We start from the raw sequence: 70038 nt of genomic DNA, 5'->3' as shown, positions 1-70038 counted from the left end.
TAGAAGCTGTTCCCAGCCCCACGCTTCAGCTAAGTCTTCCTGGAGGGGATGAGCCACCAAAACTGCCCCCAAGGGAGCTTCCTGGAGGACAATCCTTTTCCCTCCATCAGGGTTCTCAACCCTGGGGTTCCCATACCAAGCCCCCAAGAGATGACTTCCCCTGCAAGTCTCCCCTTAAGGCGCCAGCTGAACTAAGTTGCTCTCTGGCAGATGATGGTATGTTGAAAAATCACCAGGGAAGATTAAATCAGACCAGAGGAAGAATTTGTTAATGAGGGTTGAGGGGAAGAGGGCAGCATACTAGAGCTTCCAAACAGAGGCTGGGGAATGTTGGTCAGGAAAGGAAGGCTCTCCCTTGGGCCCCCAAGCGCCCTCTCCTGACAGCTCTTAAGAGGCAAGGGGCTGGCCAGTCCTCTTTTCCTAGGGCCACCCTGTCTCGGATCCTTTCTCAGGAAAGGGAGCAGCTATCCTCTTTACAGCTGCCTCTGGGAAGCCCCCACCCTGCCAGGGATCCTCCTCCTGGGTGGGCCACCAGCCCCTTCTTAGGTATGCAAGAGCCCCAGGAATGAAGAGGGGGGTAAAAGGCAGGCTCCAGGCCAGGAGGTCCTGCCAGACCTATAGACACAATGACTACGAAGGACCCTGGTGTGTGTATGTGTGGCAGGGGGAGGAGTAGCTGGTGGTCCCCTAAGCCTAGGGACCATGTTTGCCTCTGCTTTCCTGGAGTTGGTGGTTTTGCCCACAGACATGGCTTCTCCCAGCTTTCTAAGCAAGGGTCTCCTAAGAACTGCTGTTCCAGGGGTACAGATATCCCTGCTTTCCCCTTAGTGCCAAACAAATGCACAGGTGTCACAAAGTCCCCATTCTACCCCAGTCACAGCCCCTGCCTCATCCCACTCCACACCAAGGAAAAGGGGAGGCACTCTGAGCGGGTTTCTCTCAGCCCGGCGAGAAAGACTCGGCCACCTCTAAGCCAGGGCAGACTCTCTCACTCTATCCCCCTGTATACCACCAGCTGCAAAATCCCTTAAAAGGAACAAAGGCAGTGGGGGCGGGGTGGGGGCTTCCTCTTTGCCTGACCTAGGGCGGCGGTTGACGCAGCGGGCCGGTCAGCGCTGGCTTTTCAGGTGAGATCCGGAACCCGCATCCGGGAGCCCGCACATGCCACAGGGACCCCCTCAACGCCCAGCCAAACCCAGGGCGGGGGACGAGAGTCCTTCTTAGCCGCTCCTGGCTCCCAACCCGGCCAGGGGTCGCCGACTCGCAGCACTTTCTGCCTATTTGTTTTCGCTCAGTACTCACAGTTCGGATGCTAAGCCGTCTCCTCTCTGGCACTCACTCCCTTTGTCTCTCTCTCTCTCTCTCTCTCTCTCTCTCACCCTCTCTCTCCCTCTCCAATTTCTCTCTTCCCTCCTTGTCTGATTCTCTGCTGTAGCTTCCAGTGGAGAAAAATAATTATTCTTCTCAATGGGTTCGCACGGGGCGCACGCACACACGAGCGCGCGCGCACACACACAAACACACACACCGCCGTGGTACCCAATCAATGCACAAATCTTTGGGGTCCCTTTAACCTCTGCGGATGACTCCCGGAGTTAATTATGAAGCCTATTTCGGCGCGGCATAAATATGCATTAAGGTATGAAATGACAACCGATGCGCTGAACTTCAGGGAATTGGCGTTTAGACAGACTGGGTTTCACCGCCCCCACCCCCGCTCCCTCCATGGCCCCACGAACCACCTCCACAGCTTCGCGCCTTTCCCGGGATCAAAGTGGCCATCGCTACCTCCTACCCGCCGTTTCTGGGCCCTCGAATCTCCTCGTAGGCTCTAGTAGGCACCTCTCCTGGCGCAGGTGCCAGGAGACCCCCCCTCGCGCGCCCCCTGCGGCTGGGGCAGACCCTCAGCGGGCGATTCCTCCTCCCCGCAGCGGTGCAGGCCCGGCCCAGAGCACGACGCCCCCCACATGGTTTCATTCGGGGAATCAACTCCGAGCTCAGTTCTCGGTTGAGCTGGTAAGAGCGGGACGGCTACCTGGCCGCACGCCCGAGTTCTAGGCAGACGAGAAAGACCGCGACGCGGTTCAACTCATTCCAGCAAAGCTGCCTCGCGCCTCTGGTCCCGCCGCCCCCGGCCGGTCCCGACCCGCACACACATGCTTGCATTTGTACACACGCGCGCACACTCATGCACGCACATATGCACACCCCGGCGCACACAGACACTCCCGCGCGCGCTCACGTCCGCACACACTCAGGGTTATAACAAAGGAAGAGGGGCCAGCACTGCCTTACTTTTCTTCCGCTTCTCCTCTCTTTTGCAGCCCCCCAGCCCCGGGGCCGGCGCGCCCGGCCCACCCCGCCCTCCGAGCCCCACCCCCGACGGCAGCGGGCGGCCGGCATTCCGGAGCAGCGCGGCGGAGCGGCAACTTCGCGCCCTGGCGCCCGCGCCTTGCAGCCCGGCGGGCGGGAGACAAAAGCTGCGGCGCCGCCGGAGGCCGCGCGGCCAAGGTGTGCTCGCTAATTGTCAGGAAATGTGTGTGTGTGCGCTGCCGGGAGCCCGCGGGGCGGGGGAGGGGGCGGCCGACGGGAGCGGGAGAGGAAGAGACCCACCCCACCCCCAGCCCCCGCCACTCGCCAGCGCCGGGCACCCGAACCCGGATTAGAGAATAAATTATCTGCTCTCTTCTCATTGGGCTGTGGCTGAGGACGCCGTCGGCGGCGCCGGGCTGGGAGCTCGCCCCGCTCTTTGCATTCACCGCACAGCTCTGGCTCGCCTCGCTTCGCGGGGGCCGAGAGCCTGGGGCCTCGGCTCCAGACACCAGAGGACACCAGGCAGCTGTCCGTGCCGCCCTTCCCCCGGCCCGGCCCTACCCTCCCAATTCTGGCTGATATCTTGGGGACATAAAAACTGGGGAAATGAGGCCCAGGGAATAGATATCTGTGTCCCTCCTCCTGCCCCGCCACACCCCTTCCCCAGAAGGAGAAAGTCGGGGAGGGGGTTTGGCAGCAGCAGCCGGGTCACCTAAGCCAAACACCCCCCCCCCTTAGTTAGAGAGGGAGGGATTGGGGATCCTCTCAGTGACCAAGTCCCAAGCCTCGGGGCTGTGCCCTGCTCTCTACACCCCAACAATGACAAAGGAGAAGGCACCAAGCCTCTGCTTTTCTCCTTTCTCCAACCTGCTCAGCTTCAGCCCAAATTCTTTTCTTTTCTTTCTCTTTCTTTCAGGTGCTAGGGATAGAACCCAGAGCCTCAGGGAAGCACTCTTCCGCTGAGCTATACACCCCAACCCCCAACCCAATCTTATTGCCCATTTCCAGGGCCTGCCTTTGGCTCACCTGGGAATACAGCTCCTTAACTGTCTGCAAAGGAAATGCCCTCTAGGACCTCCCTGAATTCATTCATTCAGCAAGGGATATGCAGAACCACCCCTGTGCAATGATGTGAGGCACCAGGCAGAAAGGTTGAGAGATGAGACAAAAAACAAAAAAGCAGCTGTCTAGATTCAGGCAGAGTTTGAACCCAGAGGCAAAATGACTAACTTAAGCCATTCACGCAGTAAGTAATCGAGCATGTCTTAGGTGCCAGGCTGTGTGCTAAGCATTGGGGGATACACAGGTGAAACCATGGGCATGGTGCCCAGTCCCCTGGAGCACACAGTCTGGTATGATATGAGCTAATCAGGAGGCATTGGGGGGAGGGTGAGAATAATGGGGGCTCTTCATCTACCCTGAGGAATCCAGAGGAGCCTCTCTGAGGAAATGAGATCAGAAGGATGACAGATAAAACAGGATGGGGAGGGAAAGAGTTCTGGGCAGAAAGGCCTTGTAGAAAGGCTCTGTGCTGCTGGTAAGGGGCTCATTAGAAGGTCACTAAATGAAGGGAGGGAGCCCAGAGGGAGGTGGGCCTGGGTACGAACTGGGGGAACTAGGAACTACCACACTCAGGCCAGCCATGGTCCCTACCCCCATTTTACTTGGAGTTACTGTCTGGTGAAACTGGACCAACTCCGCCTGCTAAAGATACCCCCCAAATAAAGGACATAGTCAATGACATCCCTGCTTCAACTTACCACTTCCCAGTGGCCCATACCACTCTGTTAATGTCATTTTGTAACCCTGGGTCCTCATATGGGGAAAGCTGTACATGCTCTGGCCTGGACTCCTTTCCACCTGCGGGCATTCCCAGAACTTCTACCTTTATCCCAACTCATAACAGCCAATAACAGTCGTGTGAGTTAAGTTTATTTTCATCAAATAGAGAAACTGAGGAGGAGCAATGGGGAGTGTCTTGCCTAGTGCCACACAAATCCAATGGCCAAGCGGAATGTGTGACTCCCTGCTTTCTCTCTAGTAGGCTTCAGGCATCGGCTGGCTTATCCAGCTCATCAGTGAGCGAAGTGGGGTAGGGGCTAAATGATCCCCTGCCTTCGTGACAGCCTTCAGCACCTGGGACAGGGCTCTGCACACCAAGGCTCTGGAGCCAACCCTGCTGAACAGTGAGTGACTATGCTAGATAGGAAGGAAATAATTAAAGGGTAGATTTGGGAACATGTTACAGCAGACACTGGATGAGCTTTGGACTCACACAGTCATTGTCAATAACATACTCTGCACTTAGCCTTTCTGACCACAGTTCCCTCATCCTCCTACCAGGATTTGTAATGTCCATCTGAGAAGGCCGTCATGAAGAAATGAAGCCCGGGGAAAAGTGAGATTATATGCATGTGGAATATCTATGGAAAAACATACAAGAAGCTGGGCATGATGGCGCATGCCTGTAATCCCAGCAGTTCAGGAGGCTGAGACAGGAGGATCACGAGTTCAAAGTCAGCCTCTCAGCAAAGCCAAGGCACTAAGCAACTAAGTGAGACCCGGTCTCTAAATAAAATCAAAAATAGTGCTGGGAATGTGGCTCAGTGATCGAATGCCCCTGAGTTCAATCCTGGGTACGCATCCCTCCCAAAATACAAGAGTTGGGTGGATGTGACCCTCATTTTTCATGGTTTACCCACCCTCTAGTAGTTGTGATGTTGTACCATGTGCATGTACAAATACATTTTACCTGTCCAAAATGAATAAGGAAATATTTTAAGGGGATAATAAGGCAATATAACAACACTAAAATAGTCCACGTACCACGAACTGGATGGAGTTTCACAGTTTGAAACACCAGGATGTTTTATATGGAACAGAATCCTAGTTTATCCTTCAGAAGGTGACTCTGGCCTGAGGGTTTGCACAACACCTTTCTCCAGGCAGCGCTGTCGATGGCCAAGCAGAGGAGAGCCTCAGTTCAAACTCCCCTTCACAGTGGGAAACGGCATCCCAGCAGCCTCACTGTTCTATTGAGAGATCCAAATCCCTGCAGGTAATGGGAGATGAGAGGAGACAGAGCAGGGTGTCGGGGAGGAAAGGCCATGGGTCTGGGCAGCTCCTCAGCAGGCCCCATTGCGTCCAGGGCAGGGAAGGACTCCCATACTGCTCATCTAGTGCTGCACTTCTGAGCTTAGTGAGCTGCCTACCTGACTGGCACCCTGTGGGCCCAGAGGAAAGCTGAGAGCAGCAGGTGCAGAGCCTAAGGAGGGGAGGGGGCTATCTCCTGTTACCCTGCAGGCATTGAGGTCCCAGGGCCAGACAGGGCAGCCATTCATCTGCCAGCACAAAGAGACTCTCAGCCACAGAGAGGCCAGGCCAGCTCACCTCAGACACTAGGGCATAACATCAGTGGGAACTTTAGAGGCCTCTAAAGAAAAAACACTTTGGGCACTTAATATCTAGTGCGTCTAGTGCCATTGCGGGAGGAGCTAGGGTAGGAGAGAAGCATTTTATAGGAGATCCTGGGGAGGGAAGGGCACATAGTGGCTCCAGCCTCCATAAAACAAGGAGGATGGTAGATGCTGCCAGAAAGACTAGAAAAACAGGAATTAAAAAGAAGTAGCAGCTGGGCACGGTGGTGCACACCTGTAATCCCAGCGGCTCAGGAGGCTGAGGCAGGAGGATTGAGAGTTCAAAGCCCGCCTCAGCAACTTAGCAAGGCTCTAAGCAACTCAGCGAGACTCTGTCTTTAAATAAATACAAAAAAAAAGGGGGGCTGGGGATGTGGCTCAGTGATTAAGCACCCCTGGGTTCAATCCCTGGTACCAAGAAAAAAAAGTATAGTTTATTCTGGAGAAGAAGCCGCTAAGGGGAAACAAAGGAAAGTCAAAGGCCCAGGGCTGGGATGGCCATCTTCCAAACTTAGGAAACCATATGGCTGCTTCTTATTCAGCTGAGTTTTCAGAGAAGGGTCCACTGTTGCAGTCTGGGGCAGCCGTGGCGGGCAGCGAGCTCCTGCAGTTCCAACATTGGACAGCTCACCTTGCTGACCTGCGCCTTTGCCTCCTGTCTACCTCATCCCAATTAAGGCAAAATCCAACTACAGTCCAATCCCAAGTCAGTTATGGGCACAGGGATGATTTTGTGGAAGGAACGAAGTGGGAACTATTTCCATATTAAAATCTTGCATGTACTCAGGAATAATCGTCACCCACAGGATTCCGAGTACTTGTGTGTGATGCTAGAATCTGCTCCTACTACAGTCACCAGAGTATCCAATATAGGATATAAATATAGACATAGAGCCACAGTTTTAATCAACGAATATACCACAGGCCTGGCATAGCACTAGGTGCCTCAGGGATACAAGGATTTGTTTCATTCATACTTTTGACCAACAGAGTCTTCATCCTTGGCAGCTAAATATTTGGGACTACGTGTAGCTTTATTTTTTAAAAAATTTATTTATTTTTTGCTGTGCTAAGGAATGAGCCCAGGGCCTCATGCATGCTAGGAATGATCTTTACCACTGAGCCACATCATCAGCTCTTGTAATACAGCTTTACTGACAACTCGTCTTCCTCAATGACAGTTTCCGGACAAACCCCCTGCACCTCACGTCCCAAGTCCTCACCTCCTCGCTCATCCTAGTGATCCCCACCCCACTGGGCAACTGCTCATTGAATCCCTTCTCCCATCTCTTCTTGTATTCCCAGACCTTTCAACCGTGTCATCTGGAACTCAGTGTGCCACCAGCCAATGTCCCTCTGCCCTTAAACCCTTTCCCGAGCAGCCCTTTCACTGTCTTGCTCCACTGATCCCTGGCTGACCCCTGGCTGCCCCCGGCAGCCCTTCCCACACAGGGCTGAAGTGTGAGAAGACAGTGGCTGCTTCAAGAGCCAGACCTTTCCTCCTGCAGGAACCCCAGCACCTCTCATAGGAGCTGGGTTAGACCCCACCTCCTGCCACTTTGCTTCCATCTTCTCCTTTTTCTCACGTTCGCAGCCCCTAGATTGCATCCTCACCATTCCCTGTACTTCCAATAACCTCACTTTCAGGCGTCTGTCACTGATACGTCCCATCCTTCCAATTAACTTTTTTTCTTTTCTCTTCTTTTCCAGGAATTAAACCCAAGGGTGCTTAACCACTGAAGCACATCTTCAGCCCTTTTTATATTTTATTTAGAGATAGGGTTTCGCTGTCTTGCTTAGGGCCTTGCTAAGTTGCTGAGGCTGGCTTTGAACTTGCAATCCTCTTGCCTTAGCCTCCCTAGCTGCTGGGATTACAGTCCTGCACCACTGCACCTAGCCCAGTTAACTTTTTTTGAGATCCTCCTTCCAACTATTCTTCATTCTCCCTGGGACCTAATTCACAGAACCAGTTTGCTGCCCATGAGGCCCCACAGGGGAGCACTTCTCCTTCTCCATCCTAGTTTCCGTGGTCCTCGCTATCTCTCCTTTATCTTCCTTGCCTCTCTTTTCTTCCATTGTACTAACTGGACTAGCCCCGATCCTGATTAAACCCAGCTAACCATCTACCCTTCGCCTGTACCGAACAGCTGAACAACTGAAGAATATCTTGCAACCCTGCTTATTGATTGGTCTCACCCTAACTTTTTCTCCTTCTCCTCCCCAGCTAACCATCTACTCCTCTTCTTCTTCTTCCTTCTTTCTTCTTCTTCGTAGAATTGAACCCAGGAGCATATTACCACTGATCGACATCCCCAGCCCTTCTTAGTTTTTATTTTGAAACAGAGTCTTGCTAAATTCTGAGGCTGGCTTTGAACTTGCCATCCTCCTGTGTCAGCCTCAAGTCTCTGGGATTATAGGCGTGAGCCATCATGCCCAGTTTGAATGATCTCACTCTAAATTTACCATTTTAAATCTCAAAAGAGCACCCAGCCCTGCCTAGCAAGCCTTCCACACTTTCCTAGTGTGTTCTTCCTCCCTTGGTCTCCAGATATGGCTCTGTCCTGCCTCTCCCTCTCCCCCTCCTTCTCTCTCCCCTCTCTCTTCAGCACTCCAGCTCCACCCCTCCCTACAATTCTGTCCCATGCTTTACTGGTATCATAAACACAAACCAGTGCAAACAGATGAGCATTACTTCATCACAAACTCTAGCCCCCGTCCGTGAGATGTCCACTCATGGTCTCTGCCTTCCTTGCAGTTGTAAGAGACAAAGCGTCTGTCCGTCTTTAGAGCCAATCTCCGTTTCTGCTCTGGATCCTTCCATTTCTACTTCTCCTGTGCCTTTGCTCCTTGTATTATCCACTTTCTTCCTGATCCTCAGCCTCTCCTTCACCCCTAGATCATGATCACAAACATAAAAATATGATGAAAGGTTTCTCGCTTAAAAAATTAAAAAAGAAAAAAAAAAACACCTTCCTGTGACTCCCGTATCTTTTTCCAGATTAAGGACTCACTTCTTTGTCTTTGATATATATTTTTATTTTTAGATTTTTGGGTGCTGAGGATTGAACCCAGGGCCTCATGCATGCTAGGCAAGTGCTTTACCACTTAAGCTACACCCCAACCCTTCTTTGTCATTTTATAGCAAAACTCAAGCCAGTTCTCTGTGATTACTCTGCACATCCTTGGATAACCTCTCCTTGATTTACTCCAGTTTGATTTGTCTCCAAGACCCTGCTGATGCCTCTGTTGTCAAGGTCATCATAACCTTCAACTTGCCAAATCCAAAGGCCAAAGCCAGCCTGACTTGACACATGGACTACTCTCTTCTCCCTGGAACTCGCCCACCCCGGCTTCATGGACAGTCTGTGCTCTCTTTACTCTCCCTGACTCACTCCCTGGGCAATCTCATCTTGTCCTTTGGCTTTAAAAATTGCTGCAAACCCCGTGGCTCAAAACAACAGAAATCGGCCCGCCACGGTAGTGTATACTTGTAATCTCAGCAGCTCAGGAGGATGAGGCATGTTAGAGGCCAGCTTCAGCAATTTTGCCCTAAGCCATTTAGTGAGACCCTGTCTCAAAATTTATAAGTAAACAAATAGGGCTGGGGATGTGGCTCAGGGTGGAGAGCCCCCGGGTTCAATCCTTGGGATGGATAGATAGATAGGTAGATAGATAAACCAGAAATGTATTGTTTTTCAGTTGTGGATGCCAGAAGTCCAAAAATCAAGGCCCTTTCCTTGCCCTTCCAGCTTCTGGTGGGCCCAGGCCCTCCTGGGCATGTGGCAGCGTCACTCCAGGCTCTGCTGTCTCCATCTTCACCTGGTGGCCTTCCCTCGGTGTCTGTGTCTTTATCTGGCGCCCTCTGAGTATGTGTCTGGGTCCAGTTTTCCTCTTGTTATCAGGACACTTGTCATAGTGGATCAGGGCTACTCTAAGGACCTCATCTTAACTTGATCACCTCTGCAAATAAGGTCACACTCACGGGTATTGGATTTCAGGACTTCAGCAGATCTTTTTGGGGAATCCATAATGGATGTCTACCAGGTATTTCAAGTGGATTCTTCACTTCAACACTTTCTCCCCAATCTCTTCTTTCCCCGGTTTCCCCCAACTCATTGAGAGCAGTGGCGACTCTGTCCCAAAACTGGGATTACAGAGCATCTCCAACTCCCTTTTTTCTTTGCAGCTGACATAGCAGCAAGACCCACTGTCCAAGCCCAGCCCCTGCTCGCACCTCTGTGCTGCTACTGGAGCCTAGTCCCTGACCCTGACCTTGACCTAGTAACTACCTCTGACCCCAACCTCGGCACCAGCCTCTCACTATCGGCTTCCACTCTTCCTTCCCTCTCCAGCTCGCTCTCCTTCTAAAAGCCAGAGTGAATGTTTTAAAGCATAAATCACATCACATCCCTCCCACTGCTTAATACCTTCCAAAGACTTCTTACTGGAATTAGAATAAAATCCAAGCTTCTTAACTTGGCTTATGAGGTTTTACATGGTCTGACCCCTCTTCCGTTCCCTACAACTCTCTCCCACCCTCGCCTCCTCTCTTCCCATCCAGCCTTCCTCTGGATCCCTTGAACATTCCAAGATTGCTCTTGCCACAGGGCTTTTGCATCCCCATATCTGCATCCGGGCAAAAATAACCTCATCATTGCGGTCATATTCAATGGCGCCTGCTGAGACAGGCACAGCCTATCCTATTACTCTATCTTGTTTTGCTCAGGTCATTACTAGCTGAGATTGTTTGACTAGTTGGTCTCTGTGTTTACCATCTGACTCTCCTATTAGAATACAAGGGCAGGGTTTAAATCGGCCTTTGTCATTGCCAGTTCCCCAGCACCTACAACAGAGCCAGCACGTAGTAGGCACTCTATACTATTTATTAAATAAATCAATTCACTACCATGTGCCAAGCACTGTACTAGTGTCTAGGGATTCAGTGATAAGCAAAAACCAAAATCTGGCTGGATGTGATGGCACACACCTGTGTTTCCAATGCCTCTGGAGACTGAGGCAGGAGGATTGCAAGTTTTTGAGGCCAGCCTTGGCAACTTAGTGAGGCCCTAAGCAACTTACTGACATTCTGTTTCAAAATTCAAAAAAATAAAAAGGGCTGGAGATGCGACTCAGGGGTAAAGCACCCCTGGCTTAAATCCCCAAAACAAACAAACAAACAAACAAAAAATAGTGTTTTTTCTCCATGAATGAGACAGTAGGAAAAGCAAAACAAAACACCAAGATAGTGACCCTGCCCCTATCCCATGTCACGGAGAAAACCAGCTGCTGAACAGCTTCTCAGTAACACTATCTCCAAGAATCTTCTGGCGCCAGGGAAGCTTCTCCAAACCTGCGCCACCCCTGAGGCTTCCCTGTCCCCCTGCTCAGAAGATGGTCTGGCTTTCTGTTTCACAGAGCACATTGAGGAACTCTTGCCGGCACCTCTTGTCCCCAGGAACTCTTGCTGGCACCTCTTGTCCCCTGCCCTTCCTCCTTTCTGCCTGCCCTTTTAGAAAGACTGTGGGCGTTGCATGCAGGCAGATGTGGGTGCCAACTCTGGGTCTGTGAGTGACCTTGGACAGATGGCTTATCCTCTGAGTCTCAGTTTTCTGATTTGTATAATGGTCGTGATGACACCAGATTCATCATGTTTTCCTGAGAACTGAAGGGGACACTGATGTCACACGCCTGTCTTTTCACAGATGCCCAGTAAGCGTTTCCTTCCCTCCTCTGCTCCTCAGCCCCCACCACCCTAAAAGATCAGTGTTATCACTGATCACCTACGTGTCACCTCACCCAAACTCACAGCCTGCTGGGACAGATCCTGAATTAAATCCCAAGTCTCAGACTCCAGGCGCAGGGCTCACGCCACTGTCGCAAAAAAGCAAACAGAACAAAAATCTAGGGATGCTTTAAGGAAGCCAAATTAATTCAAAGGATTGTCCTTTAATCTGGAACATTTTTGTTCCTTCAGTGGAGAAAGTCCTTTTTATTTTTTAAATTTTCCACATTTTTTTTTCACATTTTAAAAATTTGTTCTCCTTAGTTATACACGATAGCTGAACGCGTTTCGATTCGTTGTGCACAAACGGGGCACAGCTTTTCATTTCTCTGGTTGTACACGATGTAGCGTCGCACGACGTGTGCAGCCATACATGTACCTTGGGTAATGATATCCATCTCATTCCACCGTCTTTCCTACCTTTCTATTGTTTTTAAGATATTTTTAGTTGTAGATGGATACAATACCTTTATTTTACTTATATTTATGTGGTGCTGAGGATCAAACCCAGTGCCTCACATGGGCCAGGCAAGTGCTCAGCCACTGAGCCACAACCCCAGACCCAGAAAGTCTTTTATCTCCAGAAGTGATTATTGCATTTTTCCCCTTGGTTGGAAAGAAACAGGCTCACGATGCCCAACCCGGCTATTATAAAACTATTATAAAACTAATTTGGACATTCTAGATAAGCTGGTCCTCATTCCTCTCCGGCAGAGGACTGGCCTGGGCATTTCTGTATTCGAGGGACTAAAAGTGGTTGTGTAACTTCCAACCTTGGTTTGTAGGGACTGTGGAGAATTCAGAGAAATAAAGGCCCTGCTCCTGCCACCCTGTCTCTTCTAACCCCCTGGCCCTCAGACAGTCTCTTTGAGAAGGAACAACAAACTACATACTTCATCCTCCCTGGCCAGCTGGAGAATGGTCTCTGCCTTTCTCTTCTGAATTGCTCCCAGCAGGCCCCATGGGGAAAATTTTGGATTCGAATGGAGAACATAAAAATGTGGTCAGCATATTGGCCCTGGTATTTTATTTTATTTTTTTTCCATGCAACTGGGCCCAGGAGGTGACTGACAAGTTGGGCCAAGTGCACTGAAAGCCCAGTCCTAGCTGGCCCATAACTCCTGAGCTGCACAGACCCCCGAGGACCCCTCAAGCCCACAGAGAGTCACAAATCCAGAAAGCTGGAGTCTCGGCCCTCACTGATTGCACTGGGGAAAAGAGAGAAAAGGTGTAACACAGTGACTTTGGGGTGAAATGAAGTAACAGAGGGATGGCAGTAGGGTTGGGGCCTTTTCACCTGCACAACAAAGAGGCTGGATTAGGATGTATCTGAAACCCTTTCATTACAGAAATCCTGGGTCCGCCTTTTTTGTTTGTTTGTTTGGTTTGGTCCCTGGGATTGAACCCACTGAGCCACATCCCCAGTCCCTTTTTCAATATTTTATTTACAGATAGGGTCTCACTGAGTTGCTTAGGGCCTTACTAAGTTGCCGAGGCTGGTTTTGAACTCATGGTCCTCCTGCCTCAGCCTCCAGAGCTGCTGGGATTACAGGCATGTCCCACCATGCCCAGCTTTGGATTCCCTTTTATAACTAAGGTCAAGCATGACCAAGCAGACAAAGGAGCATGTCAGGGTTCAAACACAGTACTGGGGACCTAGAGAAGCCAAGTGGCAAGGAGGAGAAGGCATTTATTTGACCAACCACTGTCCCGTTTAATGCTCAAAATACCAAGTAAGGTGGATATAGTCACTCCAGTTTTACAGAGAACACTGAGGCACAGAGGCTAGATGAACTTCCCAAGCTCACAGAGCTAGGTGTCAGCCTGGAATTTCAACCCACAGAGTCTGACCTGGAGGCTGCAATCTTGGTCATGAAGCCATCAAGCCTGAGACCCCTCTGTGACCAGGAGAACCCTGGAAGCTAGGTGTACACAGCTTCTGTTTTCCAACTTTGAAGAAGTGGAAAACAGACCGTGCTCATGAAGTGGACTGACCAGACATCATACACCTTCTGGGGAAGAGAGAGAGAGAGACCGTGCACGCACACTGGCCATCAAGGGTGTGGCAGACAGGTCCAACAAGCACATAGGTGAAAACATTCACTAGGAATGAATACAAACTCCTGTACCTGAACACTGAATCCCCATTATATAGGAACAGGTTTGGGATGGGGAGACTAAAAAGCATTAATTTCGAGTTTCATCTGATGGCAAGCTCAGGTTGAGTCACCAGTGGGGAGAAGCTTCCAGAAAGGCCCACGGCAAGGCTGCATCAGCATAAGCAAAGGGTCCTGAGCCTCTGGAGCCTGCATGCTGGGTTGGGTTCCAGCTCCTTGCTGTCAAAGGGACAAGGACAGGCAGGAGACAGAAGAAGAGGGGAGGGTCAAGGCTGAGATGGACATCCAAGGAAGAGGTAAGACACTCACTGGTTGAAAGAGCCAGGTGATCTAGTGCAAGTTATGCAGTATTTCTTATCTGAAAGGGGTACCATGAGGGGTTGGCAGAGGGTAGGGTCAGGCATGGAAACTGCTTAGCTCAGAATCTGACACTGTAAATGTTACCTGCAGTGGGTGTTATTAGACGTTGAGCATGCTCACCTCCCATCAGTCACGGCTGGAGGTTGGAGGATGGGGGTGTCGGTGGCATCAGTCCAGAGGCACCAGTTCTGTGTAGTCAGAGAGTGTGTCCAAAGCTCTGGAATTCCTCCTCTGACATTGGTCCTGTTAAACCTCTACAGACCAGTCTTCTTGTGGCCTAGTGAACCCATCTGGTGGTCCAAGCAGAGAGGTGTCTGGCTAGCGCATTTTGTCCTCCCCTGCAGGCCAGTTGGATGGGCAGTGGGAAGGCATGGGACCAGCCTGGCCCTTTCTGACTGCCAGGTCCCAGTGCACCTCCTGCTTGCCCACTGGGCCCCTTCCTGCCTGGTTTCTTCCTCTCTGCAGCCCCTGCCCCATCTCATCCTTTCCCCATCTTCTCTACTTCTTTGCTGGGAGCAGGGACAAGGATGTTAGTCTCCTCTTTGGCTCTTTCTCTGAGTCTTGGCTGAGTCTCACTTTCCTACACTGGCAGGGACAAGGCACACAAAAGGCCTTTAAGGACAAGCAGCACAGGACTGAATGCTCAAAAGACAGGAATGTATATCACAGGTCATCAAGATTGAAAAACGCCTATGAGAGCTGGGCGTGGTGGCCAACACCTGTAATTCCAGCACCTTGGGAGGCTGAGGCAGGAGGATCACAAGTGCAGAACCAGCCTCAGCAACTTAGTGAGGCCCTAAGTGACTTAGTGAGATCCTATCTCAAAATAAAAAGTGCTGGGGATATGGCTCAGTGGTTAAGTGCCCCTGGGTTCAATCCCTGGTACAAAAAGAAGGAAAAAGAAAAAGAAAAGAGCCAGACATGGTGGTGCACGCCTATAATCCCAGCAACTTGGGAGGCTAAGACAGGAGGATTGTGGGTTCAAGGTCAGCCTCAGCAACATAGCAAGACCCTCAGCAACTTAGTGTGATCTGGTCTCAAATAATAATAATAATGATGATGGTGATGGTGATAGTATAAAGGGTTGGGGACATGACTCAGTGGTTAAAAGCCCCTGGGTTCAATGCCTGGTACAAAAAAAGGAAAAAAAGAAAATTACCTATGAGGTCACCTAGGTCAAGCCTCAGACCCACTGGGCCTCTCATTTTACTCAGCATAGTGTTACCTGGGAGCAGATTCTCAGCCACCCCCCCCCCCATTGAACCACACCCTCTTGGGTAGATTCCTAGGAGTCTCATTTGTCAGCAGCTCCAGTGAGTGACAGCCCATGCCAGTCGTCTGGGGAGACGTTTGAGAAACCGCTCTCCAGTTCCCGACTCCTCTCCCTGTTCTGGCTGTCTGCCTACCCTGCACCAGGGGGAATCTGTCAGGGTTCACAGCCTCCTCTGCCTGCAAGCTGTTCAAGACCACCTGGGGGAAGAAGTGGTCCACAGGAGCAGGCAGTGTGAAGGTCCTGATTTTGACCTGGGTTAGAGGCGACTGGCCCCGTCAAAGGAGACGAGGTTCCAGCAGGGCTAGGATGACCAGTTTTCTTCCCCAAGCCACTAGGATCGGCTTCTTCGTGGAGGCGCTCAATTAGCCAAGCTCATGAATTCTGCATGTGCTCCTGGCTTTCATCTCCCTCCCCCTCCTCCCTGCACGGGAGCCCTCTGCTCCCTGGGACATAATTACAATATCTGGCCTGTTTTAATGAAGGCAAAAATATTCAGTATTTGTATGTGATTTCTCCTGTGTTGGCGAGGGCTGAAGAGGGCAGGGAAGGGAGGCGGGGCTCCGGGAGATGATGGAGCAGTAACCCCACCTCACACCTCCATCAAATATGTCAGTTCACAAAGCCTGTTCGCAGATATTTTCTCATTGAATCCACCACCCTATCACGGCAAGCATGTGTTTCGAACCATTTGTGCCCGCAAGGTGTGCCCGTACGTTTTTTTAAATGATGTTGACATTCTGTCAACTCACGTAAATCAGTGTTTTCCAGCTCCACCAACTCCTTTCGCCGGGCGTTCACAGACCAGGATACAGGTTAGCTCACGTGGTCTAACATCCACCGTGTTTTATGAGGGAGTCAGTTTTTATTTCTCTTATTGTTCACAGTGATATTCACTGACCTATGCCCAGCGTGTCATGCTAACCTTGAACCTCTGATTGTAATAAGCACCATGATTTTATAAATCACTGAGAAAATAAAGAGCTTGGCCCATTACTATACAGTCTTCGGTTGTGAGATGCATGCCAATTTCAAAGAAGTTAACATTTGAAAACTCGTGCATGTTAAAATTGGTAAAATGGTCCACATAACAGAGAACAGCACAGCAGACATTAGTCTGCCTGCCCGACTTTGGCATATGAATCATTTTATTCAACATCGATCCCAAATTCAATAGCAAATGAGAAAGGGGGTACGGAAAGAGAGAGGAGAAGCACTTTCTACTTTATCAAGCCGGAGGCTACAGGCCCTTTTTTCTTATGCTCTAAAAGAGCTTTTGAGATTTATAAATTTATAGTTCCGTTTTACAGGTAGAATTGTCAAGACTCAGAGGCCTACATGACTGTTCCAGTCCACACAGGTAGGAGTAGGGTGAGACCCAAGGCTGGGGATTCTCTTTCAAAATCCAATGCCTTAAAAAACCAAATGTCCATCAACTGATGGATCGATGGATAAACAAGACATGGTATAACCCTATAGTGGATTATTTTGCACCCAGATAAAAATGAATGAGGCCGGGCACAGTGGCACACCCCTGTAATCCCAGCAGCTCAGGAGGGTGAGGCAGGAGAATTGCAAGTTCAAGGCCAGCCTTAGCAATTTAGCAAGATTGTGTCTTAAAGTATAAAAAGGGCTGGGGATGTAGCTCCCAAGTCACTGGGATTATAGGCATGGGCTGTAATAGCTTGGTTAATAGGTTTATTTTTAATTATTTTTATTTTTATTTTCCAGGACCAGAAATTGAACCCAGAGGTGTTTAACCACTGAGCACGATACTACAAAATAAATAATTGAAGTAACAAATAAATAAATTGTTGCAGAAGGTGGGGAGGGGCTGGTTGCTTTCCAGAAGGCAGGAATCCCTCCAAAGAAAAGGCTGTGGACTCTCTGGAGGTCACCTCAGGATCCTGGGACTGGGATGGGCAGAGAAAGAAAGAGATGAGAAGGGAGAATTGTAGACGGACAGAAAAGAGGGAGAAACAGGAGGAGAGAGAAAGAGAAATGGGGAAGGGAGAAGGGCCTGAGCCCCAGAGAAGGCAGGGAGGGGGAGAGCAGAGGACCCAGGACTGCAGCCCGGAGGTAGCGGGGTGGTAGGGGAGAAGCGGGGCAGCTGGAAAGCTGAGATGCCAGAGGAAAGGGCACGCCAGGCGCTTGGCAAGCCCTGGCTGCCCCACCCGGCCCCAGGTTGTGACTCCCCCTCCAGCAGGATGAGGAGCTGGCCAGGGATCATCTGTCTTCATTACGCCATCCCCACCAGCCCCGTCACTTCTTGCCAGAAAACGCATCAATATTCCCCCGTGGCTCGGCAGACCCAGCCCCTCTCCTCCCAGCTCCCACCCGGGCCCTCCTCCTCCTCCTCCCAGGCTGTGTGTCTGACCCAGCTGATGAGCACAGCCCAGGGCTCCACTCTGGATTTCCCAGCTCAGCTCTCCCTCCTTGGGAGATCCAGAAACACCTCCCTCCTGGCTTCTGGGTTCCTGCTAGAGAGGAAATTCAGGGGGCTTCCAGGAACAACCAGGCTGAAAGGTGCGTCTCAACCCCTTGGAGGAGTCTCCCCTAAACCTCTCTTTGAATTTCAAAGCACCCCAGTTCTCTGTGGCTACTTGATTCTCCTCCTCCTCCTTTGATACTGGGGATTAAACCCAGGATGCTTTACCACTGAGCTATATCCCCAGCCCTTCTTTATTTTGAGGCAGAGTCTTGCTAAATCGTCAAGGCTAGCCTTGAACTTGCATATCCTGCCTCAGCCTCCCAAGTTGCTGGGACTATAGGCATGGGCTGTAATAGCTTGGCTAATAGGTTTATTTTTAACTATTTTTATTTTTATTTTCCAGTACCAGAAATTGAACCCAGAGGTGTTTAACCACTGAGCCGCATCCCCAACCTTTTAAAATATATTTTATTTAGAGACAGGCTCTTGCTGAGCTTCTTAGGGCTCACTAAGTTGCTGAGCCTGACTTTGAACTTGCAGTCTTCCTGCCTCAGCCTCCCAGGGTGCTGGGATTAAAGGCATGGGCTGTAATAGACTGAATAATAGGTTTATTTTTTATTTTTTCATTTTACTAATTGATTGATACTTCTGGTACTGGGGGTTGAACCCAGGAGCACTTTACCACTGAGATACATCCCCAGTCCTTTTTATTACTTTTCAAATTTTTGAGACAGGGTCTCGCCAAGTTGCTGAGGCTAACCTCTAACCTGCGATCCTTCTGCCTCAGCCTCCGCAGTCACTGGGATTACAAGTGTATTCCACCACACCCAGCTTCAATTCTCTTGAGTCTAAAGCCTCCGGTGTTTTTCACATGGACTTTCTAGTGAATACTTAATGTTCTTTATACATCTTGACCTGTGAGAGTGCTCCCCAAGGGCAGGACGTTGCCACATGTGTGGTGTTCACTGCTGCATATCCGGCACCCAGAACGGCAGACCAGCACCTGGGACATAATAAGTATAATGAATGAATGTTGGGGTCTCGGGGTTCGGTGCCTAGTAGCAAGTCCTTAGCACTTTCTGTGGCCCTAATGGTCTCACAAAAGTTTGGGGAAATAAACCAGATTGGAAATTGCCTGCTCTCACCCGTACTTTACAACAAAATCCAAATTACTTTCCAGCCTGGCCCAACTTGAAGAGGCCCCTGCCTGTCATTTCCTCCGAGGCTTTGCCTCATTTGCTCTGCAGGACTCACTCTGGACTAAGTTACTCTGCGCTTGCTCACTCCACGCCTTAGCTCTGTGGTTCCTCCGCCCAGGTGCTAGTGCAGACATGTAGCTGGCTCCGGGCAGCCCATTGCTCATTTTATTTAGATCTCAGCTGAAATCTCATCCCCTCGGAGATGCCTGCCCTGAGCTAACGCTGCCTGCCTCCCGCATGGCCTCCACCCGCCACCCTACAGTATTTCCCAGTGGTGCTGCCTGATGGCAGGGTTCAGAGATGTGTCTCGAGCTCTCTGAGTAGAGTGGAAGCTCTGTGAGGGCAGGAACCTTCTGGACACACCTCTGCCCTAACCATGAGCACAGCAGGCTTCACTCCCGCCAGCAGCACTTTGCCAGATGGCTTTCTCCTGCTGTGCCAGTTTGCTTGATTTTGCATAAAGCAAAAGAGAATTAACAGGAAATTAGCACACGCAGGCAGAAGCTCTCAAACAATGGCTGTTAGGAGGAGCTGGTGGATCAGTGCCCATACACAAGCCCCTCAGGTGGGATAACTCTGAAGTACAAGTTCTATGCAGCCTACAGAATTTCTCAGGGGGCCTGATGATTCCATGACTCTCAGAGACAACTGCCTGATAATGATCCTTTTTATTGGCTGCTGTCCTTTCTTTTTTTTCCCCTTCCTTTGTCTTCTATAGGTGCTCCTGGGATCACTTCCTAAATGAAATTCTACAATTAAAAACTCATCTTGAGCCAGGTGCGGTGTCCCACGCCTGTAATCCCAGCAGCTGGGGAGGCTGAGGCAGGAGGACCGCAAGTTCAAAGCCAGCCTCAGCAACTCAGCAAGGCCCTGTCTCTAAATAAAATACAAAAAAGGGCTGGGGATGTTGCTCAGTGGTTGAGTGTCCCTGGGTTCAATCCCTGGTACAAAAACAAAACAAACAAAAAAAAAACACACACATCTCAAATTGGAACGCCTCATACATTGTAGGTGAGAATGTAAAATGATCCAGATGTTTTGAAAAGCAGTTTTGGCAGTTTCGCAATATGTTAAACATGGAGTTAGCATATGACCCAGCATTTCCACTCCTAGGTACATACCCCAAAGAACCGAAAATCTATGTTCAATCACGGGCACACAGGAACTTGGCCGACTTTCTCAGCTGTTCTTGCACAGTCGTCTCATCTACCCGGGATGGAGGGCAGAGAGGAGAAAAGGGAGCCCAGCTCTGAGCAGGGGTAGACAGAGGGGCTGGCTTCAGCCATAACCCAACGTCCAAAGCTTTTTCACTTTCTTTTTTTTTTTTTTTTTTTTAGGAAGGGGTTCATTAAGAAGAAAATAATTTATTTTCTTTCCTTTTGTCCCCTTGTCCCCTGAAGTTATGGGGATAGAACCCAGGGCATCCCTCCCATGTGCTAGACAAGCTCTTTATCCCTGAGATGCACCCTAACCCATCTTTTTTATTTTTCTTTTCCTTTTTTTTAAATGGTACTGGGGATTGAACTGAGAGGCCCAGGGTGCTCTATCACGGAGCTCCAGCCAAAGAACTTTTTATTTTTTAATTAATTATTTATTAATTAATTTACTGTTTTGTACCAGGGACTGAACTCAGGGACACTCAACCACTGAGCCACATCCCCAGCCCTATTTTGCATTTTATTTAGAGACAGGGTCTCACTGAGTTGCTTTTTTAAGTGCCTCCGTTGCTGAGGCTGGCTTGGAACTCATGATCCCCTTTTCTCAGCGTCCCAGGTGTTGCGCCACCGCACCTGGCTTATTTTTTATTTTGAGACAGGGTCTGACTAAGTTGTTCAGGGCCTTGCCGAATTGCTGAGGCTGACTTTAAACTTGTGATCCTCTTGCCTCAGCCTCCTGAGTCACTGGGTTCACAGGCTCCTGCAGCAATGTGCCCAGTAAGAAAACCAGTGCTTAACTGACTTGGAGCCTAATCTCCATTAGAGAGTGCTGAATTGTCCTCCCAGCTGAGTGAGAACTTGGGTCCCCTGTCCCCTCTGACCATTTATCTAGGGCTCAGCTGAGCTTCAGGGATAAAACCAAGTAGCTCCACTGAGGGTTCCGAGGTTGTGTGATGAATGGGAAGTAGTGCGGTGGCCAGTTTTGTGGGCCCCGGGCTGCACGGGACATGAGCAGGCCCTTCTGTACCCTGGTCCCTTTTCTCACAGCATGCTGCAGGCGTGGGGCTGGCTCTGCTGACACTTTGTGTCCTATCCCACAGGGGACAGCCCTCCTCTCCATTCAATTTGGTAGCCATCAGGATCACCCTTGTCCCTTGAACCCCAGAGTTCTGAGGTGCCCTCTGCTCCTGCCCTGGCCAGCTGGCTGCCCCATCCACCCCGCAGGGCCATGTGGATGCTCTCTCTGGCTGTCCCTGGTCCAGGAGCCCAGTGGCGGAAGCGTAAATCCTCTAGGCTGGCTCTGGGCTCTACTTCTCTGGGCACCTGCCTTAGAGGACGTGGCTGTCCTTCCCTTCCCCAGCAGATGGTCACTGTTCCCTGGGATCTACGCAAAGGAAAAGAAGAAGCGCAGCACCTGGACCAGACATCCCCGACCAGCCTCCTAAGACCCGGCATCTTCTCTCAGACCCTTGCCCAAACAGAGGACCCCTGCCCACCTCTGGGCAGCATTGGCTTTCTGCCCCAGCCCAGCCCAGGGCTCGCACTGACTGTTTGTCAGTTGTCACTCAACAAATATTTTTGGCCTGCCTGCTCTGAGCCAGGCCTGGCGCCAGGCCCTGAGGACACCAAGACAATCAAGGAAGTCAGAGGGTCCCTGCTCTCAAAGACCTTGAGAGGGAAGTGGAACACGATGTGGGGAGAGCTCATCAGCGCAGAGCGCCCCGTGTGCAGTCCCTGTGCAAGCTCTCCCAGACGCCAAGCCACGTCATCAAGTGGACGGTCTTAACACAGAAGCGGAGGCTCTGAGAGGTTAGGTGACTTGTCCAAGGTCACGCAGCTAGTGAAGCGTTGAGATAGGAATCAAACCCAGGCTGCCTTGTTTCAGAGCCGAGGCTTTCAACCATGTTTGATTGCTTCTGGACGAATGCAGAAGACAAAGGCACAGACATTCATTCCAGCCTCCTGGAGGGCTGTAGGGGATGGCTGGGCAGGTGACCTCTTCCCAGATACCTTGAGCTGACGCAGATGGGTCTGAATGCAAGACATTGCTGGGGCCTTGGAGCTCCGGGCCTTGGAGTTTTTTTTAAGTCCTTGGTGGCTCAAAGGCCTTGCAGCTGCAAGAGGAAGCAACTTTGGCTCCTGGGTGGGAGAGTGGGGGTGGGAGGGTTGAATCTGTGACCCAAAGACTCCATGTTGTTGGCCTCTGTCCCCACAGGAGCAGAGGGAGGTCCTGCCTGGGGTTCCCAAAGTCACAGTCTGAACTCCCTTGATCGGGAGCATTGTTTCGTGGTGTGTCTGCCTCATAAGTCTCCAAGTGCGTGCGTCTCTCCCAAGGTCATGTCTCCGGCAACTAGAGCCACTCCAGGAAGAGAATAACTCAGTGAAGGCTTCAATTGAACGGATGGATGGGTGAAGAACGGCGGTGGGTGAACCGGAGCCCTCTGGTCACGCTGCAGTAGACTGGGTATTAGTTATTGTCCCCATTCCCTGGGCTTGGGGTGGTGTCCCAGCTGAGCCGTGGAGCCCAACCCTTGCTCTGAGTCTGCCCCAGATCCCTAGGGTCACAGGAACCCCCGAGGGTTCAAGGGAAGTTGGGGACAACCGCCTTTTCATCATGCCACATGGAACATTCCATCCCCTTCCCTCTTCCCTCCATTGGTCCCTCCAGCAGCCCTGGGGGAGGAGGCAGCATCCACAGACCCCAAGGTGCGGTCCCTCTCCTGGTATGACCTGTCACTGTCTGCTTGGTGCCCTTTACTAGTGGAGCATGCGTGGGACCTAGCAGAGGGACACAGATGTCAATAAGTACCCTTGGGACCATGGTGACATCCACAAAATCCTCCTACAAAAGCGTCCCCACTCAAGGAAGACCCAAACCCACAACTTCGTGGCTGGCATTCTACCCATTGGCAGAGCACAGGCTTGTTCAGGGCCCCCTGGACACCTGCAGACTCCTGGCCATCAGGGACACAGGCCTGTCCTCCGGAGCCCTCTGTCCAACCAGGGAGACGGGGGAGAAATGAGGCAGCCTCCATCTAGGGGGCCCCATGTGGAGGAGGGCAGTAGGCTCCAGGGCGGGTCAGAGGAGGCCTCCTGGGTGAAGGGCCAGATGCTGGGGCGAGGAGCCACACAGCTTCCTGGGAGACACCAGAGAAGGGCTAAAGCATTGCAGCAGACGTGGAGGCAGGCAGGACAAGGAGAGGAAGCCGGTGGTGGAGGTTAGGGACACACCTGGGTCTAACAGCTTCCACAAAGAAAAAAACAACAACTCATTCGCTCCTCACAACAAAGCCATGAGCCCAATACTGTTAAAATTTCTGACTCCACAGAAGAGAAAATGACAGCACAGAGAGGTTTGGTCACTTGCCCTCAGTCACACAGCTGGAAATTAGCAGACAGGATTTGAACCCAGGGAGTCTGGCTCCAGCCTCTGTGCTTCTAAACCCACGCTGCGCTGCCTTGGCAAGCCGAGGTCACACCCACCGAGGCGTTTTTGGTCATGCGAAGGAGCTCAATGTGATGGGGACAAGGAGACCCTGGCAATTTAAACAGCTGGTCAGGCTGGACCTTTAGGGGGTGAGCCTGGAGGCCAGTGGAGGATGGGTTCTAAGGGCAAAGTCAGGAGGGCTGCTAGGAATAGCTATTGTCACAGTCAGGCAGGAAGAGGGCACAGGGAGCTGGGGGCGGGTGGCAGGGGGCAGGGGATGGATTTTGAAAACAACCGAGAAGACAAAATTGGCAAAATGTGGAGACCGGCAGGAACTGCAGACTTGGAAAGAGGGAGGTGTGAAAGGGGAACGTCCCCAATTCCTGGCAGGCTGCTTGGGGGGTGTGCGCCACCAGCCAGGTCCCAGGGAGTGACTGAGTTCACTCGGGATGGGACACTCAGCCTGGGAGGTGTCTTCGGAACACCCAGGTGGAGGTGCTCGGCCTCCCGGAGAGCCTCACAGCCCTGAGGCCTCACTGTTCCCCTTCCTCCCCCCACCTGGGCCACCCCAGCCTCATCGCCCCACCCCAGGGCCACCAGCTTCCTGGAAATCCCCGATGACGCTCCCCCTGGACTCCAGAAGCCCCCCCAGGACCCCCCCCCCCGCCGTGCCCAGCGGACACGGTGCCTGCCATGGACAGGCTGACAGGTCCTCCCCCACTTCCCGCCCACGCCTAAGGTCTTCAGAGGCTGGAAGGGACTTTTCCACTCTGTTTTCCCCTGGCAGCTGGGGACATGCTCTCCCTCCATGTGACACGACCATGGCCTGTGATTCCACCCCTGATAAGTGAGCCCGCCCCACGGAGAGGAAGACACCGTGCCAACCCGCACCCAGGAATTGCAGGTTCACCCAGGGGCCCCGGAGGGCAGTGCCCAGGTCTGTGGAGAGAGGGGACATGTGGCAGGCAGTGCTTGGGACAGAAGGGGGCCTCTCTCTGGAGGCCATACAACCTAGATGCTAGCCCTGGCCCTCTACTGACCTGCCACGATCTACCCACCTGCATGGGTCTCCGCTCTACTATTAGACTGAAGCAGCGTGGCCTTGACCTTGGCCGCTAGCCCTCCTGAAAGGCAGCCTCCTGCCAGGAGGAGAGGGGAAGCCCACAGGGCAGCCGGGGTCAGCCCCGTGGGGGAGGCGCCTGGCGGATGTCTCAACAAGGTGTTTTGGCAACAAAGCGGGACAGTAGGGTGGCTTAGCGCTGGGAGCTTATTCTGCTTATTTTCCTCCGTGTGCCGGGACATGCCAGGGCTGGGTGTCTGCGTTTCGGTAAGCCTCTTGCTACAATAGCATTCTCGGCAGCTTCAGTCACTTAGACCACAAAGGTAATCCGCTCAGGAAAGGCCTGGCCCTTGTCACAGCCTAGGGCACCAAGTTTGGGGCAGGGCGCCCGCCCGCCAGCCTGGGCAGTCCTCCTACTGGGCTGCCTCCCTCTCTCCCTGCACCCATGCAGCACCTTCTGATGCCCTGCAGGCCCACCCACAAAAGCAGGCCAGAGGGAGGGCAGAGAGTTAATCTCAGCAGGAGGAAATGGAGTTAGACACTAGGATGAACTGGACAGGTGTTGAGGTGGAAAGGAAGAATGTGGTCTCTTTTTGCCTATTGAGTTTTTAAAATAGTTTTTTTTTTCTTCTCTCAAGAAGTCAGGTGAGTGAGGTTAGCAAGGGGGTAGGGAGAGGGCCATTAAGCCTCCAGAGTTTTCTGGAAAGGAATTGAAGGGGCGGGGAGGGCTGCTTGGGGGTTGTGCGCCACCAGCCAGGTTGTAGGGAGGGACCAAGTTCACTCGGGTTGGGACACATAGCCTGGGAGGGGCTACAGGGGCACAGAAGACCCCCAGGACCAGGAATAGCTCCCCAAGGACCAGCCCCCCTCCCCCCCTGAGGTATAGGGAGTCCCGAGTCTGGGGTGTGGGGCTTCCTGCTTCTGGTCACAGAGTTTGGGGAATGCCCTCCATACCCTTCACCCTCCCCCTTCGTGACATGTCCTCCCTGATGACCAAGGCACATTCTCCAGGTTCTGCTCCCTGGGGAGGACGGAGAATCTTCCATTTGAAGGGAACAGAAAACGCCCCAATTGACTGAACCGTAAAGGACATTTGTTCATTCACAAATGGCTCAGGGACAGAGGATGGAGGAGCTCGGGGGTGTCACCAAAGGCCCCCTGGCTCCCTATCTGCCCTGTCTTCCTCAGCCTGGTGTCCCCCAGGTGGGCTCCCCTGGGGTTCCGTGGGGCTAACCTGCTCTGGGCACTTCCTGTCTCCGTGGTGTTGAGGGAAAGAGCTCCCTTCTCCCAGCCTCTCCATCAAAAGCCCTGTCATCCTCTGCATGGCAGGACACGGGACAAATTCCCTCAAGGACACCTCAGGGTTGCGGGGTGCCATGTGACTTGGGAGCCGGTGAGGCTTCCAGACCCAGGAGCTGCCTGGATGTTCCCACTGGAAATAGGAGCTGCTGGGAGGGGGAAGGGGACTGGCTACTGGGGGGACCCCAACACACGCCCTTCCCCGAGGACCCCCCACCTCTGGTTCTCCTTCCTGCCTCTCTCTACACCAGGGTGGCCAGTGTCCTCAGGGCTGCAACGGCCACACCCCATAGAAGCCAGGGACACTCTACCACTGAGCCACATCCCCAGTCCTTTCTATTTTTAAATTTTGAGACAGGGTCTCACTAAATCGCCCAGGCTGACCTTGAACTTGCCATCCTCCTGCTTCAGCCTCCCTATGTCTGCTCACAGAGCATTTCTACCTAACACTCTCAAATCCACCCTCTCATGACACCTCTCATGACACCATGTCATCCTCTCCTGACACCATCTCCACTACACACGCACACTCCAGTACGTGCTCTCTCCGCTCTCCAGGTGTCCCCATCTTGGGCTGGTCCTTCTCCTTCCCTCTCGGCCACACATCAAGTTTGACCCTCTGGCAGTTCGTCTCAAACCTGCACCCTCTTCCTCACACCTCCAGTCACCACAGGAACATCTCCGCCAGCTTCCTTCCCAACACGGCCCTCCTCCTCCTCACTGGTCATGCCCTCCCTCCACAACCTTCACTGCCTCCCCATCGCCTGCGTGACCAGATCTACCTCCTTTCTCCTGACATTCAAGGCTCTTGGTGAATCAGCCTTCTCTAATGCCATAGGCTCCTTGGCTTTGCTGGGTTACATGCTTCTGTTTGTCATTTACACCCGAAAGGCCCTGAGCCTTCCTTCCTTCCTTCCTGTCAATCCCCACAGCTTCCCAGGCCGCTGTCCTCCTGACAGCCTTCCCTGACCACTTCAGCCCCCAACCTCTGTCCCTGGCTGACCCTTGAATCCACTGCCTAGTCTCACATCTCCGTGTGTGTGGCGGGGCGGTGGGGGGGGGGACTCTCTGTGTTCTCAACTGTATCCAGAGCCCTTAAAAGAATAGTCACTGTCCTCAAATCCTCTGGGATTCTCAGTAGGAACGAGCTCCTATGGGGAAGCACTTGTTACCGGCGACAGTGGCCCAAGCAGGAACAGTGAGAGACGCTGTGGCAGGGGAGCCTCCTCCAAGAGCGCGTGGGCATTAAGGGCAGCTGCTCTTAGGGGAGAGCCACAGCCTGGCGTCAGAACACACCAGCTCCAACCCCAGCTACCTGCTCACTAGCTGTGGGGTCTTGTGCAAGTCACTTGACCTCTCTGAACTCCAGTTTCCTCACCTGGATCAGAGGGTATCGTGCCACCTGTTCTGCTTGCATCCCAGGGTCATTAGAGGATCTTGTGCGAAAGAGCTTTGCAAAGCCCTGCAAACAGACCAAGGAAGTGGCCAAGGAAGTGACCTGGCCATAGTCTGGCCTGCCCATGGGAGAGGGAGAAAGGGCAAGAAGGAGGCTGGCCTGCCCCAGTGTATCTCTGTACCAGTGTAGCCCTCAGCAGGCCATGGGGAGGACAGGAGCAGATCAAAGGCCACAGTTGTAAACAGCAGGGGAGGGCACCTCTTCCAGGCTGGGAAACTGCTGCAGATCAGCTCCATCTGAGCGTCCAGCATCCACAGGGCCTGCCTGCCCTCTAGTGGATATAGGTGGGAGGTGCACCTGCTTCAAAGCCAACCTGCCCACTTAAAGGTAGGGTCTAGGGATGGCAGAATGCCACAGAGTGCCAGCTGTGGCATGAACTTTGTTGTCCTATAGAATTCCCAGAAAAATTTCCATATTCCTATACCCATTGTAAATATGAGATCCTAAGGTTTAGAGGTATGGGCTCGGTCAAGGCCTCACAGCTCTTAATGGTAGAGCAGGAATTCCTCTGTAGGCCAGGTTCTGTGGCGCCAAGGGCCAGGAGGACATAGGTTCATTTTGGGGGGAAGTTTTGTCATGGCAAAATCAGGGCAGCTTGGCCGGGCGCAGTGGCACATGCCTGTGATCCTAACAACTCGGGAGGCTGAGGCAGGATGATTGCAAGTTTGAGGCCAGCCTCAGACGTTTAGCAAAGTCCTAAGCAACTTAGCAAGAGACCCTGTCTCAAGAAAAAAAAAATAAAGTGGGCTCCTGAATGTGATTCCCCAGTACTGCAAAAAAAAAAAAAAAAAAAAAAAAAAAAAAAGAAAGAAAGAAAAGAAAAGAAAGAAAAATCTTGCAAGATTGCAAGATTGCATAAGGCCCTGGTTTCAATTCCCAGCACAAGAAAGGAAGGAAGGAAGAAAAAACATACTTAGCCGGGTGTGGTGGTTCACGCCTGTAATCCAGTGGCTCAGAAGGCTGAGGCAGGAGGATTGCCGGTTCAAAGCCAGCCTCAGCAACTTAGAGAGACCCTCTCTCTAAATAAAATATTAAAAAAGGAGCTGGGGATGTTGCTCAGTGGTTAAGCACCTCTGGGTTCAATCCCTGGTACTAAAAAAAAAAAATCTCTCGGGTGGTACGAAAACAGTAGCAGTCTGTACTTTGCCGACCCCTGCTCTAAGATGTAGGAGTTGATCTCTAAAGTATTCATGATCAACTCCTCCCATCTGACTGCTCCTTCAGGCTCCTCCCCTCAGGCTTGCCAGAACCCAGGGTCCTGTGCTCTGCCCTCTGACCCCTCTTCCAGGGACCCATTCATTCAGGGAAACTGGTGCAGGAGCCTCAGTGCTCGCTTTCCTGCAGCCCCTTAGCCACCAGCTTTGGTCTGATGGCCCCACGTGGCTCAGAGGGCCATCAGGTTCCATACCTGTTTGTTCTGGAAGCCATTTATTTCCCTTCTCCAAACCCCTAGGAGTGACAACATGTTAGAGAGAGCAACAGGACTGGCCACCACTCTGATTTGGGTCTAAATCCTGCCTCTGCCACCAGCCATCATGTGATCTTTATCTTCCTCCCTCTCGGGGCACTCAGTGTGCTCTTGGCTGATGCTGCATTGTTGGAAAAGCAGGTGGCACTGACACAGGAGGAGAGCTGGGGTCTGGTTCCTGCTCTGCACTTGGGAGCCATATCTCTTGAGGGAGGCGTGGGATGCTGGAGGGTTACCTGTTCACATTAGGATACACAGACCTGGATCTCAGAAGACAACGATTTGGAAGTCAACAGCCTATGGACAGTCCCATAGCCACGGGCGAAGATGACGTCACCCAGACAGAAAAAGGGGAAAAATCCTGAAAAACATTCACAGGACCAGTCTTAACTCTCTGTGGCCAGCAGGTGGCAGCATAGGCCATCAAAGGGGGCTTAGGAAAGCGCTGGTCTCCCCAAGGATTTAACCTCCTCCTTGAAGCTGAATCAGAGAGAGTTGGGAACATGTAGCCTTTCCAGCTGAGAACGCCCTGGATGAGGCTCACCCAGGTGTTATCTTGGCAAGAACATTCAAGTAGGATCTGGAAGGATAGCGCTCATCTGAGCAGATGAGCTACCAGGTCCAAATCCTAATTCTACCCTTTATTAGATGTGGCCTTGTGGCCTTGGGCACATTACTTAACCTGTGCTTCAGTCTCTTCAACTATAAAACAGGGACAATGTTAGCATCTGTATGCCCAGGGTTGTGTATTGAACAACAATATGAGAAAAGCTCTTAGAACAGTGCTGGGCACATAGGAAGTACTTAGAAATACTAGCAATTAATATTATCTTCAAGATCATCCCTGAATGGGAAATCTCCCAGGTCTTTCCTTCCCAGGAAGAGGTCCTAAGACCTGAGCCTGGGTCTCAGAAAGAGAGCAGCCATGTCTGATCAGCAACAGGGAGAAGGGTCCTAGCAGAAGTCCACATCCGGTCTCTCCAGGGGCCTCAGATTTCAGAGGTCATGCCCATGGAATGGTGGGCTCAGAAGGCATGTCCTCCTTCCCTTGATGTCCCTAGCTTTGTCCCTGTGAGGGGCTCCTAGATCTTGAAATGGGTTAAATGGGGGCGGGGGTGCAGAGAGGCCCTAGGCTCTGTTTCCGTTTCCCTGCCTTGTCGCTACTTCTCAGGGGTCAGGAGGAGGGCCCAGACTGCCAATTTAGCAACTGCCTGGGCCTCTGGGGACAGGAGTCTAAAAACAACTACGGGGCAGACACGGTGGAGGTCAGGCGCTTCTGAGCAGCCTGAGCTGGAGGGAGATGGGGGTTTAGCCCCAGCTCTCTGAGCACCTGCCTGGCACCCCTTCCTGCTTGTGCTGCTCAGAGCTCGGCCCCTTTCCCAGCCTGCAGCCCTCACCCAGTGTCAGGGGAAGAAGCCACACCACCCTGCCAGCCCCCAGTAGAGGAAGTGAATCTGGGGGAACTGGAGGTTCCCAATTTGGGAGGCATTGGATACCTCGCCTGGCCGGTGACACCAGGAATACCATGCTGGATTGCCAGGAGACTATGGCTCAAGATCCTCCCCCAAAGTCCCTCTCCTGGAAGGAGCAGGGTGCAGGAGGAATTGCTGCCACCACCCTGGAGGTGCCAGAACCTGTCCTGCCCGGCTGCCTCCGATTTCTGTGAGCCACAGCGAGATGCCTAGGGGGTGAGCAGAGAAGCATTTCTTGGGCCTGGGGGACCTGAAAAGGATGAAATGGGGGCCTGATTTTCAGTAGGGGGCGTAGTTAGTCCTTTCTGGATTCAGGGAATGGAACCCAAACTAAGTGGCTAGATAATTGGTGAGGCGCAACCCAATGAAACGCAGAGCCCCTGGTTCAAAAGTATTAAGAACTCCAAGGAGGGCTGGAGATGGGGCTCCCTGCAGGGTGCTTGCCTAGCATACGTGAAGCCCTGGGTTTGATCCCCAGCACCAGACACACACACACACACACACACACACACACACACACACAGAATTTCAGGGAGGCACCACAGAATATTCAGCCAAGCATGGTGCCTTCTGAGTGCCCTTCTGAGCACAGGGCCTGCATGACTGCACCAAGGCACGTTCCTGAAGCCAGCCCTGCTGAGAACACTCAGTTCTTAAGCAATTACAAGGTGTTAGATTTTTATAGGTACTATCTCATTTAACTGTCAAACAACCTTATGGAGTAGGCTAATCAAGTTCTCTGCTTTTGGTGTGGTGCTGGGGATGGATCTCAGGGCCTTGGGCATGCTAGGCAAGTGTTCTACTGCTGAGCTACACCCCAGCCCACAATTCTTTTCATGGATTAAAAAAAAAAAAAGAAAAAAAAAAGCTTAGAGAAATTAACTCCTGGCCCAGGGTTGCATATGGTGGTGAGAGGCATCTGGACCAGACTCTTCCTAGCCTCTAGGATGCTGAAGGGTTACCGGGAAGCATGGCGTTTGCGTATGGGCACCCCAGAAGATTGATTGACCTGCTCAAGTGTGACCTGCCCTGTGCCTGAGTTGCTGGCATCTGTAGGGGCCCCAGAGCTTCAGCGCAAGGGCAATACACAAAGCATACATGCTCAGGATAGGCATGCCTGGATCCATATTCAGCACTGTCCCACGCTAAGTGACTGCGAAACTCACTTCACCTCTGTGGGCCTCAGTTTCCTCATCTGCAAAATGGAGTAACAAGAGCTACTTCGTGTCACCCTGAGGACTAACTGTGATCTCGTAGAGATAACGCCTGACATGTAATCAGTGCCCAATAAAGCCTATTCCACTCAGCAAAGTGCCTCCCACTCTCACTTTCTCTGTCTTCTACAAGCCCTGCTCTCGGGCCCCCTCTCGGCCCCTCTTTGAAGCAGCCCCAATTCCCTCTCTCTCTGGACTGCTTCTCCTCCGGGTGCGGTTGGAGGAGGCCCCTCAGCTGCTTCTCTCTTAAGTAACATGCGGCAGTCACTGGGTTTCTAGGCTTGTTGCTAATCACGCCAGGAAGAAGTCAATCAAGCTGCCAAGTGTGGGGAAATTTCCGGATTCTTAGAGTCCCTGTGGCCTAACTCCTTCCTGGGGCCTGCAGGGGAGGGGGCAGCCACCAGCCCTGGTGCTCACAGAGCCCTTGCTTCCATTCCTCAGCAAGGGTCTTGCCCAAGTCCCCCCTCTTCCCTCCTCCCACCCTCTTTCAGGGAAAACCAGGACCACCCCTTTTATAGGGAGCCTCCTTTCCTGGCAGCCTCCCACAGGGGTACCTGGCAGGACCAGGCACCTTCTTGTCCCCAGGGGTGGTTTGGGTTTCTGAGGACTCCTGGCTGAGCTCCCTCATCTCTTGATTTTCACCCCCCCTCAGGAATAGTTTCCCGGGGACAAGGTTCCCTTCCAGACCTTCCTGGTGGGGGGGGGGTGCAGGGGGGATACCTCAAGTCTGGAAAAAACTCCTTGGTCCCCAGAAAAACCAACAATTCTCCCTTCTCTTCCCCCAGAACCCAGCCAGCTGCTCCTTGGGCTATTTGGGTTGACGCCTGCCCCTTGCCCTCTTTCCAGGAGCAAATATTGGATCAGGTCCCGTCGCCAGCTGTTTAATTAAGAGCAAAGTGGGTTGTGATCTGCAGGTTTGTGAATGGCTGGAATCCTGGGAAAGAAGAAATGCTTCGAGGTTTCAGTGCCCCAGGGGCCTGTGGGCGGGCTGCCTGGGGAAGTACCCATTCCAAGTCACAGAGCCTTTCCTTCCCGTGGCTACCTGCGGCACTGCCAGGAACCACCCACCTGTGAGGCTGGGCTGGGCACCTGGAGAAGCTGGCCTCTTGGAATGGGTCTTTCTTACCAGGCCATTTGGCATGCCGGTCTGATTTGGGACAGCTTGGTCCCAAATGTGTCTGGTCATATCTAGTCACTCGGCTATACGCACCACCGCGGCCTGGCCGCTGGGACGTTTTTACCTGGTGGTCACCGACACGTTCAGATGATTTTAACTGGACATGCCTGCTCATTTGGATGTAGGGTCCCTGGACCTAGCTGATCACCCAGGTGTGCCCGAGCTGAACAGGACTGGTGTCTGCCTGTCATGCAGCCAGTTCTGGTCATGGGGCTCACTCCCCTCCCCCCCCCCGCCCCCGCTCACCGCCCCCCCCACAAGGGACAGTGAGGATAACCCTGCTGACCCTCCCTGTTCTGCCCACTCCCCTCCCTTGAGCCACACCTGGCTGTGCTGGGGCCCCAGCCCCTCCCATGCTGCAGGGAAAGGGGAAGCTGATCTAGGAGGAAATTAGGGAAATTAGCTGTGACTCCAGGGCTGGGTTCACTTGGGGTGGTGGCAAAGGACTCCCTGCTGGTCCTAAGGAGCTATTCGCCGGGGGCTCCTTTCCTCCAGGCCCCGGTGGGGGTGGGAGAGCTATTTTCCCTCTGTGATGGGCACATACTAAGCCAGGCCAAGAGCTGAGATTTCTAGCAAGAGGTGAGAGGGCCACAGCTTGCCCAGGCATTTCTCTGGGCTGTGCTAACCTCAGAGGACAACACCATGAGTCACCACCACATGGCTGTCCTCACCTCTCCCTGCCCACATTGAGGGAGGGGGAGGGGCAAAAATCATAGTGTTGACCTGGGGCCACTCAGAACCAGAACACCCACCCGGGGAGGGCCGGGCTGGGGGAGTTTTCTGTGCCGTTTCCTGCCCTGGGCACATCTGGATGCTGGCCACCAATCCAGTGGCTCAGTCTTAATATGAAATGTCATGCAAATACACACTAAGCCGCGTCCACATTCTCTGCGCGCCCTCGGAGGTTTCAGGGGCTCTGGCCTCTAGGTATCCCCTGTCTGTCCCCAGCAAGCTCACCTTCCTGCTTATGCTGGATGATTTGGTCTGTGGCTCTGTCCTTTCCCATCAGGATCCAGAGCCACAGCATGGAGCATCCAGGCCCCCGCAGCTGCCCTCTGTCCCCTCTCCTCCTGCCCCCTTCCTCACCCTGGGCAGGGGCCATTGGGTAGGCTGGAGAAGCCTGGGGCTTCCTCTCTGTCCTCAGGCTGGTGGCCACGGATGGCTGGAGACATGTGGGTGTCCAGGGAGGTTAATCACTTGGCACCTTTTCATCAGGACATCTTTTAAATATTTGTTCAAAATAGGCTTAGAAGGGAGGCCAAGGGTTCTGCGGGAGTGGGAGTGGGGAGAGAAGGGTGGCCGGGCCAGCCTTGTCCCTCTTCCCACCCCAGGCTGGTTTGCATTGCCTGCTCAGCACAGCACAAGGCCTGCTGGTTTGCGGACCCCAGCATCGAGTCACTACAGAAGCTCAACAGTGAGGGGCGTTTGCCCAGCACCCTAAAAGGTCTGTAAAATGATTTCTCCTACCACACATCTGGTTACATGGCCGGCTACCCCCGACTCCATGTGGCTCTAAGGCCTCTGGGGGCATCTCATCTAGTTCCTTGTATACCACACCAGCACCGATCCCATCAGTCTTTGTTAGGTTTCAAACCAATGGAGTGGGGTGTGCATGTGTGTGAGTGTGTATTGTGTGTGTGTGTGTGTGTGTGTGTGTGTGTGGCAGGTGGGTGGAGGTGTCCAGCTGTTCTCAGACAAAGATGGAGCCAGACCTCAAGACCCCTCTTTCTAGAAGTCCAACCCCACAATCTCCTAGGAGCCAAACTGACTCATTTGTTCTCATTCGGTCCTGGGGGTCCAGTTAGGAAGAAGTAGGGCTCCCTCCTCTCCTTCAGTGCCCTGCCACTTCCCTTTCCCAAGGCTCCCAAATTGCTTCCAAGGTCATGGGAGGGCCTGGGGGGCTGGAAGCTTGCAACTCGCCCCTCTAGTTACCCTTCTCCTCGGCAGGGCCCAGAGCAAGGCCTCCCCCCCTGCTCTGACCCTCCCCACTGTCTCCCTATTCCTCCTAGGAGGAGTGGGTGGGTGCCTCCATGAAGTTGGGATTTTGTGTTTAATTATGGAGCAGGAACTTGGCAATGAGGCAGCTCCCAGTAGGGTGTGCAGTGTCTCTCGGCACCCTGGCTAATGAGATAGTGCCAGCCGGCTGACAGAGGCAGGCTGTGTAATTTACGGGTGCCTAATTACTGTGGAGGCTATTGCTTTTAATGAGATCAAGAGCAAAGGCCTCTCCCCCCCCCCAACCCCACTGGCTGGGGAAGTGGAGTTCTGGTCTCTCTCCTACCATATATCAACATGGCTGGCTACTCTGCAGCACTGGGGGGTCCATCCCAATAGTCTTGATTTCTGAATAGCTGTTTAGAGCAGGGCCCTGAGCCAGTTGGTGCTGGGGAGATACAGAGAGGAAGTTCAAGGTTCCCTAACTGCTCCTCAGACTAAGTCCCCTTCAGCACCTGTCACAAAACCACAGTCAGCACACAGATCAGCTTCACCCAATGGATGGTGGCTCCTAGAACCTTTTGAGAATCTCTTAAGAGCTCCTCTCTTTTTCTCTGCAGCCAACAATGACTAATACTAACCATCCTCTATGTTCCAAGAACTACTCTAAGTTATTTACATACATATTTCATCTGTCCTCACCATGACTCCACGGGAACAGTGCTTACCTTATTCCCATTCTACAGGTCAGGAAATCAAGGTATGGAGTGAAAAATTTGTTTCTGTCACACAGAGAGAACTTGAATTCAGCAAATGGATCACACTTGAACATGCCAATTTCTAGAGACTCTGTCTTTAGAAACATATTCTGACTCCCCAAAACCTTCCTCTCTCTCTCTCTCCCCCCCCCCCTCAATGTTGGCATGTAACATTATGATTTGTAGACTCCGTGAAGTCCCATGTGGATGCCCTCCTAGAGCTCAGGGCTATCAAACTCCCCACATTTAGGAGGCCTGATCCCAGATTGGGAGATGCCCGAGGGCAGCAACTGTGACTGGCATCTCGCCCACTGAATAAACAGCACTTACTTAGTGTCAACTGAAGGGAGCAAAGGGAAAAGTGAAGGGGAGAGAGAGAGAGAGAGAGAGAGAGAGGGAGAGAGAGAGAGAGAGGCAGGGATCGAGGAGGTCAGAATGGAAATACTTGGGCAATCTACACAAAGCAAAATGAGATTTTGTTTGTTTGTTTTGGGGATTGAATCCGGGATCCTCTACCACTGAGCTCCACCCCTAGCCCTTTTATTATTGTTTTTCAAACATTTCAACACAGGGCCTTGCTAAGTTGCCAAGGCTGGCCTTGAACTTGTGATTCCCCTGCCTCAGCCTCCCAGGTAGCTGGGATCACAGACGTGCACCACAGCATCTGGCCCCAAATGAGATTCTTAAATCACAGTTCAAAAGTGGAGAAGAGCCCTCAGAGTCCAGGCAGGACCGGTCATGCCAACAGGATAAGGCACACAGATGCATGCAGCAAGATATCAGAGGACAGAGGGTTCCTGGTCCCATGGGGATCAGGGGTGGTGGCAGGACTAGTTGGGTGACCGCAGTAGCGCGCTCGGAGCCCTTCAGGAAGAAGTCATTAAGCGTGTACGCTGTGTCCCTTACGTCTATTGGCTTTGTTTGCCTTCTCTCCAGGGCAGTGAGGGCAGGAGACACGGGCCCGGTGGCTGGCACAGTCCTCAGGCTCCTCCTCCTTTCAGCACAAACAGCTCAGAGCCACAGCGCGGCCAGGGCCCGTCCCCACTTTCCATCTGCCCCTCAGCTCACCACATCCAGGCCTCTGCCCAGCTCCTGCCTCCAGAACAGCCCTTGGAAAGGTCACCAATCTAGGGCGACCAACTGTTTCTGTTTGTCCAGGGCTTTCAGTACTAGAACTGGGAGAGTCCCAGGCAAAATGGGACAGTTGGTCACCTTACCGGTGGCTTCCTAATTGCCAAAATCAGTGGTGTCTTTCAGTCCTTAACTACCTTGACCTCCAGTCACAAGGGACCTCATATGTCATGCCTTGAGGAAGGGAGCCCCTGAGTGAACTTGAAGAGGCCCAAAGCTCCTCAAAGTGAATGGAGAAGATCGTACCTGTGTGTTTTCAGTTCCGGGGAGGGGGTTCCTCGGATTTCATTAGATTCTGAAGGTGAGCTTAGGACCAAGAGGCCCACTATTGGGAGCTATTGGAAGCAACTGGGCAGGGTAGCCCATTGTCAAGTTGTTGTTAAGGTGACTGACGGAAGCGAGGGTTGTGGGGTGTGAACAGAGGCTGGGTTATAGGAGGGCCTGCGGGGTCAGAGCTTGGCCTCCTTCCTTGGCCCTGAGCCAGGCCTCTGAGATTGTCTGCCACCTCTGCAAGCACCTGTCCCAGGACCATCCGACATGCTTCCTGGATGCTTCTCAAAGACTCAGCCAAGATGTTCTATTGGCCCCTCAGAGTCTGCCTGGCCATAGCTGAACACAGCATCTATCTGAGCATACAGTAGATACTGAATAAATATTTCCAACCAGACTCAAGGTTAACTCTATGATGAATTTAGGAACTGGATTTTAGGGCTTGATTTTAGATCTTTCTAGGGATTGGTCAATCCTCTTTTACCCAGAAGCCTCATAATTCTTAAGTTCTTCTGAGAGGAAAAATCTATTTTTCCTCATTTATTAGTTGAAAAGTTGATTACATGCTCTAAGTGCACACTACAATACAAGTTGGAATCTTTGGTCCCATTCTAGAGGTAAGCAAACCATGGCCCAGGCCTAAAGAAATAGGCTAAGTGAGCCCAGATAAACCAGCTCTCTCCCTCCTCCCCATCCTGCCTGGAGGTCCTCCCGGTGACCTCCCCCACCAATGTTGCCTGTGTCCTCACCCCAGTGACCATTTCAGTCCTGTTGCTAAGGGACACTTTCCCATTTACTCCAGCCCTGTATGGTGGTTTTGTTGCCATGGCAATGTATCAGCCTGAAGGAAGAATATGTGTGTGTGTGTGTGTGTGTGTGTGTGTGTGTGTGTGTGTGTGTGAAGTTTGGAAGGCACTGCTGGATGCAGGGGGTGAGGTTCTAATTGGTTTGATGGTTGCTAGGGTCAACAGGCTTATGACTGGCTGACTCTGTTTATGTGGCCACCCTGTCCTAGAACTCTCTGGGGATGCAGTTGTCACCCCACTGAAGTCTAGAGTGTCATGCGTGATGTGTGTCTGTTCACATGCATGAGTTCTCGCATACCTGCACATTTAATGCAAATGGTGAAAAGAAGATGAATGCTTGGCCCAGAGACCAGGTAGGAAGTTCTGGGCTCTTGCTGGATTCACACTAGGACCAAATAAATGTCATTTTTCTCCAAATTACACCCACTCCCCATAAATCACTAGAAAACAATGATCTGAGTTCAGACAGAGGAGCAAGAATTGGCTCTACCTGGCCCAGTCCTGCTGTCCCCACTGACTCATACACCTCAAACCAGTTGGGCTGCAGTGGGTCCATCCATGCCGTGGTCTCCCTGCTGCCAATCTCTCTCCTCCCTGCCAAGGACGGACATGCTCTTGCGGTGAGCTTCTCTACCCTTGCTTGGCTTCCCATTTCGCATGTCTTCACTTGACTGAGGAGGGCCGTAAGCCAAACACTGGTGATCTCCTACACATGCAGATGGCTTGACAGTTCACAAAGCACCGTCATCTCCAGGCCCTTTCAATGCTCACATCCCAAGAGGTGGATATTCACACTATTCCCATTTTGCTGAAGAGGAGCACGGAGGCCCAGATAAACAGAGCACCTCTTGTATCTCAGGGGCAGAATCAGGTCTCCAGCCTCCCGGGGGCCCTGCGGTGCTTTTGGAGGCTGTGCCTGCTTGGGTGTGGGTAGGGCCAGAGGGGAGGAGAGGCTGTGGGTGGGAAGGAGATTCTCCCTGTCTGGAAGCTGTGGCTGGGATGCAGGAACGGGGCGGACTTGAACTTTGGGTTTCCAGAAGCTATTCAAATGTGCTGCCCACACAGTCTGTACGGGAGAGCTGTTTCCAGCTTCCCCACTCAGCCCTCAGGCACCCAGAGACGACTGTCCTAGCTGCTGAGTGGTGGCATGTCCCTGGCAGCAAGGAGGAGAGCCAGGATGGGAGCAGGGAGTGGGCTGGGCTGCTGCTGCCCCTCCCCTTCCCCACTGCCAAGCTCTGAGGCCTGCCAGCATCCCTGCTGAACTGCTAGGGCCACCAGGACCTCCCAGGGATGCTACAGACATCAAAGGCTGGCAGAGGGAAAGAGAGCTGCAGAGCCCACAGGGGAGGGACCCCAGGAGCCAGGGGACCCTGGGAGTAAGGTGGAGGTGGGAATCCCAGCTACCAGGCTCTTGTCTGACCCTCTGCAAGGAGGAGTTAATGGGCTGTGAGAAGGAAAAGAGCATTGACTGGGTGCCAAGTTCCCATCCCATCGGAATCTCACAGCAGCCCCAGGGGAGAGGAACTGTTACCATCCCTGAGTTACAGTCAGGAAATAAGTCAGAGGTGGACCTGCCCAAGGTCACACCGTCTATGTGGCCTTAAAGCCCCATAGGGCTTGCTCCATGGGCAGCAGGGTAGACGTCCCTCCTTAGTGGGAGGCCCTAGGTGACGTGGCTTCTATAAACCTGGGCTTTTGAGAGACATGCGGAAAGAAAATTGGCATGGGAGGAGGGCTGGGGCGCCGAAAAGTTTGGAGAGAACTTTTGGAAGGGCATAGACAGGAAGCAGAAAAGTGAAGGCAGCCCAGATAGCACATACACAGGGACCTCTCGCCATCCAGCAGTAAGCCCACCCACGTACACGATGTCACTCTTATGCGGCTCCCCATTTCTCCCTGCGAATTTGCACAAACCATTTTCTTTCTTTCTTTCTTTCTTTTTTTTGGGGGGGTGGTATGGGGGATTGAACTCAGGGCACTCAACCACTGAGCCACATCCCCAGCCCTTTTTTGTATTTTATTTAGAGACAGGGTCTCACCGAGTTGCTTAGTGCCTCGCTTTTGCTGAGGCTGGCTTTGAACTCGAGATCTTCCTGCCTCAGCCTCCTCCCGAGCTGGTGGGATTACAGGCGTGCGCCTCTGCTCCTGGCTGCACATGCCTATTTCTGTGGCTGCCAGATCTCTGCGTCCCATCCTCTGGGCTCCATGGAGATACCCACCTGCAGCTTAACCCTTTCTGCAATCCCAAGAAGCAAGACAATCCCTTCAGAACCGCCAACCTCAGAGATACTGAAATGCAGTTCCGTGTCAGGGATGGGGGACTGGGGATGGGTAGGTAGCGTGACAGTCTCTGAGCTGATGGCTGGCTCTGTAGTGTTTAGGCTGTGACTGCTCCCTGTGAATTTGTTCCTGATTGACTGGGGGCAGAGTTAAGGCCTTCTCCTCCATTCTTGCCAATATTGTCCTCACATATGACAGTCCTCTTTGTATCTCTCTTCCAGTAGACAGCTGCTTGAAAACAGGAACTGAAACTCAAAATCATCCCTCTAGGGGTTGGGGATATAGCTCACTTGGTAGAGTGCTTGCCTCGCATCACAAGGCCCTGGGTTTAATCCTCAGCAACACACACACACACACACACACACACAAAATCATCCCTGTAGCCCAAAGATCAATATAGTCCTTGGCACATGGCAGGAGTTCCATAAGTTTTTGTTGAATGAACAAATGATGGTAACCATATCTGCTATTTATTGCGTTCCTATATGAGCCAAGCCCTATGCTAGGCCCTAAGCACACATTGTCTCTACCATGAACAACTACACAAAACTGATTTTCGTATCTTTGTCCTGCAGATTGAAATGTCGACTCAGAAAGGTTAAGTCACTGGTCCAAGATGACACAGCAATATAAGAGAGTGCGACGAATAAAGGCACACTTCAAGTGCTCCAAGGCCCCACCTGCACTTTGGTGCTTCCAACCTTGCCTGTCTTTACTCCCGTATCTTCTAGAATCAAACAGGCACAGAGTTCTGAGGCTCTGTCTCCCCAATCTCTCTCAGATCAGTTGCCTCCTTTCCCCCTGCTGCTGCTGCTCTGGTCCACGCCTGCACCATTCTCACTAGGACCAGCCTCCAAACTGGGGTTTCCACCGCCACATATTCCTCCATCATGAGTCCTCCACTCAGCTGCAGGAAGGTTGTCCCGCACCACAGACCTGATGATATCGCTTTCCTCTGAAATGCTCCATGGTGCCCCATGTTTTGGCGGTCAGGGTCCTGGCTCCTTAGCCACGGTGCATGTAGCAGGGTCTTCAGGCCCCAGCACCTCCCTCCCTCTACAGTCTGAGCATGGGTTGGAACCTCCAAAACCACAAGCCAAAAATAAACCTTTTTTCTTTATAAGTTGATTAAATCGGGTATTTGTTATAGTGATGGGTAGCTAACTAACACAAGTCTCCTATTCATTTCCCTCCCTTGTTCGACCACAAGCTCCTGGAGGGTAGGGACTGGGTTTTATTCATATTTTGTGCTCAGAGACCTAGCTATTATTCAGCATATAAGAGATATTTAGAAAATATTTGCTGAGATCTCTGTCTCATCCCCCTGGCTCCTTGAAACTGCCCTTTGGCCACATTCTCTCTAATCCTCTCGTAAACACAGTCCTTAACCATAGTCCTTCCCCCTGCCCCGCCTGCCCCCTCCCTGCCTCCCTTCTCCCCAGTATTCTCATTGCTCGCACAGGGATTAGGGAGCCAGGCAGGTTTTTCCTTCCAGTCTCAAGGTTGTGGGTCCAACCACTCTTTGCAATTCTTTGACACTTGGCAGCTTCATTTTTATGAAGTGCTCATGCCAGGAAATCCGCATGCCCTGGCAGAGGAAACAGAGGTCGCAAAGAGCTGGGAGGCCCTCTATGAGATGCCCCTGATGACTACCCGCTAGTCACTCTTGAGCATGGGCCCTGTGTCTTCTCTCTCTGTCTCTAGCTGAGGCCGATGTCTTCCTGAAGGAAATTGTTCTCTTCTTAACATCTCTCCCCAGGGAAAGGGGTTCAGGCCGAACACGTGCACACTGTGTGGCCTAAACCCTCCTCAAGAGACCTTGGCCCCTGATGTCCCTGACTGGGCAGAGGACACAGACCTGCTCGATTTGGTGCCCCCAGAGCTGAAGCACATCTTTTCTCACAACCCTCAGAAGGAAGCAGGCCTGGGAGGGGCCCAGATGAGGACATTGTGTCCTTCATGCCACCCCAGCCTTTTTTTTTTTTTAATCCCCAGTCAGATGGTGTGGGTTGAATGGCCATGCATGGACTCCCCCATGCCCGCACCCCCAGTACTGGGGATTAACCTCAGGGCACTCTACCTCTGAGCTATGTCCCCCAGTCCTCCCCTTCACACGCACACACCCTCTGCATTTTTTTTTTTTTTTAATTGAGACAAAGTCTCTCTGAGTTGCCCAGGCTCACCTGGAACTTGCAAGCCTCCTGCCTCAGCCTCCTGGATCATAGGGATTACAGGCATGTTCCAGCGTGGGTGCCTGGCATAAACTGGATTCTAATCATGAATTGCCACTAACTGCTTGTGGGACTTTGGGTCTGTTCAAACTCCTTTCTGGGCCTCAGTTTCCTCTTCTGTCAAATGGAAACTGAACTAGCACTAGTTATTCTGTAAACCTTCTTAGATGTGTCTCAATTGGCCTGTGGGGTTTAACTCTGGAAAGGACAAACCGGATTACCCTTCAGGATGAGAAGTGTGAAGGATGGCTAGTAGCAAGGGTTTCACTGGGGCCCTGGAGACATGGAGTTGACATGGAAGGTAAGTGACAAGTCCCATTGGACAGAATAGAGTCCCAGAGTGACCGCTGCCTTGAAAATGGTGAACAGAACCTATATATGCACATCAGGGTGCTAAGTGCTAGGTCCAGGATCAGACTCAGAGGGTAGGATCGCTACATTTAGAGATCTCCACTCTTGGGGAATCACATATGGTGCCCTGGCCCCTGTCCTGGGGTGATCCAGTCTTGAGGGCCACATTCCCCTAGTCAAGGCTCTCAGGGACAGCCCTAGGAAGGAAACAGGAAGAGGCAACTGGACCCTGGTTCCCAGAGTGGGAGAAAGGGGTGGGCACCCGGACGGAGGAAGCCCTGGGGATTGGCAGCGGCTGTGGGCAGGGCGGGAGGGACGGGGGAGGAGTCAACTTGTACAGAGAAAAACTCTGGCGGGGGCCGGGCTTTTCCCTTCCTCCTCCTCCTCCTCCTCCTCCCTCCTCCTCCCTCCTCCCTCCTCTCCCCTACCTTCCTCTACCCCTCCCTTGCCCTCCCCGTCTCCCCCCTCCTCCTCCTCCTCCTCCTCCTCCTCCTCCTCCTCCTCCTCCTCCTCCTCCACCAGCTCAGGTTGCAGTTTCTCCGGGAGCCGCTCACCTTTCGGGAGCAGGGGAAGCGGCCCCGCGCCGGGGCAGGGACCCCCAGCAGGGCGCAGGGCGCAGGGCGCAGGGCGCGGCGCCCAGCCCCGCAGTCTCCCGGCCGTGGCGGGCGGGCGCGCGGCGACCCAGGACACGCGCGGCGCGTCCCGCGGGAGGTGCGGTGAGTGCGGCGGGCTGACCGCGAGCTGCGCGAGCCAGGAGGTCGGAGGAGGGGGCACCGCGGCGCCCGGGGAAAGGAGCAAAGGTAAGCCGAGCGGCCCTTAAAGGCGCCGGTCTGCTTCGCCCCGGGGCGAGGGGTTGGAGGGCAGTGCCGGAGCAGCGAGGGGAGATCGGCGATCACGAGACGTGCGTGTGTGTGTTGGGGGGTGGGAGATGCCCTGGAAAGGCCACTCCCAAGTTCCAGGTGCTCTGGAGGGAAGGCTATTTCGCAGTCGCAGAACCCGCGCCCCGCAGGGACTCTCCATCTGGGACTCGCTTTGGCCCCTGAGCTACCGTCGGAACCCTGCATAGCAAAGTTTTCCACCCCGTGAGAGCTAGGCGTTTTCTAAGCGCCCTTCCTCTGGGAAGGGCAAGGGTCAGGAGTCCCTGGTGACCAGAGGACCCGAGAGTGTGGGGCCAGATCGCTGCCTTGAAGAGCTTTCTGGGCTCTGGTGAACTTTCCAGATCGGCAGCATGAGAGGTGGAGGGGTGGGAGTCCAGAGCCCTGGAAAGAACGTGGGAGGACACGTGAAACCCTGCAGGTCCAGCGTAGCGGGTACGTGTTAAAGAGGGGCCGTTGGGGAATGTGCCTCTTCCTTCTCTGGACTCCCGGGAAGTCCAGAGGGGCAGTGACACCCCCCCCCCCCGCGCCCCATCAGCAGTGGACAAAGGGTTAAGGCAGCCATGGGGAAAGAAGGGTGGGTGGCCTGTTGGGCTAAGGAGGTGTGGCTTGAGAATTCTGCTGTCTTTGGGGAAGACCATCAGGAATCTGAAATCCGAATGGGGTATGGGCTGCAGGCATCTGTTTCCCAACCTGGGGGCATGTTCCCTGAGCCGCTGCAGGCCTTGCAGTGGGAATTAGGCAAAGAGGCAGTGACCAATTTTCTGTGCTGTGGCATAAACACCCTCCTAGGCTCCAGTGATCTCTTAATTCTCTGAGACCTTCCTGACAGTGGGGATGGGAGATTTGGAGCTGAGGAGTGGGAGGCTAAGTCCCCAGAACCTCTTTGGCTCTGGGTGGTGCTATCTGCCCTGCATCCCCACCCCCAGCACAGCCTGAGCTACCTTCCCTGGCTTTCCCCATCTGTGGCCTGTGGCCTGATCCCTGTGACTCACAGACACCACGGACTTGCCCCTTCCCTGTCAGCACCCTGTGAGATTTGGCATGTGAGGCCTCCCCCACCCAGGCATGGGCACACAGCCGTTCCTGGACAATCCTTGAGAACACCTGGAACCTGACTGACAGGCATGTCCCCAGAAATCCCCCACCTTTACTCTGCCTTGGAAGGAGCCTGGGAAAATGTCGCCTGGGGTCAGGAGATTGCAAGAGGCTTGGGTTTGCATCCTGAAGGAATCTTAGAAAGAGGGTCACCTTGTCACAGCAAAGCTCTTTGCCTGTTACCTCCCAGAGATTCTGGATGACTGACTTCACCGCTGCCCCATAACCTGGGGGTGTCCCTGACCATGCGGTTCCTAGGACTCTCCCTGCTGGCTGCCTGTACCCTGCAGGAGGCTGGAAGAAGCTCTCCATCTTCTTCCCAAACTCATTAGGGTTTCCAGAGCTAGAGCAGATGGACATCGATAAGTTCTATTCCATTTCTGAATGCCTTCGTGACTGCTATTTATTGGCCATCTACTGAGTGCCAAACAGTGTGTCCCAACAACTTTGTGAAATACATGCTACTATTCCCATTTCACAGGCCAGGAAACTGAGACTGAGAGAAACTCTCCCAAGGTGGTGAGGAGATGGGATCCAGCCCACTTCATCCCTCCTCAAACCCCTACCTCAGCACAGGCAGGTCCCAGGTCACTCTGGAGTCCCTCAGGGGAAGGAAGGATGGGGGTGGTGTTGTAAGTAATGGGGCTCCCCTTTGTCCCATGCCAGGCAGAACCAGCCTTCACCATAGCTAGCAGGAGAGGGGACCAGATCTGGGCAGCAAGTAGGTTCCTAGGCTGGGATCTCATGAGAGACTTCCCCTGAGGTCTAGAGGAGAGGGGCCACCTTTTGGACAAGCCTCAGTCCTCGGTGCATGCGACCCTGCCTGTGCCTTGGGAGCCGGCTTCCCGCTGCAGGGCAAAGCATGGCTCAGCTATTCCCAGCTCCTGTCCCACCCAGCCTCTCCTCTCTGGGGTCACCTGTTTAGGTCTTATCCTCCTCTTGATTCCTTCTTTCCTTCTCTAATTGAACTTGAGAGCTGAAGGGGAGGGCAAACCTCACTGGAATCCAGCTCTGGCCACATTAGCTGTTTGACTGCCCAAGCTGTGTGGCACTGGACAAAGGGAGCCTCATTATTCACAGCACCCTTCCACCCTTCCTCCCCTGAGGACTCCAGAGTGGGCTGGGACCTGCCTATGATGGGAGGGGTGGAGAGTCCCTGGAAAGCTCCCGACCCCCAGCCTTTTCTTCACACGTGGAGGGGACTCATCAGAGGAAGGATTGTTGTAGGAATTAAATGATAATAACACACAGTGCCTACAGCAGAGCTACAGGAGTGGTCGTAGTCGCTACCGGGAAAGGGAATTTCCTAGTGGTGGCACTGGGGCTGGCTCTGCAGTAGAGACCAAGGCAGGCTTTCCTACTCCATCAGGCCAAGCTGTTAGAAAGAATCCTTCTCGCTCCTCCAGGTTGGGGAGGAAGGTTCTAGATAAGAGGATGAGGGTGGAGTTGGATGGGAACCTTCCAGGAGGGACTAGTAGTATGTGCTAGTTTTCAGGGTCCGTAAGGTGGGCACTGGTACCGAAGAACCATCAGCCTCCTACTCCGAGGTGCCTTTGGCAGGGCCTCCTTTTCCTGGGGCAAGAGGACCCTCTCCTTGTACTTAATTATTTGCAGTCCCTGTTCTGCTCTGTTGTCCATGAGGAAGTGGCTGGCCCCGATCCAGACCCACCTGATTAGCTTCACCTCTTTGGGAAAAAGTCACATATCTTTTCTCCAGCCCTGTCCTTCCATGACCCCTTTCTTCCCTTGCCCTGGACCCTTTGCCTTTGCCCTTCAGTTGTCCACTGCTGAATGGGCACTTTCCCATCTCAGGGGGTGGGGACAGACCAAGGCTAGTCTTGTCCCAGCCCCCACAGCTGTATGCAATGTACTTGTGTGTGCATTTGCATGTGCATGCATGCGTGCATGCGAGTGCATGTGCGCACATGCGCATGCGCGCGCGCGCACACACACACACACACACACACACACACAAAACTTTGGGATGGTCAGGGGCCCAGGATCATTACAGGGTTGGTGGCTGGGGCCTGGCAGGAACTGGCCTGTCATACAGCAGATTGGGAAGAAGGAAAGCAGGGGCATTCTGAGCCCAGCCTGTCTGCAGGAGAGCCCATCTGCTCCTGAGGTCTCCACAGCTCTGTCTGCAGAGGAGAAGGGGATGGAGGAGAGTGTGAGGTCGGCCCTCAACTAATAGGGGTCTTGAAGCTCCCCGACAACCTGAATGATGCTGGTGATTCAGGACACCGTGCTCTGAGAACACTGGCCCAAATATTTGAAGGGACAGTGGTGAGATCCTCTTTGTTAGGACTCGTGTGTGTGTGTGTGTGTGTGTGTGTGTGTGTGTGTGCGCGCGCGCGCGCGCGCACTCCCCCCCTCCCCCACCAATGCCTCCACTAAAGTCTTCCCTGGAGAAAGAGGGCTGGAGGCAGACAAGATGACCCAAATGTGGCACTTGACGTGTTCATTCATTATTATATGCTGCGTACCTGTCTCCTGACCACCATGGGTGGAGGCGGCATAAGGACTTTGGGGTTGGTTTGGGGTTGGTTTAAACCTGGACTCTGCCACTCAGTAATTGGTTGCCTTAGGTGAGGTAAGGCATTACCTAACCATCCAAGTTTTATTATCATCCCCATTTTAACTAAGGAAACTGAAACTTTGGGATGGTCAAGGGGCCAACCAAGTTTCAGTTTCCTTAGTTAAAATGGGGATGATAATAGTATTACCTCATGTGGTTGTAGGGTTTCCAATGAGATAATGTCCATGACACTCCTAGCTTGTTGCCTTACCTGATGTCATTATTGAGGGATGGTGGCACACAGAGTTCTTGGGCCATCCTTGGCAGTTACAGTGCCTTTGGCCTGTATTCTTTTTTCTAAAGTCAGGACCCCTGTGGACACCAGGGCTCAGGCCCCAAATTAGGAAGGGAATTCCCTTCTTAAAATGTTTCTTCCTGCTGGGTGCGATGGCTCACTCCCATAACCCTATCAACCCAGGAGGCTGAGGCAGGAGGATCACAAGCTAGAAGCCAGCCTTAGCAATTTAGTGAGGGCCCAAGCAACTTAGCAAGATCTTGTCTCAAAATAAAAAATAAAAAGGCTGGGGATGTAATTCAGTTTTAAAGTGCTCCTGGGTTTGATCCTCAGTATTAAAAAAAAAAGTTTTGGGCTGGGCTTATGGCTCAGTGGTAGAGCACTTGCCTCACATGCATGGGACACTGGATTCAATCCTCATAACCACATAAATAAATAAAATATAGGTATTGTATCCGTCTACAACTAAAAATTTAAAAAAAAAATTAAGTTTCTTCCCTCACTCTGGACTCTAACCATTTCATCATTCAGGCAAAGCTCTGGGGTGCATTGCGCCTGCACCCTTGCCTGCCTAAAGAAGCCTGCCTTTATTTATGTGGGGAGTCCCTTCAGGAACCAAGCTTTCTTCTGTCCTCTGGCCCTAGCCACCCAGCAGAGGAGACCTTTGCAGGGTGACTGGGCCCAGGAGAGGACATGGCTGTCCTGGAGGGATCTACTGCCTGGAAGCAGATGTAATGGCAGGTTCTGTGCAAAGGGCATCTTTCATGACAGCAGCGTGGGGTCTTTAGGCTAGAGGCCAGGCAGGAGGTTACAGAGCCCCTCCCTCATCTGTGTGGAGCCCCGTGGGCAGTATTCTCTGCCGTGGTTGGGTGGAGTGCCATGTTCTGTGCCATTTTCTTCTGCCCCATGGAAGGTGGCCCTTGAGTGGGCTGCTGACTTCCTAGCTATGGTGCCCAGTGGCCCTGGGGGAGCAGAGGACGTTGAACTTCAGTGTTCATAGTTCTGGTCTCCTCTCCACTCTGACAGTTGAAGTAGCCTTGGGCAGTTCAATGCCCCTTCTAGGTCTTGCCTTCTTGGCCTGAAGAACAAGAGCACAGACCAGGGGATTTCTGAAGCCCCATCCAAGACTGCGGTTGGTGGCTCCAACTTTTGTCAGTGAGCTGTGCTCTGAGGCCCCGGGAGGAACTCGGCCTTCTGTTCCTCCACACTTCAAAGCCCAGGGCTTTGCTCCATGATGCCTGGCTACCTGGTCCTTGCCATGGCTCAGATGAGTCATGAAGAGTCCACCCCTATCGAGAGGAGGAGAAAAGTAGTGAAGAAGTGAATACTGGATTCAAATGCCACAAAGGTACTGGTTGCTCACAGGTTGGCAAACCATGACTCTTAGCCAAATCTTGCCTGGTTTTGTTAAAGTCCATGAGTAAGAAATAGTTTTCACAGCCGAGCACAGTGGCACATGCCCATAATCCCAGCAGCTTGGGAGGATTATGGGTATGAGGTTCGAGAGTTCAAAGCCAACCTCAGCAATTTAGTGAGGCCCTCAGCAACTCAGTGAGACCCTGTCTCTAAATAAAATACAAAAAATAGCTGGGGATGTGGCTCCCCGTGGTTAAGCACCCCTGGTACCAAAAAAAAAAAAAAAGAAAGAAAGAAAGAAATAGCTTTCACCTTTTTTTTTTAATGGTTGGGGAAAAAGAAGAAAAAAAAACAATATTTTGTAACACTTTAAAAAATTGTATAAAATTCATATTTTAATGTTCTTAAATAAATTTTTCCTGTAATATAGCCACACTCATTCATTTTACAGGGTTAGTATTACATCATGGTCACAGAGCTGATGGCCTGCAGAGCCCAAAGTATGGACTGTCTTCTTTGTACGGAAGAAGCTTTCTGACCCCCCCACTCAAGATAATCATAGCTCTCTCTAGGCCTTGCACTAAATCGTTCTGGAATCTCAGGCTAAAAATACTTTCTTTTCATTTAAAAAGCTGTGTTGCCATTTTCTTATTAGGTAAGCAATAAATGTTCATCGTGGAAGTGTTAGACGATGCAGATGAGCAAAAAGGAGACAATAAAATCACCCGTAATTCTGCCACCAGAGATCACTGCTGCAGACACGTTGACCTCTTGCCCCCTGGATGATACACGATGTGTCAGTGTTGGCATGTGTATGTGACAGTAACACGCATCCTGCACATGTACAGCTGTCCCAGGTGTAGCATCTGCCCTCTTCACTTGGAGACACCTCTCGAGCTGGACCCTGGGGCCTCACATCTGAGACTCAGGGGCCTAGATGGGCTGGAGCTGGGAATCTGGGAGCCCTCAGCACGTGGAGTAGGTGGTGGTTTCCACCATGGGAGAGGATGAGGTCACCCAGGAAATGGTGCAGAGGGAGGAAGCACAAAGGGCCAAAGAGGGAACTCTGGGTGTGCCGGCATTCAGGGACAGGTAGAGGAAGTGAGTCCACCAGCTGTGGGAGGGAGAAAGTACGAGGAGACCCAGGGGTCAAGGTTTCATGGAGGCTGAGGCAGAGGAATATGAGGTGCAGGACACAGGACGGTGCCTGGTGCTGAGCAGGTGTTTCTGAAATGAGGAAGTGACTGGAAGAAGTCTCAAGGAGCCTGGACCCTGGGTGTGAGTGACACTGACAAGGGGCACTTAGAGAACAGAGAACAACTGTGGGCTGATGGAAGGCTCCCCAGAGAAGACCATGGCCGCAGGGGCAGCCAGGAGGCAGTACAGGTCAAGGTGGTCCGCTGGCCCAGCCTGGTGAGGGAGGCCAGGCAGCATCTGAAGAGCAAGAGGAGGGACGAGGCAGATGACCAGGGACCTGAGGACTGGTCAGAGGAGCCTGGTGGAGTTCCCGGGGGTGACCTGAAGCTCCAGCCACTAAGGTTGGGACAAGGAGGGCTGGAGAAGATGGCCAAGGGACATGGCCTCATGTGGGCCAGGCTGGTGGGACAGAGTATAAATAGGACTGTGGTTGAGGGATGCTGGGAAGTCCTCCCCTCACCCTCCCTGCTCATGAGATTCAGAGGTTCCCCAGGGATGCCAGGGCTCAGAGGCCCCTGCTGCTCTGTTGCTAAAGTTGGGCATGGAGAGAAACCCAGAGATGTGATTAAAGGTCCTTGACAGGCCACCAAGAAAGCTGGGATCCTTGCATCTGGATGTCAGGAGTGAAAGGGTAGCTAAACTTGATGCCCTTTATCTCTTCTCTTTGTCTGTTTGGCTGCAGGTGGAAATGTGTGAGCTGTCCCTTTGGGACGTGAGGAGTACCTGAAGAGGTTGCAGACCTCTTTATAAGGTTTTGTTTTTAATTAATTATTCCTACATATTTATAAGTTTGATATATGTGTACATTGTGTAATGATCAAATTAGGGTAATTAACACCTTCTTCATCTCCAACATTTATCATTTCTTCATGGTGAGAACACTCAAAATCTTCTAGCTGTTTTTCTTTTCTTTCTTTCTTTTTTTTTACTGGAGATTGAACTCAGGGGCACTCAACCACTGAGCCACCTCCCCAGCCCTATTTTGTATTTTATTTAGTGACAGGGTCTTACTGAGTTGCTTAGCACCTCGCTTTTGCTGAGGCTGGCTTTGAACTCGCCATCCTCCTGCCTCAGCCTCTCAGCTGCTGGGATTATAAGCATGTGCCACCGTACCTGGCCCTTTCTTCTTCTTCCTCTTTTTTTTTTTTTTCCATTCTGGGGGTTGAACCCAGGGCATGCACCACTGAGCCATATCCCCAGCCCTTTTTGTTTTTTTTAATTTTTATTTATTTATTTTTTGTGGTGCTGGGGATTGAACCCAGGTCCTTGTGCATACGAGACAAGCACTCTACCAGCTGAGCTATATCCCCAGCCCTGTTTTTTTTTGTTTGTTTGTTTGTTTTTGTTTTTTTTAAAATTTTAAGACGGGGTCTTTTAAGTTGCTGAGGCTGGCCTTGAACTTGCAATTCTTCTGCCTCAGTCTCCCAAGTAGCTGGAATTACGGGCATGTACACCTGACCTTCTAGCTATTTGGAAGTATGCAATACATAATTATTAACTAGTCCTCCTACTGTGCAATAGAATACCAGAAGTTATTCCTCCTGACTCTAACTTTGTACCTATTGGCCAACATTTCTTCTCTTGCCTCCTACTTGCTCTCCAGCTCTGGTAACCACCACTCTACTGTCTGCTTCTTTTGAGTTTAACGTTTTTAGATTGAACATTGTCTCTCTGTGTCTGGCTTATTTCAATGTCCTCCAGGTCCATCTATGTCACAATTGGCAGGATTGCCTTCCTTTTTATGGTTGAATAATATTCCACTGCAGATGTATATCACATTTTTAAAATTCATTCAGCCAGGCACAGTGGTGCATGCCTGTAATCCTAGAAGTTCAGAAGGCCAAGGGAGGAAGATCACAAGTTCAGAGCCAGCCTGAACAACTTAGTGAGGCCCTACGCAACTTAGCAAGAACCTGTCTTGAAATAAAAATAAAAAGGTCTGGGGATGTGGCTCAGTATGTGGCTCAGTGGGTTCAATCCCTGGTACCAAAGGGAAAAATAAATCCATTCATTACTTGATAGACACTTAGTTTGTTTCATGCATTGGTTATTGTGAACAATGTTGCAGTGAACACAGGAGAGAAGACCTCTCTGGCATAGTTTAGTTCCTTTGGGTATGTGCTTGGTAGTGGGATTGCTGGATTGTAGACTTTAGAATTTTGTAATATGCTGGGTGAGGTAGGTGAAGGTGCTGTTTTGAGGGTCTTTAAAGAGGGTTGCTAAAAGGAACAGAGAGGGCCTGCTCTGGCTGGGAGGGGAACACAGACTTTGGGAGCAGGAGGATGTGGGAGGTGGAGGCTGTACCTTCTCTGGCCCCTGGCTCCTGCCTGTGGTGTGGTCATGCACGGCTTCCCAGGGTAAGTGACACCTGAATTGATTTGAGAGTGGTTCCACCAAGGAAAAAATTGAGGAAGGGCATTTCAGGCCAAATAGTTGGCAGGTCCTACACACTCAGGACCAAGGCTCACAGAGGGCATCTTGTCCTGTCTTATCATTTGGAAATTCAGGTCCTCCAAGATTACAGGCCAGCCTTAGCTGGTTCTCCAGAATGATCAAAAAGAAAATACAAGGCCTGGTGCGGTGGTGCATGCCAGAAATCCTAGGTACTCAGGAGGCTAAAGCAGGAGGATTGTAAGTTCAAGGCCAACCTGGATGGCTCAGTGAGACCCTGTCTCAAAATAAAAATATAAAAGGGGCTGGATATAAAGATTAGTGGTAAAGTGCCACTGGGTTTAATCCCCAGAACCAAGGGAGAAAAAAATATATATATCAGAAGATGCAATATCTGCCTCTATTCCTTGAGCTCAGGAAGCCAGAAGCAGCAGAAAAGACCTCAGTAGGACTATGTGGAGCCTACACGGAGGGCTTAGGAGTAAGATCGTGAGGGGTTAGGAGGGGCTATCTATAGGGGTCAAGACCAAGGCCTGAGCCTAGGTCATGCACCTGCCCAGTGAGGTTCTGAGACTCTGCCCCTAAATGGTGAGAGCCCAGGAGGAGGGTCCCAGGGCCCTGCCAACCCCTTCCTCACAAACCTTGGAAGCCCCAGCTTTCTGCACATTGGGTTGGAATCTCTTGTTAGGGTTTTTCTCATTCCATTTCACCCCTCACTGTCGCACCTCCAGCCCAGAGACCTCCACAGACCCCACTTGGGGAGTTGCTGCTGGTTGGGAAGCTGACCCTTCTGCCCCAGCCTCCCATCACCCACTACCATCCAAGCCACGCAGAGGGTGGGAGAGAAGGGTCAGGTTATAGCTGAGGCCTTGAGTCGCTGGTCATTTGTGGGTTCATTCTGGGCCAGGCCCCATGTCAGGCTGTGGGTGTGATGATGAGTGAGACCCAGCCCTTGCCTGCTCAAGGGCAAACTAGGGAACTAGATAAGTAAAGCAGATAAGTCGAGTGCTGTGGGACCCTCACCTGGCTGGGGTCAGCAAGGCCCCAGGAGAGCCAAGGGGCACTGTGGCCAGCACCAGAGAAGAGGTCATGCCTGACTTGAGCCCTGAGGGATATCATGGCCCAGTTTGGGGTCCACATGGGCTGCTGTGGGTGCTGCAAGGAGGACGTGTCTAATTTTACCTTGAGGAAGGAGGTGTGGCCACGCACAGCTTCCCAGGGGAAGTGACACTCAAGTTGAGTTTGGGAGTGGTTTTACCCAGGGAAAAATTAAGGAAGGGCATCCCAGGCCAAATGGATGGTCAATGCAAAGCGGTGGGGGAGGGCGGGAGTGTTTTTTTTTTTTTTTTTTCTGGGAATGCCAAGTTCATTCAATCAAACTGGAACCAGAGGGTAGGAGCAAGAGCTGACCATCAAGAAGATGGTGATCTGAACACAAGAGGCCTGCTCTGTGGGTCCTGGAGCTGGAACTCTTCCTGAGGGCAGTATTAACTCCGGAGCATTTTAAACATGGGAGGGATATCACCAGAGAGCTGATTAGGTAATGTCCCCACTTAGCAGACAAAGAAACTGAGACATGGGGTATCTCCCCAGGTCACAGTGCTAGTAAATGGAGTTTCTTCTGTGACACCAAATGGTCCTGAATTTTGGAGAGGAGGGCTGGACAGCATGTGGCCCTACTGTAGGATGTTTCTGATCAGACTGTACACAGTCTACCTCTGAGCTATACCTCCAGCACCAAATTTAAAAAAAAAGAAAAAAAGACACTCTAGGGCCCAGGGGTGCATTTGTCCACAAAGAAGCAGGGGCAACCCTGAGCCCAGACACTTCCCCTCCTGGCCTGGCTCCCTGCAGGTCTGTCTGGTTTTCTCCCACAAGGCCTTCCCCACCTGCTTCCTGCATTCCAAACAGAAGCTGTGGGAATGTTCTCTGGTTCCATCACCCTCCAGAGCATTTGTTCCTCATCAGGGTGATTAGAGGCCTGTCTGTTCCCTTTGGTTGTGGCCATCCCGAGGGCCCCAGGCCTGCAGTCTCCCTCACCCAGTCTGGGGCAGGGCAAGGTCAATGGAGAGGCCTCCTGGGCTTCTGCTGCTGCTGCTGCTGCTGGAGCTGGAGCTGCAGGCAGTTGGGGGGAAGGGGTGGTGAGGCTCCCCCCACCCCCCCAGATTTGTCCAGCTGTGCAGAGCAGGGTCTGTTGGAGGATGAAGGAAGAGATGGTATCAGCAGGCTCCCTGCGGCGGCACAGTTCTCCCTGGGAGGAGGGAGTGTCTCTGAGGCCCAGCTCATGACGTCTGCAGCCGTCGCCTTTAGTTCTTTGAAACTCTCCCAAGGCCCAAAGTGGCCAAGTGATCAAGATCGGGGGCAGGAAGTGGGAGGCAAAGGGTATCATAAGGATCCAGGATGTCAGTCAGGCTTTGGAACTAGGGTCAGACCCTGTGGGCCTTGGAAAGTAGACGGTGGCCAATTATATCCTTCATCCCTTGTCCCTGAGCCTACAGAGACAGAACATGGTAGATACTACCCCAAGTCCCTCTCTGTTTTTCTATCTGTCTCTGTAGGCTCAGGAGCTCAGCATGTGCCTATAAAGCAGACACTTGCTGCTGTGTGTCAACAGCACTTGGTGTAGGGATCCAGGCACCCTGGTGAGGGTGACAAGTGGGAAGTCAGTCCCCATCTGAGGGGGGGGCCCTGGTGGTCCTGGAGGGCTGGAGAAGCTTCTGGAGACCCAAGAAACCTGAGCCGCATGTAGGGGGCTTCTGCTGGGCAAAGCCAGTGTAGTAGGAGTGAGGAGGGGCTTGGTCTGGGAGGAAGGAGTCCCAGATCTTGAAGTTAGGCTGGTAACTTGGGGCTCGTGCAGGTGGAAGGCAAAGAGGTGGCTGGAAAGGGTTTTCTGAGTCGTCCCCAAGCCTGTTCCCCGAGGTGAAGGGGTGAAGCCTACCCTCTGTGCCTCACTGCACCCGGAAGCTTTGGCAGGCTGAGGCTACTTCCAGGTCCCCTGCCTGCTCTGCCAACTTCCTGTTCTGCCTTCACAGTCTCCAGGTTGGGGTCTCCCGGGAGCCCAGGTCCTGGGGTCCAGGGAGCAGCAGGCTGAGTATACATACTACCTGGACCATGGGCCCCAGAAGCTGGTCTGACCTGCTGTGTGGAACTTTCTTCCCTTCTGAGCTAGAGAAGGAGACCTGTCCCCCAGGGCACTGGCCCTGTCCTATGTGGCCCTGCAGAGTTGTCTTAAGCAGGGGGACCTGCCTTCCTGGCCTCTCCCCTTCTCAGTCTGGTAGTTCAGGCCTGGAGGTAGCTGCCATGATTCCTGCTTCCTGCCCCTCCTTCATCCGGGGTCTCAGCACCCAGGGAGAGGAAGTCTGGAGGGATGTTTGATGACGTCTCTGCGGAGCCTTCTCTCTGGCAGCTCCTTCTGTCTGAGCAGGCACTTGAGAGAAGAGGGCCATCAGTTCCTGGATGCTGTCCTGGTGCTGCGCTGTGTTCCTGGCTCAGCTGCTCTGCTCAGGTGTTGCTGGACATGGACTTCCCACCAGCACCTTCTCTCCCAGAGCTCCTGGTCCCCATCGGGGACTGCTCCATATTTCTGGTTGCTCAGCCAGATCCTCTCAGGGTCATGCATGCTTGGCTCCCTTCTCATACCCCACATATAACCTATCTGCAAACTCCTGGTGCTCCCCCAGACTCCAGCCTCTTCTTATGACCTCTACAGCTCTTGCTGGTCCCTGTCACCACCACCTCCACCTGGATCACTATTGCAGCCTTCTGACTGCTGCAGCTCTGCCCCTTGTCCACAGCAACGTCTTAACACAACAACCAGAAGGAGCTATTAAAGTCTCACTGGGATCTTGTCACTCATCTGCTCAAACTCTCCCGTTACACTGGGAGGCCTAACACACTCCCCTTTGGCCTCCTCTCCAGCCACACTTTTGTAGAACATGGCAGACCTCTACGCCTGCCTCAGGACTTTTGCATCTGCTGTTTTTTCTTGCCAACCTGCTTCCCCCAGATTCTGCAGGAAGCTTCATCCCCTACATCTACCGGGAACTATTTCTGAGACGCTACCTTCCCCGGAAGGCCTCAACGACCCAGTTTAAACTTGCAACACGGCATACCTCCCACGCCATCCTCTTTCCTGCTGGATTTCCCTTTATTGCACTTGTCGCCGTCCACTATGCATTTGATTTGTTTATATTTTACTGTCTGCATCTCTCACCTCCATTAGAATGGACAAGGGCAGGGGCTGGAGATCTAGTTCAGTGATAGAGCAGTTACCTAGCACCTGCAGGGCCTCGCTTCTGTCCCGGGCACTTTGAAAAAAATAGGCAGAGGCAGAAATGAGTGTCTGTCTCCTTCACCTGGGATTCTCAGGGCCTCCCCCAGTGCCCGGCATGTCGTGCATGTTCAACAAATCATCGCTGAGAGCCAAGGCCATGGGGGAGTACACCATGTGGCCATGGCTCACGGGTGGCGGCACTGGGAGTCTGCACTGGGGTTGTCTGGCTGTGACTCAGTGTGTGGTGGGGACACCTGGAGGGGAGATCAGCACAGGCCACAGGAGGGCACAGAGCTGCGAGGTCTCCGTGAGGAGAAGGGAGCGATGTGGGCACAGCGTGTGCGCTTGGTAGCAACCGGGGAAACTGCGGCATGACCTTGAGCAAGTCACCGCCTCTCCTGGAGCCTCTGTGTCCGGCTAAGTGAGGGTGGGAGTGGAGACTGCGTGGGGCCTCCCCTGCGGATACTCCTGCAGCCTGGTCCTTCTCGCTGATGCGTGGTGGCCTCCGGCAAGTGCTCCGTTTCCTCCCAATGTGGCTCCTCCTTCCTCCTTCTGTGCCACCTGCTTTTGGGGCACCAACAGGAAGTGCTGGGCAGTCAGTATGTGCCCAGCAGGAAGTGAGGGAGGGAGGCCGGGAGGGTCCCCTGCTTCCCTGGGGCTCTCTGCTTGCCCACCCACCTCTGCTGCGGTCCCCTCCTCCATGCCGGGCCAGCACCCTAGACGCCTGTTGCTCGCTTCCCCTGGCACCAGTTGCACGGGGACAGCCCCAGATGGCTCCCTGGCCCCGGGACAAAGGCCACACTGTGCCTGGCCCTGGGCTGGCCTTAGGCTGGGTCACACTGAGCCCTTCTGTCCCAGTTGGGGGTGAGGGCAGGCAGCACCAAGGTGACAGGCCTTTTTCCTGTTCCCTTCCCCCTCAGCCCCCCCCCATCTAAGGAGCTGACTCTCCCAAGGGAAGAGTGATAGAAGCATCTTGTGTCTTGAGTCAGCGAACAACAGATCATTCACTGCCCGGTCTGCCCTGTCACACCCAAGACCCTGCCGGGTTCAATACCCTGATTGTCCCCAGTGGAGAGAGACGTCCCACTCTCTGCTCGGGTCACCACCCCCGCCGCCTGCTCCCCTGTCACCATCAGGAAGTCCATCCCTGCATCTGACCTCCATCCCTCCCGCTGCAGTGACAGCCACTTCCTCTTGGTCTCTTCTCCAGCAGGTGGAGAGCAGCTGGTCCCCATCCCTCTGCAGCACTTTGGCCCTACATTCCTGCTCCAGTCAGCTGCCCCCAGCTCCACCCTCCCTTTGGCTCCCTGTCCCACCCCAGGCTGAGAGCTGGCTCCACCATCCTAACTGAACCCCCGGGAGTGGGAGCGGGTGTGATTCAGGGCAGGTTGTCCTTTGTCTGGCAGAAACTGGGGACCCCCCTCTCAGAGGGGTAATGAGCTCCCCTCCCCCGATACCACAAGCCAGAGCCAGGGTGTGAGATTTATGGCAGCTACTGGTAGATTCCTGAGCCACAAACCCAACAGGCCATCCCATAAATCCCAGACGGCAAGATGGTTTTATGAGGAAGCCTTGTTTTTAGAAAGGGGTGTGGCTGGTCCCTCCTGGCAGAGCTCAGACCTCAGGGAGCCAAGTGCCTGCCTCCCCTGCCCCCACTAGGGTGACCATGACCAGGGCTGGGAGCATCAGGCTGTGTACCACAGAAGTGCCTGTTTCTGGGACAGTGACACTTCCTCTCCCAGAGGGATCTCCTGCTGCACTGGGCCTACCCCCAGCCCCCACCTCCAATCTGAGGGTGTCCCACCTCAGCAGAGGGCAGGCTGGAAACCTGGGCACATTATCAGCCCCGACTGGGACTCCAGATGCCTCCCAGCTATGGGCTCCATGTTCAGGTCATTGGAGAGACTGTCTAAAAATGCATTTCCCCTGGGCACCGTGGCGAATGCCTGTGATGCCATCTACTGAGGAGGCTGAGGCAGGAGGATGGCAAGCTCGAGGCCAGCCTGGGTAACAGTGAGAACCTGTCTCAAAGAATGCATTTTTCTTGCCTAGCATACTCAAGGCCCTGGGTTCAATCTCTAGATCATAGTGGCAAAAAAACAGAAATGAAAAAAAAAGAAAGCATTCTCCCAGGCACAGCCTCCAAGCCTTCAGAATTTGAGAGTGAGACCCAGACATTTGAATTTTTTTTTTTTTTTTAACTTTGCTCCCTGGTGATGCTGATAGCCACTTTTGCAAACAATTCATCTGTACAAGGATATCTCTGCTCTCCTTTTTGGCTGGAAAATGAGTCACCAGGTAGGGCATGTCTGAGTCTTCTTGTCATATATCCTGCCACCAACATGAAGCCTCCATCTGGGTCCCCTTGGCTGGAGGCTGCACACCGAGGTGTGGGACAGGGTGGCTGTCCTCTGGGAGCTTTTGTCAGTGACAGTCCTGCAGACCATGGACTTGCGACATCACACAGAGGCCCTGAGAGTGGCTGAGGCTGGCTGGCAGGAATGAGTTTGGGGATGGAAAGAGTCCAAGGCTCGTGGGCTTTGGCAAGAAAGCTGGGAGAAGAGTTCTCTGCTAGCCTGTCTTGGAAGGAGGCATCACTAGCCCCTGAATCCCTTGAGAATAGGGACCACACGTTTCTCACCTCTCTAACCCCAGGGCCCAGCACCCTGTAGCATATAGGTGCTCAGTCTATGGCATGTTGAGCTGACCTGAGTGGCACTTCAGGGCCTCATGGCAGAGATGGAATCTGCCAGAAAATGCAGACCCGAGGCTTTTCCTCTGAGAGGTGCTGGCCTGGGCTCAGGAAAGCTGAAAGGCCACAACTTAGCTACGTTTGGGGGCAGCCAGAAGCATGCAGTGTCAGAGGGAGAATCCAGGCTGGCTGAGGACAGAAGGACATGGTTATTAAGCAAAGCAAACATTTACTGACCCATAATCCCTTAAAACTGGGAGGGTTCGGGAGGGGTCTGGTTACCTTGGCAACTAGGTGCTGGCCAGGGGCAGGACTGAGCATCCTCCAGGAATGGTCTGTGCCTTGCATGGGACTGTAGGGTGGCCCCTCCCACCACAGAGTGACCCTGGTGCCTTCTTAGGGTGGGGGCTTGTGTAGCCTTCTGGTCCAGGGCCTCCCCTGCAGTCGAAGGCTATATGGCAAAACAGGATGAGGGCACAGCTGCACTGGGAGCTTATGAAACCAGGAAGGGAAGGAGAAGGGAGGGGAGGAGAGATGGGAAGCCCCACTTTGAGGTTTCAGAGCCAGGGGGAGAAAGAGGAGTCTGGGATGGAGCAGTTAGCAAGGGTCATTGGGAGGCCAGGAGTGTGTCCTCTTATACTGAGGCCAATAGGAGCTAAGCAGACAGGGAGGGAGGCTTTTCTGGCTGGGGAAGGAGCTCTGGGGGTGAGAGTAGCCCCCCGCCTTGTGTTCTTAGTGGAGGACACCCTGCCTGCTCAGCAGACTCTGGCTTGGGAGGGGCCAGAAGGGCTCTGACCTTTCCTTCCCTGGGGCCTTCTCTGTTTCCGGCAAACTTCTGTATTTCCCCTGGGACCTTCAACTGCTCCTGGCCTCCATATTTCCTGGGCCTGCTCCTGGGCTCCTTCCCTCCTTCGCTCCTCTCCTCTCTTTTCTGGGCTCCTGAGGGCCCAGAGCAAGCCAGACAGACTTTCCAATACCAATATCGGTGAAAAGGGGGCTGGGACCAGATGGTGTCCTAGGGGTGCAGGCCATGCCGTCCCTGGGCTCGTGGGCATCTATCAGTGTGGCTCCCTGACTGCTGACCCTCTGAAGCTCCTGTAAGTGGACAAAGAGCTGCTGGCCTGAGGAGCAGTTCTAGCCCCCTCCCTGCCATGCCAGCCCTCCCCTGAGAACTCGCTAGACCCTCAGCAGCCAAAGAGTTGACATGGCAGGAGGGGTCCTGAAGGACCCCCTGCACATCGTGCAAACTAGGCAATGCCGTTGTGACCATCTCCCCAGGGAAAGGATTGGGGAGGGGGCTGAGAGTCACTGGGAAGAAGGAACTGGGTTAGGTCCCACCCCCTGGACTCTGGTTAAGAAGTCACAATTCTGAGCCAGGCACAGTGGTGCATGCTTGTAATCCCAGGGGCTTGGGAGGCTGTGAAAGGAGGATCACAAGTTCAAAGCCAGCCTCAGCAATTTAGCAAGGCCCTAAGCAACTCGGCAAGACCCTGTCTCTAAATAAAATCTAAAAAGGGCTGGGGATGTGGCTTTAAGGCTAAGCACCCCTGGGCTCCATTCCTGGTACACACACACACACACACACACACACACAGACAGAGTCAATTCTGCAGCGTGCAGGGTGCAGAGCTTGATGGGAAGAGCAGCCCCCAAATGTGGATTTGGTTCCAGGACCCTACTGCTGGTCCCTGATGATCATGAACAAGATGAAGAACTTTAAGCGCCGGTTCTCACTGTCAGTGCCGCGCACGGAGACCATCGAGGAATCCTTGGCCGAATTCACCGAGCAGTTTAACCAGCTCCACAACCGGAGGAATGAGGGTGAGGGGTCAGGCCACTCTGCGCTCTCCTACCCCGACTTTCCAGAAAGCTCCTGCTTGCCCTGCCCACCTCAGCCACCAGCCACCACAGTTCCCCACAGCCTTTGGGGAGAAGGACAGGTGGGGTGGGCAGTGGGGCCTTCCTCCCCCTCTGGCAGACTGGCAGGGAGGGGTCCTGATGCCTGTCCCTCTCAGACCTGCAGCTCAGTCCTCTTGGCAGAGACTCTGTACCGGAGCCCAATGCCTTCTCCCCTACAGATAGTGGGGAGGAGCCCGGGCAGCTGTCCCCTGGCACACAGTACCAGCGACGGCAGAACCAGCGTCGATTCTCCATGGAGGTGAGGGAACTGTGTCTTTACTCCACCTCTGTGGACTATAATCCCCTTGTCTTTAAAACTGTTGTCGTGAGGATTAAATGAATTAATATTTGCCAAGTGCTTGGAATATTCCTGGAACATAGCAAAGGCTAGACAACTTGACTGTCGTTCTCGTGACTCATCGGCATGTGCCAAAAATATGAAAAATAGGCTTACAGAATTACAGTGTCTGAAGGCACGAGATTTATGTTCTATAGGTGGTGGTACTGTGGCCCAGAGAGGGGAAGGAAACTCCTGAGGCCACACAGCAACCCTTGGGTATTCACATGGGACTCTGAGCACACCCTTGAAGCAGCCATGAGCCTGGGGTCACGGCCTGTGGCTTGCTTCTGCTAAGGATGCTGTATAAATCTGCCTGGACCCAGAGTGAGGATCAAAGGCCCTGAGGTCTTAGCTACCCCTGGAGCCAAAGCAGTGACCCCATCTCATCCTGGTCACCACAGGACATCAGCAAGAGGCTGTCTCTGCCCATGGATATCCGCCTGCCGCAGGAATTCCTCCAGAAGCTGCAGCTGGAAAGCCCAGATCTGCCCAAGCCTCTCAGCCGCATGTCCCGCCGCGCCTCCCTGGTGAGTCCAAAGAGGGTCAGAGGTCATGAGGGTGATCTACCCTCTTTCCAGCATCACTTACTTATCAGTCCTGACTTTGTCTGTCCCAGCTGTGGATGTAGTGGTTTCCAGAAAGATTCCTGGGCTTCTGGTGCCACCTGCTGGCCTCTGGATTCAAACAGATGTCCCACCCGTTCAGATGATCCCATTAAGACTGATAGGCCAGCTGTCATGTGCTTCTCCGTCCTACCTGCCTACCAGATCTGTTGGGAGCATTGTACAAAACACAGACTCCGGGCCCCACTCCAGACACCTGCAGAATTAGCTTCTGGGTGGGGCCCAGGAATCTGTCTTGCTCCAAGTTGGCAACACCTGAGCTAGAAGAGGTGTGCCCAGGAGAGAGTGCTGGGGAGGCATGTTTTGACCCAGACACCACCGTGAGAGGCAGAAAAAGACCCAGCACCTGCCCAGAGGGACCTAGTTATCGGAGCAAGACAGACAGGGGATTGAGGCGGGCAGCAATCCAAGGCACGGTGCTCTGGGTTCCACATCCCCCAATGTCATCGGAGGAAGGAACTCACACTTCAAGGGCCCTCTCCACTATCACAGGGATGAAGGGAAAAGAAGAGGAAGGATTTGAGGCTGTCCTCACCTCTGCAGATGGGGGTCTCACTCTCTTTCCTCCCAGAGGCTGGAGGTGGGGGAGGCAGGCAGTAGGTGGGGTTGTGGGGACTTTCCATCTCAGAGCACCTGTGTCTCCCTTTCAGTCAGATATCGGCTTTGGGAAACTGGAAACGTACGTGAAGCTGGACAAACTGGGGGAGGTAAGTGGCTGGGTTTGGTCTCCTCCTGGTAGCCATGCCAGGGCATGTGGGCCCTTCCCCCTCATGTTGCCTGCCCCACCAAGGCGCATGACCTTGGCCTCCTGGCCAGCCTTTAGCAGGCTTTGCAGTGAGCCTTGGCCCTGAATGAGGGCATGAGGACAGTAGCCCATGGGTTCTGAGCACAATCTAGCCTTTTCTTCTTGCAAGTACTTCCGGCCGAGATTTAAATCCCAAGTGTGCTGTTCACTAACGCTGTGACCTCTCTCTGCCTCAGTTTCTCCTGCTCAGTGGTGACAGTCCTAGGGTTGTTGTGAGGACCGAGTGGGTCACTATAATAAGCTTATGTACAGCATTTAGACATTGCCTGGCACCTAGTCAGGGTATGTCCCTAAACTATATCTGTCACCACTGTGTCAGGCTTTGTGTTAGAGGCCTGAGGTGGGCGCAGGGAGGAGGAAGGCCTTTTCCCTCAACAGGTCCAAAGAGGAGACCTGCGTGTCAACATCAATATGATATGAGGAAGAACAAAGCTGCCGTTATAATTAGGGGGCGCTCGGCATGCTGGGGCTGGGAGGGAGCAATGTTTTGACCAGCAGGTGTTAGGGTGCTCCACAGAGGAAGTAGCTTAGGGAAAACCGAATTCCAGTGAGGGAAAGAGTGCTCAGGTAGAAGACCCAGCCCATGCACAGGGACAAAGGGAAGGCCCGGGACAGTGTGACATGAACGTTCCTGGGGCTGATGGCTGGCTCTTCATCCTAGGGCACCTATGCCACGGTCTTCAAGGGGCGCAGCAAGCTGACAGAGAACCTGGTAGCCCTGAAGGAGATCCGGCTGGAGCACGAGGAAGGGGCGCCCTGCACTGCCATCCGAGAGGGTACAGTGTCACAGGGCCCTGCATGCCCCTGGGGCTTCTTGGAGGAGGCATCAGCCGCTTGGGCCCCAGTGGGAGCCCGGGGTGGGGGAGCCACTGTTAACCCCAGGAAGAGAGGGTGTGAGGGGTATGTGGGGCCCTGGGGACCCAGGCGGGCCTGTCTCTCCAGTGTCTCTGCTGAAGAACCTGAAGCACGCCAATATTGTGACCCTGCACGACCTCATCCACACAGACCGCTCCCTCACCCTGGTGTTTGAGTACCTGGTGAGCTGGGCTGAGACTAGCAGCCTCTCCCCCTTGCGGCAGGGGTGGGGTGTGGCAAGGGACAGGGGGGATGAGGGAGTGGGAGAGGTGGGACAAGGGGTGGCCCAGGCCTTGTTCTAGAATCAGGCTTTCGGATGCTCCTGTGCAGCAGTGGGTCAAGGGCTTAGGCATAAGGGCGACTTGGAGCCAGGGACCTGTCCTGAGGCTTGGGCTCTGCCCAGACCTCAGTCTGATCTACTCAGTCTATTCAGGTCTACGCAGAACTGAGTCAGGCTCTGTGTTCCAGGACAGTGACTTGAAGCAGTATTTGGACCACTGTGGAAACCTTATGAGCATGCATAATGTCAAGGTGAGGGCCTCCGAGGCAGGGGTCCCCACCTACCATGACATCCCCCTTCCCAAAAGCCCAGCAAGGGATCCCACTCTCACCACCAGGGCCCCGGTTCCCCCAGCTACTGTGTTTGCTCAGAACTTCAAATGCAGGAAGCAGGGAAAGGCACTGCTATTCAGTGAGCCCAGGATCTGGGCCGAGTGCCTTACCCCAGGAGCACGGAAACATGCCCTCTCCGACTGTCTAGCTGTTGATGTAAAACCCTTCTAACTCTGAGCATCTGTTTCCCCACCTGTCAAATGGGAGCGTGAGCTACCTGGCAGAATGAAGGGAGGCTTCTGAGGAAGCTGGGAGGGATGGAGGGCCTTCTCGGGTATTTTGTTAAAGAACCAAGAGCATTCATCCTCACACAGGCAGGGGACCCAGTGTGCCTCCCGCCATACCCCTTGGCTGGAGAATCTTGGACACTCATTGGCTCCTCTCCACAGCTGGAGCCTTCTGCTCCTATTGGATTCCCTGGTGTGCATGGGGACCAGGATGGGGCTGCAGGGTGGGTAGGAGAACCAGGTAGCTTCTCCAGGGACTTTCCTGACCTCACCCCAAGTCCCTGCCCCTGTTCCAATCCCAGCCTTGCAGATGGGACACATTCCTTTCTCTTCCCTCCTCCTTAGATTTTCATGTTCCAACTGCTCCGGGGCCTGGCCTACTGTCACCGACGCAAAATCCTGCACCGGGACCTGAAACCCCAGAACCTGCTCATCAATGAGAGAGGCGAGCTGAAGCTGGCCGACTTTGGTGAGGCGAGGGTGGGGATGTGACGTCACCGAGGTGCACAGCTCCTAAGGATGCTAGTGCTGCGGGAGGGCTCGGGTCTGCCCAGAAGTACCTGTGAGCAAAGGTTGTGTGATATTTCTGTTCCTAGGACTGGCCCGGGCCAAGTCGGTGCCCACAAAGACCTACTCCAACGAGGTGGTGACCCTATGGTACAGGCCCCCAGATGTGCTGCTGGGATCCACAGAGTATTCCACCCCGATCGATATGTGGTGAGCAATCAAGGGTGGAGGGGAGGAAGAGGGGCTGTCCATACCCCTAGACTCTAGAAAGAACTGCCAGGCCTCCTTGATGAAGCCACGGGGCTCCCTCCTGCACTGGATGTTAAAAAATTAAGTGTGGAACAAGATTAGTGTTTCTCCAGCTTAAATAAAGGCTCCAGCACTGTGCTTAGGACATACCCCCCCGGGGGGGGGGTGTAGGGGGAGGGTACCTGAGGGCCCCTACAGTAAATATGAATCTTCTCCAAGCATCAGTCCTTGTGAAAATTTTGAAAAGGACAGGATACATTATTTTTCTGTTAAAATTAACAGATGTATGATTTGGGATAAAATGAAAAACAGCCCAAATTTAAAGCTAACACATTGGTTTCTGGGGAATAGCCACTGTGTGTTTGCCCCCAGGGCTCCCTAGAAGTCCTGTTGAAAGAACTGCTACTTGGGCAGTGCACACTAATACCTATTAAGGGTGAAAGGGAAAGGGCACACCTCCTAGTGCCCAGGGCAGCCCCCAGAGAGGGGCTGTAGTAAGAGACTGGGCAATTCTAGGAGGTTCCCCTGTCCTGAGCCACCCCCACCCCTACCTTGACCCTTCAGTCATCTGTGGCAGGGTGACCTTGGTACCCTGGTGGAGCAACCTTAGTAAGGCATGCTGCCCCATCCTGATGCCACCCTGCCCCTTGCTCCCCGCAGGGGCGTGGGCTGCATCCACTACGAGATGGCCACCGGGAGGCCCCTCTTCCCGGGCTCCACAGTCAAGGAGGAGCTGCACCTCATCTTCCGCCTCCTCGGTTAGTCTCCTGCCACTCCCTCCCTCTCGCCACCAGGGGGCACTAGAACTCTGTCCAGCCCAGGCTCAGGGACGCCCTAGGAAGAGCCGCTCTCTCAACCGAGCAGGGTCCTCATGGCCTCGGTCATTCTTGGCTGCCTCCTTTGACATTGCACCCCTCACGTCAGCCTTCACCCCTCCCGCATCTCTTCTCTCCAGGGACCCCCACAGAAGAGACGTGGCCTGGCGTGACCGCTCTCTCCGAGTTCCGAGCCTACAACTTCCCCGGGTACCTCCCGCAGCCGCTCCTCAGCCACGCCCCCAGGTAACCCCGCCCCCAGGTAGCCCCGCCCCGCTGCGGTCCAGGCTCTGAGTCCTGGAGTGGCCCCTCCCGCCCTGCCCGACAGCGCAGGTGCCAGCTCCTCCTTCTTGCAGGTTGGACACGGATGGCATCCACCTGCTGACCGGCCTCCTCTTGGTAAGTGCCCCCCACCCCGTCGGGCCCAAAAAGAGGCAGCCGGAGAGCCCAAGCCCCAAGTTCCCACCTCTGCCCTGTGCCCCAGTTTCTGTGGCTCATAGTCTCACAACCTTTGAAACATCTCCCTGCGATCTGCGCCCCCAAGGCCCAGGAGGAGCGCTGATTTCCACACCCTGCGTTTGAAGACAGCTTCACATTCCAAATCCTAGTTCAGATCTGCTTCCGAGCTGGGTAGCTTTAGGCATGTTCCAGAGGACTTTTCTGTGCTTCCGTTCCCTCAACTGCAAGGTGGAATGAATGATTCATACTTTACAAGGTGCTCTTGAGTAAACAGTGAGATCGTGGGATGCAAAGTGTTGCAAACTATAGAGGACAGTTATTGGTCTTACCCATGAACATTACCACTATTTCGGGTGATGATCTTGGTTGTCTTAGCATCTGTATTTCAATCTCAAGAGCAATTCACTCCCCTGAAGTCCTTTTTATGTGAGCTGGACACCTGGGAGCCTGAAGTCTGAGACTGCTCAGGATTGGGTCAGTGGGGGCCTGTGTCTGACTCCAAGGGCTCCTCTGGATAGATTCTGCCCACCCATCTTGGTGATCTAACTTAGCAGAGGAGACACTGCCCATAGGGGCCTCCATGTCCCCCCAGCTGGGACCCAGTAGCCCACCCTATGCTTTCAGTATGAATCCAAGAGTCGCTTGTCAGCAGAGGCAGCCCTGAGTCACCCCTACTTCCGGTCTCTGGGAGAGCGAGTGCACCAGCTGGAAGACAGTGAGTATCTAAGGGGGCAGGACCATCCCAGAATCAAGGAAAGCTGGCAGCAGTGTGGGTGGGAGAGCTGAAACAGAGAGTCCCGAGGCCCACTTCCCACTGAGCAGCCTTGGGCGTTTGGCTCCCCGCCCCCCTAACTAAGGGGGGCAGACTCTCAGATCTGAGTGGTTGCTAAAGTGCTGGGTTAAGTCCTCCTGGGCCAGTCCTGAAGGGCTACCCAGCCAGGGTGCCCTCAGCTCCATGGACTCAAGGAGTCTGCTCTACCCAACCCACTCCCTCTGTTCTCTTCTCTCACCCAGCTGCCTCCATCTTCTCCTTGAAGGAGATCCAGCTCCAGAAGGACCCAGGTTACCGTGGCTTGGCCTTCCAGCAGCCAGGTAGGGCCTCATGCCTCCCAGCCGCTCCCCTTGGTAAAGGAGGCCAGGCAGGCTACCACTCCCCAGTGGGGACCTCCCTCTCAAGGAATAGAGATGAGCCCGGAAACTCCCTGTGATAGGGAGTCATCATGGTCCCTCCCCAACCCTGTCCAGACTGCCTTGTCCAGTCCTTCCTCAACACCCCAGATAGATTGCTGCATTTGACAGGTGCATGCCCTTTTTGGTACATTCTCTCTGCAGACCCTGAGCCCTCTGGCATCTGGGAGAACTACTTTGTCCCCAGAACAGCCAGTGGCCTTGGACCTGACAAGTGCTTTCCATGCATTATCTCATTCAATCCTTAAAATACCCCATAAAGGTACAAAGCATGTTCCCTAGTGAAACTGAGGCTCTGAGAGGTTAAGTCACAATTTCATGCAGCTCAAAAGTACCGGAGATGAGCGGTTAGCCCAGGACTGCCTGGCTCCTGAGCCCCCAGATCTCAGGCACCTTGCAGCCTAGCCTCCTCCCTGCAGTCCCACCCATTCCTCCGTTCTCCAGGTCGAGGGAAGAACCGGCGGCAGAGCATCTTCTGAGGCGGGCCCACCCTGCTGCAGCTTGAGGGACAAGAGGTCACATGGAGACCAAGTTTGAGTAGGATGAGACCATTGGAGGACTGAGGAACGAGAACCCGTGGCTGGAAGACTGTGTGGCAGCCTTGCTGGTCACAGCTGTTTCCTCTCCCTGCTTCCCACACACCTCCCTGGTGGCCTTTGCCTGGACACCAACCCTTCTGTCACCCACTGTGGGGCCTGAGTTGCTCCCCTGAGAGGAGATGAGGGGGCAGGGAGAGACCTTGGACCCTCTCCCAACCTGAAATGCTTGGGTGTCTGCGTGGGACCCGCCTGGACAGACAGGAGAATCCAGGTGCCCGGCTGAGCACAGTGCCCCGGATATGGGTTCCACCGTGCCTCCCTCTGGGGCCTGCCTGCCTGGGTTGGCAGATGCCCTTTCTGACCCCTTAGAGCCCATACACATTTCACCTTCTCCTTTGAGAGCAAGAAGGGGCATGGCAGCTTGTCTGGGACCCCAGAATATTGGGTGCTGATATGTGCCTAAGGCCAGCCCCACCTCAGGGGCAGATGTCTCTGTCGTAGTAGGAATGGCAGTCTGTCCTCTCGTTCTCCCCAGCCTGCTGTCTTTCCCCTCCTCGCCAGAGGCCCCGTGTGCTCCCTGGCTTGAACCAAGGCCGAGCAGCACCAGCCTGCTGCTCGATGCCCAGCTGCATCCGGAGGTGGCCTGGTACTGCTGGCCGCACTCCTGCCACCTCAGCCAGCCCCTGCCCGTCTCCCCAGTCTGGATGGAGTTGCCTTAATTTGGCAGGTGGCCGAGTGTATACTGCCCTTGGAGCTCTGACCCAGCTCCTACTGTCCCCTTTCCAAGAACCGCCCCTGCTGTTCTTATCCCTGAGTGTCGATAAGTCAGCCCTGGGTTGGGGCCCTGAGGACAGCACGCAGATATGCAGGGTCACCCTGACACTGGTACCAGGCCGGCCTCTGCCCACGGGGGCTGGCACAACCTTCTCTGTTCCTTTCTTCCCAGTCCTATGGGTCTGTTCACCTGATCCTGGCACCAGCTTCCCCAGAAGGTGGTCATGAGTAGGACGGGTGTCAGTGCCACAGCCTGAGGTAAAATGGTAGGGGAGCAGGGTTCACCCCCAGCACCCCTCTTGTATTCCCAAGGTTTCCTCAACATGTGGCTGAATCTTGAAGGGCAAAGGCTGAGGGGAGGCCAGGCCCTGCTTCCTCCATGAACCCCCTCCCAGCCCAAGTCCCTCAGCCTGGGGAGCAGCCCTGGAGTCTGGGCTCCCCCAGCCCCCCATTCTTCCCCCACTGTACTGTGAATATCCTGTGACTCAGCACAAAGACAGATAATATATTTAATTCATGTTGTACAGAAAGGAGCGATTAGTCTCCTGCAGGAAAGCTGACTGGTAGATCAATGCCAAAGATGGAGAACTGAAGCCCCCCTCTAGCCTGATGAGCGGGGCTGGGGCTTGCTTGTATACACACACACACACACATAAAGTGGAGAGAGAGTTTGGTTTGTGCTTATCTCTGAACCATCCTGGGTGCCAGGGAACTCCCTGCTGCATTCAGGGCCAGATGTCCTCTCTGGTGGGGATCACTGAGAGTTGCCTTGGTGGGGATGGAAGGGCCTGGGATCCTGTATTCTGGATCCCTAGGCCCAGGTTGGTGCTTGGGGCTGACCAGTAGAACGGTGTGCGGCGGGGGCGGGGGGGGGGGGTCCTAGCCTGGGGTGGAGCCCAGGATCTGGTGCAGCCGACCCTGGAATTCCTATACTAAATAGGATTAGTGCTAGAAACCTCGAGTCCACCTCTTCTGCTGCTCAGGCTACCTCTTTATTAGGGTCTGGTCACATTTCTGTCACATACAGTTTTCCAACTCAGTGTCCAGGAGTGTCCTCCCAGGACCATTCTG

General features: G+C 53.3%; 1 protein-coding gene across 2 annotated transcripts; it reads left to right on the top strand.

The window, feature by feature from the left end:
* The first annotated feature begins 42903 nt into the window (after positions 1-42903).
* On the top strand, positions 42904-69638 carry Cdk18 (cyclin dependent kinase 18). Of its 2 annotated transcripts, none has more exons than XM_027934791.2 (16): positions 42904-43180; positions 60747-60896; positions 61154-61233; positions 61716-61841; positions 62588-62644; positions 63404-63518; positions 63685-63779; positions 64066-64128; positions 64782-64905; positions 65033-65153; positions 65853-65950; positions 66148-66253; positions 66364-66406; positions 67091-67181; positions 67481-67558; positions 68099-69638. In XM_027934791.2, exons 2-16 carry the CDS (start codon positions 60767-60769, stop codon positions 68131-68133), a joined length of 1362 nt encoding a protein of 453 aa, XP_027790592.1. In that variant the 5' UTR covers positions 42904-43180; positions 60747-60766; the 3' UTR covers positions 68134-69638. The 2 variants fall into 2 exon arrangements, with proteins under 2 accessions (XP_027790592.1, XP_027790593.1); XM_027934792.2 differs by lacking the exon at positions 42904-43180 and adding an exon at positions 58660-58681.
* The last annotated feature ends 400 nt before the right edge of the window (positions 69639-70038 follow it).

This window comes from Marmota flaviventris, chromosome 12 (genome assembly GCF_047511675.1).
Source record: "Marmota flaviventris isolate mMarFla1 chromosome 12, mMarFla1.hap1, whole genome shotgun sequence".
NCBI classification, from domain to species: Eukaryota; Metazoa; Chordata; class Mammalia; order Rodentia; family Sciuridae; genus Marmota; species Marmota flaviventris.
Note: the sequence above shows the minus strand (reverse complement) of the source record. Positions and strands in the feature narration are given on the sequence as shown.

Coding starts and splice junctions, on each gene's coding strand:
- Cdk18 (XM_027934791.2), top strand. CDS start 60,767: ATGATCATGAACAAGATGAAGAACTTTAAGCGCCGGTTCTCACTGTCA. Junction 64,129..64,781: donor TGAGCATGCATAATGTCAAG/GTGAGGGCCTCC, acceptor CCTCCTCCTTAG/ATTTTCATGTTCCAACTGCT. Junction 66,254..66,363: donor CTCCTCAGCCACGCCCCCAG/GTAACCCCGCCC, acceptor TCCTTCTTGCAG/GTTGGACACGGATGGCATCC.